At 36.0% G+C, this 72,089-nt stretch overlaps 1 protein-coding gene across 2 annotated transcripts; it reads left to right on the top strand.

The window, feature by feature from the left end:
• The first annotated feature begins 20,773 nt into the window (after nucleotides 1–20,773).
• Nucleotides 20,774–64,659, top strand: LOC113051704 (adhesion G protein-coupled receptor A3-like). 2 transcript variants are annotated; one of them, XM_026215668.1, is made up of 19 exons: nucleotides 20,774–21,836; nucleotides 29,573–29,644; nucleotides 36,828–36,899; nucleotides 42,445–42,516; nucleotides 44,513–44,584; nucleotides 44,906–45,066; nucleotides 46,396–46,609; nucleotides 47,393–47,557; nucleotides 48,332–48,533; nucleotides 48,662–48,811; nucleotides 50,564–50,725; nucleotides 52,349–52,552; nucleotides 52,714–52,921; nucleotides 56,499–56,707; nucleotides 58,541–58,665; nucleotides 59,846–59,969; nucleotides 60,154–60,299; nucleotides 61,649–61,744; nucleotides 62,649–64,659. In XM_026215668.1, the coding sequence occupies exons 1-19, from the start codon at nucleotides 21,616–21,618 to the stop codon at nucleotides 64,090–64,092; spliced, it is 4,119 nt and encodes a 1,372-aa protein (XP_026071453.1). In that variant the 5' UTR covers nucleotides 20,774–21,615; the 3' UTR covers nucleotides 64,093–64,659. The 2 variants fall into 2 exon arrangements, with proteins under 2 accessions (XP_026071453.1, XP_026071454.1); XM_026215669.1 differs by having other exon boundaries at nucleotides 52,352–52,552; nucleotides 62,649–64,092.
• The last annotated feature ends 7,430 nt before the right edge of the window (nucleotides 64,660–72,089 follow it).

Raw genomic sequence — 72,089 nt, 5'->3', positions numbered from 1 at the left:
GTTGACACCTATCACATGCGGTCTATTTAAATTCCCATTCTTCAGCGTCTCTTCCATCGCATCGGTGCTTGCAATTAACTCCCTCCTCCAACCCCAGCTCCACCAACTGAACCTGTAATCCAATCTAACTTTGTTCTTTCTTTACAGTCTCTTCATTGCAAGCAGTCTCTATCACATTTTGTTTATAATTCATGTAATTGTGGATTGTATGCATATAATGGATCTGTTCTGTACCCCAGGGGGGTTTGTCTTGCTGTTCTCCCTGCTCTGTCCAAGCATGGCTGCATGGACAGACATATGGAGTGTTGCCCAGAACATAACCATACCGCCAACACTGTATGCAATATAACTGTCATAAATGTACTTGACGGAAGTGGCCTTGATTGAACTAATAGATTGTTACTAACTACAATTTTCATCATGTAATTTGTAATCAGTAAAGTACTAAAATGTTCAAGTAATCTACCCAGCACTGTATATAAAGTCTATAAAACAGGGCCAAGCATACTGTTAATATGAATTTTCCCTATTGATTTTTTTCACAGGTGAAAAACCTTAAAAGGTAGTGAGCCATAAGAAGCCTCATCTGAAAGCGTATGGCTCTGTTGGTGTGGGTTTATGTAGGCAGAGAGTGAGAGTGACTGACTGATTGGCATTTTTATGGATTTTGTTGTTTTTGTTGTTAAATCATGCAGTCAGTACCTGCATAAAGAAATATTCAACTCTTTCGACTGACTCAATTGACTGAACCTGAATCTCTTTTGCTGTAAATGATTCATCTGGATGGTCAATACCTCAATCCTCAAAGAAGCAGCATGGCTCAGCATGACCGCATCAGCGAGGCAGTTGGAAAATAGCTGGGAGGATGAATTATTTCTTCAAAGATATGTTTGTGTGCATGTGCATGAAAATAAGAATGTGCCTCCTGGTGTAAATCCCAATGTTAAACCATTCAAATAGCAAATGCCCTGATTAATAAATAATCTCGTATCTCCTGGTCAACAACGATTTAGTATTTCTCAATGACTGGCATGAGGGTGTTTTTCTCAGTGCATTTAAAATGTCTCACAGAGGCTCCTTACTTCAGTGAACCAACTTTGTGCTTCTTTACTGTACATTAGAGACATGAAAGTGATGAAGAAATGGCTTTCTCAGGGCTGACATATTTCTCTTTAGGAGTCAAGCAATGCACTGGATGGTATGTGGTCGGAGGGAATTGAACCTTTGCATCATCGAAGGCCCTTTATACATCAGCTATTTTATCTGACGTGGATTAATTATACAGTGTGGAAATTTAGCGCTGCTGTAGCTGAAATTCTCCATGGAAAAAAGCTGAAATTTGATTCTGAAATCAAGGACTGGCCATATGGGAATTGCCTCACTGTCTTATAGTGCTATAAATGTGTGTTACAGTAAGGATTTGCTCTAAGCAAACATGAACATGTTGCATTAGTCATTCAAACAGAATGGAAAATGCAAGTTTCTTCATACTGATTCATCTGGTCGCTCCATTGGCTAAAGTGTCTGAAGACCCATTTTATCTATTATCAAAGTGAAAATGATATATAATATTGATTTCGGAGCTCTGTGTAGGAGCTTAGATATCAGATCAGTAAATTCACCCTATTTCTCTGGTTATAGATACAGTATGTTTAACCTCAATGCTAAGATACTGAAAGCACCCGCAATGTTTTAAAGTCAGCATGAAAGGAAAACTCTCTATATTCTAGCTAATACAATTTATGTATTTATATTCACTGCTCTGTGCTGTCAAACAATTAATCATGATTAATCGCATCCAAAATAAAAGTTTTTGTTAACATAACATATGAGTGTGTACAAACACATGGATGTATATATTTAATAAAAGCATTGTATGTTTATATATTAAATATATTTATATATAAAATTAAATATAAATAAATAAATGTAAATACATGTACATATTTTCAAAATATATACTGTTTGTGTGTGTATTTATATATACATAACAAATACACACAGTACACACACATTTATTATGTTAACAAAAACTTTTATTTTGAATGCAATTAATCGCGATTAATTGTTTGACTGCAATAGTATTTACTGTATAAAACACCAGGTAATATATACCTTCTTGCTAGTTTTTCACAGTTAACTAGCTACCAACTGTATTGTTGTCCAGTGGATAAATTGAATTGAATTGTTCTACTTGGTTTTCCTCACTGAATATTCTGTTACATACGGAGATACATCACATTAAAGAAATGAAATGGGTTGCAGGTGTTGTATCATGTTGACTTCAGCTGAATTTAGTTTCTGCTCAGATGCTGTTTATCTGAACCACTCATTGACTTTTTGGATGCAGTTTTGAAAACACTCAGCATTATGCATCTGCTCTTACAAGAAGTGCATTGAACGACAAGCGTGTTCCCAGTAAACAGCATCCATCCCTTCCTCTTCCGCTGGAATCCCTGCCAAGGAGGTGTCAGGAACGACTGGCAGCACACACACACACACACACGTGAGACCCATGTGCCTTTGAATGGGCGGGCAGAGGACGACTGGGTCGTTACAATTATCACTAGCTATTTTCAGCCGCATACAGATCAGGTTAAGGATGCCAACTAGCATTTTCTCAGCATCATTGTTTAATTTGATGACAGCTCATTTAAAAAACAATAAATCTTACAGGCTTTGGGGCGCGAGGACACAAAAGGAGGGTGAGAATGTATTATGGAGCGTCTATATGTGTGTGTTTATTCATTTGTCTATGTATACACCTGTATGTGTTTTGTCTGAAAGTGTGAGTGTATAAAGCTGAGGTCAGCGAATTGAGGTTCGTCAAGGTCATTTGCGGTAATGAGGTTAAGTGGCAGAGGTGTGAGGTTAAGTTACTGGTCAATCAATGTTAAAAGTCAAGAGGCACTTTGATAGATCTAGGAATTTACAGCCACTTTTAACACTATAGCAGAGGCGTGGTGTGACTGTGTGTCCAAAATGAACAAATATTGGCTGAGCACCTTTTATAATGGCTACTATATGATATGCATATTTCTAAAGTGAGCATTTGAATACTGTATTATTGATAGGTAAAGAGTTATAACTTATATTTGTATACATTTTATGTACGTTTTTATGAAATGTTGTTATAAAGATCTTATTGGTTTACATTACAAGCTGTCAGAATTTTTACTTTATAACCATATTAATATCAGAAACTGCATCAAATTGCATATTTTTGCTCAGTTTGGGCCTCTGAATAAAACTGAGGTATTTTTTTCTTGTCAATATGAGTTCTAATATGCCATAAATGCCAAATGTGATACTTAGAGTGGGGAGGGGACTTTTTGCTTTGTTCATTTTTATTTTATTTTAGATATTTTGGTATTTTAGATGTTATATAGGTTCAATAAACTGTTACATTAAAAAAATATATTATACTGTTGAATTTTGCATCATATGTCAGTCTACATGTCCGCCATTCTGTCACAATGTTATGACTGTAGAGTGTTTTATTTTGTATTTTTTTTTTTTAGAATTATGTTAAAGTTTAGTGAGTTTAGACTAAAAACAATAATATATTTAAAGGGGGGGTGAAATGCTATTTCATGCATACTGAGTTTTTTACACTGTTAAAGAGTTGGATTCCCATGCTAAACATGGACAAAGTTTCAAAAATTAAGTTGTACGTTTGAAGGAGTATTTTTGTTCCAAAAAAACCTCTTCTGGTTTGTCACAAGTTTCGGAAAGTTTTTTTCGAGTATGGCTCTGTGTGACGTTAGATGGAGCGGAATTTCCTTATATGGGTCCTGAGGCACTTCTGCCGGAAGAGCGCGCTCCTGTATAGCAGAGCACTGAGAGCAGAGGCATTCACTGATCAGAGCGAGAGCGTCGCGAAAAGTCACAAAAGAAGTGTGTTTTTGGTTGCCAGGGCAAGACAACCCTGCACAGATTACCAAAAGAGAAACAGCATTAAGGGACCAGTGGATGGAGTTTATTTTTACAGAGCATCAACGGAGTTGTGCAAGTGTTTTTGTTTGTTCCCTGCATTTCGGATTGCACATCGTTTATTTCTTAAGGATAATGCAGTCCCAACGGAAAAGGGTCACGATTGTGTGTTGGAACCACATGCGGTGAGTAAAACTGCTTCAAATATCTGTGTTGTTAACTTAGCTATCGGCGTGTAAGCACATCAAGTAAACAACATGCGATGTTGTCATCAAACTGCACTTTCCACATGTACAGCTTAAAAAAAAAAAAAAGACAACATAAAGTGGAATTTAGTCATTTTCCAAAACCGCTAAGCAAATATATACAGTTTCAGTACATACCACATAGCATACCGCCTTTGCTGATGCTGCTCTTGTTAAATTTCAGCATCTGGATCTGTGTCACAGCTTCCAAACGCTCTCAACTCAAAAGCCTACTCGCGCTCATGATTCTTTAGCTCCGCCCACACGTCACGCCTCTAGGCGCTCGTGTTTTTCCGGGAAAAATCGGTACAGACTATCTTTCTCTTATAAATATAATAAAAATAAAGACTTTTTGGAGTTATGAAGGATGCAGTACTACTCTATAGGTACTCAAGATTAACAGGATATTGAGTGAAAACGAGCATTTCACCCCCCCCCTTTAATTGAAAACTTCTGAACAGTGACATCTGTAGTATAACACAAATTCCCCACTGAAAACGAAAACTGATGGAGGGACATTTATTCCTGCTGTGAATTTGAAAAGCCCAGCTCTGTTTGACAGACAACTACAGAGTCTTTGTGAGGATTTGAGTGTAGATCCCTGTTTATTTACACTGACTTGCTCAGAAGCTGCGATCTGTCGGATGTCTCCTGGCTTACACGTACATGTTTGTGAAAAAGCCTCAGTCGAGTCCAGTTGTCAAACATTGTGGTCAGATGTGTCATGTAGAACAGTTTTTATCATCGTCAGCCTGTTCAACTGAATTAAAATATGATGTTTTAAAACAGACAAAAAAAAATTGCATTATACTCGCATAAAAATGCACACAATTTGCATGTGAAAAACTATAAAGTGTATTTACTGTTGTATAAACACTAAAAGAACATACATTTGTGTACTTCAGTATGTTTAATACATAAACATACTAAAAACATTCTAAAACATTCTGTTTGTACCTAAATTGATTGTCTTATATTTTGCATTTTAATACACTAGAAAGTCGTTGAATTAAATATGTATCTATGTATGATTTATTATTATTATTTGTTTTTAATCCAGCAAGGGTGAAGTAAATCAAACGAAACTGACAGTAAAAGCCTTTACATTGTTTCAAAAGATTTATATTTCAATCAATATGCTCTTCTTTTGAACTTTATATTCTTAAAATTAAAAATTATTAAATTAAAATTATAAATTATATTCTTAAAAGAATCCTGAAAAATAAAGTATCATAATTAATAATAAAATAATTTAAATCCCAAACTTTTGATATATTTTACAAAACCCCAATCACTGTCCATAAATACATCTCTGCAAAATATTAATAGTATCATGACTTGCACAGACCTAACAATATGCAAAAGCTGAACGGGAAAACAGTCAAATTTATGTTCATTCTGTCAACTCAAACCCGTTTAACCTCACTTTAAGTAAACCAGTATTTAATTTCACATTTAAATTACATTTACTGCACTTTGCATACCATAGCTGGCAATTTCAGAAGACGAGGGCATTTGATGAAACCTGTCCATGTTGGCATCTATGTTGCATTGCTGTCCTGTGATTCATTTCTGGGTCATGATCAGAAGTTGGGAAGCACTAATATGAATGAAAAGTGAAGTCGCTGGAGTGTCGGGGATCTGGAGAATCACTCAAGACACAAGCTGACTGCATCATCCACAGTTCTGGCTTTGCAGTCCGTTTGATTTTTTTTTTTTTTTTTGCTGCTGGCTGAGGTAAGAGCCAAAGATGAATTTGTGCTGACGTGTCTGTAGTTTTTCAGGAAACCCATTATATCTCATTAGGTAAATGAACAATAAGCTAAAAAGAACAATGCAATGACACAATAACAGATTGGAAATGTTTGTAAATGCATATGACCGGCTGATTTTTGTATAATATGTTAACCTTCAGTTCTACAGTGAATGAAATATGTAATGCAATTTGTTCTGCTGGTTTGAGAGCATGTTGTCCTCTGCCGCACGGGATGATTTATTTTTAGAGTTTTAATTCCCAGTGTTCACTTTCTGAGGCCAAACCTTTTTGTATAAATTATATAGCCTTTGTATAGACCGTTTTGTTTTTGTTTTTACTCTGAAAGTCCTCCTTTTTTATCAAGCCCATAATCTCTGGGGCGAACCAGGGTTTATCACTGTTATATTTAACATTTTTGGTGATTTGATGATTTTGTAACAGGAGATGCTGAAGTGATGTAGCCATGTCTACGTATTTGATTTGGCTGTTTGCATCCTTAATATATTTCAGCGAGAATACAAGCCGTGCTTGAGCCTCTCAAAGACACAGTCCTCCTCTTCACTCAACATTTAAGAGGCTTGACAGATTTAGCTTTCCCCTGAATCAGTGGATTAGGTCGACCATTACGTGATCAGAGTTTCTGAATTGTGAGTATTGTGGCGTTAGATGTCCATTATGATATAGCAATATATTTTCAACTGTCCTGTCAGGAATTTAATTCGTTCATATTTACGCTGGGACTTGAGTTGGTGTGGTCAAAATCTCTTTAAGGGTATATTTACACAACAATGATGCACTAAAAACAGATATGTTTTTCCTTGCGTATTCACGCAAAACAACCCCCATTCATGAATCAGCAAAAACTAGTTAAAATGCTGTTTTATTCATGTCAGTCCAGTAGATGGCGATGTCACCTTGTAAACATAATATTCATGCATGCATCACTGTTTTCTATGGAGCCCCGCACATAACATAAAGGAACAAATATTAGGCTAATTTGTGTGCATGATTTACTAATTTGTTCCCTCAATGTACTAAAATGTGCACACGATTACTATTGTGTTCCCTCGATTTACAATTTCATTCACTCGATTTATAAATTGTGCGCACGATTTAGCAAATCGAGGGTACGCAATAGTAATTGTGTGCATGTTTTAGTACACTGAGGGAACGAATTAGTAAATTGTGCACACAATTTATTAATTTTTTTCTTCCATGTCATGTGTGGGACTTCATAGTTTTCACAAGTTCACATTTTGTTCAAGTTCACAAGTTGATGGTGGTATCATTTTCAAAAACTTGCACTCTGAACCCCATTTTCAGAGGTTTGCATTTTCAGGCCCCCAAAACGTTTTTGTCGCGTAAATAAATGTCGAAAAAATTATAAATAAATAATTAAAAAATGTTTTCCATTTTTGTGTTTACGCCCCCTAGACTACTGCAAACAAAAATCCGTAACACTTTATTCTAAGGTGTCCTTGCTACATGTTACATGTACTTACTATTACAATAACAATTAATTATACATAATTATATGCAAGTAACCTAAACCTATCCCTTACCCTAACCCTAACCATGTAGTTCAAGCAAAGTGATTTACGAAGGTAATCAGTTTACTGGTAATTGTGCCATTATTTAACGCCCCAAAAAAAGCATGTCATAAACCATTTTGGTCTTGGTAAATTGCGCTGGTCTTCATGGAAATGATAAGTCTGTGTCTGTGACCTTTAATTTGCACATTGTCAGTAGATCATCTGCAAAACTTTCCACCCCAAATGGCATTTTTCTTTTATGGGATTGCAGTCTCATGCTAATTTGTAAATCCAGCCCTTGATATCTTGTCATTTTGCTTCTCATGTAAATGTATCTTGATATAAGAACATTTAAATACTTTTTTATTGAAAACAACAACAACAGTGAGTAAGAACTTCCCTTTTTTGTAGTTGTACGGCTGGAGAGTCAACAGTGGTTATTAGTTCAGTTAGCATGTAAAACACTAGCAGATTTACTGGAGAGTCTTCTACTTCTGACTCAGTGTCGTATCTAATTTTCAGCAATGTTTCATGAGTTTTAGTGCCACCAGTTTATTGACTCTGTTTTCTGAGTCAGCCGTTCATGTACTTGCTAGGTAAGCCTCTTTGAAATGACACTTAACACTTTGTTAAAATATACGTCTTATCTTATTAGAGACGCTCTTTGGTGAATCATAAGTGTCAAGGGCACAAACAATCTCAGAAGCTTTACTTTCTAATTATAAAAGAAATGAACGGCTGAAAAAAATATTCTCAAAATGACTCACAAGATCGCTGAACTTTATAAATACTCCCTCTGTGAGAATTGTGTGCATTAGAAACAGATCTCTTCAGCTGTTTGCAGTTTTGAGGCCTGGTGTTAGATTGAACTCAATCAAAAGTTTGAACCATGTGTTCTGTGTGGGGTCTAAGAACTGTGGTGAATGGGTGCCGTCAGAATGAGAGTCCAAACAGTTGATGAAAACATCACAATAATCCACAAGTAATCCACTCCAGTCCATCAGTTAATGTCTTGAGAAGAGAAAAGCTGTGTGTTTGTAAAAAAAAAAAAAAAAAATCCATGAAGGCATTTTTAACTTTAAACCATTTCTCCCAGGAAAGTACGAGTCCTCGAATCAAAATATTACTTTCTGCAGTGGAAAAGTCCATCTCCAAGTTGTTCTCTCTCATCAAAATCCACCAAACATATTTGTTTAGAATTGTTTTGAATTGGTTTTTGCTTGTAAATGGTGCTTGATCTGTGCAGATTTCTCTCCTGTTTCAGACGAGACAACTTTTCTCTTTTAGCTGGAAACAAAAAAAAAGCCTTAATCATATATTTGTTTCTTACATACATGCATCTTTTCTCTTCACAAGATGTTCATGTCTGATGGACTGGATGGATGTGGATTACTTGTGGATAATTGTGATGTTTTCATCAGCTGTTTGGACTCTCATTCTGACGGCACCCATTCACTGCAGAGCATCCACTGTGATGCAATGCCAAATCTGATGAAGAAACAAATTCATCTACACCTGAGGGTCTCCAGTGAAATAGTTGTCCCATCTGAATCAGGAGAGAAATATGCACAGATCAAGCTCCATTTACATATGAAAACAGATTTTTATGGTGGGAGGACAACTAGGGATTGACTTTTTCACTGTAGGAAGCCAGAAGGGACATTTACAAGTTAATGATAAAAACAAACATGCTCCTTCTCTCTTCACAAGATGTTAATTGAGAGAAATGTAAGGGAATTTAAGAGATGACCTAATATTACATTACAAAACTAATACTTTCAAATAACATTTATAATACTATAAAAATAATAATAATTGTATACATTTTTGGGGTCTTTGGGACCCCAACCAGTAATCTCATGAGAGCGTGGTTAAACAACTTGCAACACTGGCAATGATTCTACTAAATAAAGCCAGTATTGCTTTTAACAACCCAGCACAGCCGTTATAAAGCCGGGCAAAAACAAATACTTTCTAAATCGTTGTTGACAGAGAAATGAACAGTGCCACATCGAGTACTGCAGGACAGACCAACTTTGATTCCTCGAGCGGTTAGCGAGCGGGGCAGCAACATATTCAAAAATAGCCTCTCAGCAGGAAAAGAGAGAGAGCGAGCGAGCGAGAGAGATTGTGAAGATATTGTCCTCAAAGGCGAGCTTTAGCTTTGAGTGAGATGGAGGGAGAGAGGTGCTGTCTTTGGTAAAATATGAAAGGCCTGTACACGCTGACAGCCCATGGCTTTTCTCCATTGCGCTAACACCAAGTGACTGGAATGATCCATGGCTGCTTTGTGGAGACTTGTGATATAAATGCTGAGGGCGAGATGTTGAAGATCCGAGTCCCCCACGCTCCACCGTCTCTCTTCTATTTCCAGGCGGAGTTTGTTATGTGTTCTCTCTCGTCTCACCATTTCCAGACGGCCGGCAACTCAGCCTCCTGTTCGTCCTTGTGAATTTTTCAGTTTGACAAGTGGGTGGCCTTGGGGACTTCAGACTCCATTTTAAAATGACCATTTGTAATCAGTTTTCTAAGGAGGGAAGGGGTTGAGGGGAGGAGGTGAAAAAAAATAAGGCAGAAAATAAAACCCTGCTTGTTTTGCCTTGTTTATATGAGACGCAGGCAGCGCGGATCACTTAAAGGGATAGTTCACCCAAAAATGGAAATTCTGTCTTCATTTACTCACCCTCCAGACTTTCTTTCTTCTGCAGAACTTATTTTAAGAAATGTCTCGGTGTGTGTGTGTGTGTGTGTGTGTGTGTTACCAATACAATGGAAGTCAATGATTACCAAAACCGAACATTCTGCAATGTATTTTCTTGTTCTGCAGAAAAAAGGCACTTGGAATGACATGAGGGTGACATATGAAATAATAGTCAGACAAATAAAAGGAAATGAAAAGAAAAAAGTACTTGAAACAGTATTTTGACTGAAAACTTATGAATCAAATAAATAAATACATCAATAATAAATAAATGTAAAAAAATTAATAAATGTAATAATTGTATATGTGTCTTTTCGTTGAGTATTGAGTAAAAGGCTCAGGAGAGGTGGGCTTCATGTCCACCTCAATCAATCAATGGAAACAACATATTATTCAGAGTATAAAATATCTTTTCATTTCTGAAAAATTTCTTGCAGAATGGCCCAGAACACTCATTGTTCTTTGAGGGAAATGTTAGCAAGTACTTCTGTGCACACAAGGTCATCCGGTCGAGAGCGTTTGTCCGGTGGCCGCCTTCGATCACGCTGGCTGCTCCTGGCTCCTTGACATGGCTGACATGAGAGAGAGAGAGAGAGAGAGAGAGAGAGAGAGAGAGAGAGAGAGAGAGGCTCATTTCTGGATGTCTGCTTCACACCTGAAGCCACACTTGTTTCTGTCAGCATGTAGTGCTGCTTATGCAAAATGGCATGGTGGTAATAAGGAGACAATCAATGTGATCTGCTGCTTTGATTTCAATAAAAGTCCAGAGAGAAACAGATGAGCACGATACCAATAAAGTGCATGTAATCAGGCCATTCTGTAAGATTCATAATTCTAATGTTTCGACTCCTGCATGCTTATTAGCTCCTTCCAGTGTGCAACACAGCATATCTACGATGCTTCCCAAGGCCCATAAAATAAATGGGGATGCCCTCGATTTGCAATCACTGTTCTTAAAGCGTCCCCTCTGTAGGTGTCTCCCTCCGCACAAGGTTTTATGTCAAGAATGGAACAACTCATTTCCCAGCATACCTGTGAGCGCGGGCCTTTCATTATATTAAAAGCAGTGGCTGGGGTGCAGGGATTGGAAAGGAGGGGAGATCATTAAGATAACACAGGGGGTGCAAAAATATCCAGCTCTGGTGGTCAGCTTGCATTAGTTTCAATAATGCAATTTGATTGCCAAGTCCATGTAGGCCATGAATGCATGTTTCCGTTTGATTGTTTTGATTAAGGAGGCACAAAGTGTACTCTGCCAGACAGTACGGTATTGAAACAAAAGTGTTTGCATTTTAATATCTGTTAAAATGCTATTTATTCCTGTTATAGTAAAGCTGATATTCTAACATGCTGATTTCCTGCTCAAGAAACATTTCTTATTATTATCAGTGATGAAAACTGCTTTTTATTTTGTGGCAACTGTGATACACAACGATGCAAAGGTATGGAAATGAATCATTTTATACCGCAAGGACAGATTAAATAAAGGCATTTATATCACAGTTTCCTCAAAAGTATGAAGCAGCACATCTGTTATCAACACTGATAGTCAGAAATGTTTCTTGAGCAGCAAATCAGTATATTAGAATGATTTCTGAAGGATCATGTGACACTGAAGACTGGAGTAATGATGCTGAAATGATCACGGCAATAAATTACATTTTACAACTTATTTCAATAGAAAATGTTTATTTTAAATTGGAATAATCTTTCACATTATTACTGTTTTGTACTGTTTTTTTAACCAAATAAATGCAGCTTTTGTGATCATATATTAAACATCAAAAATGAAATAAATAAATACAATCAAATAAAAACTCCTGAAAGAGCACACGTAAAAACTGTACAACACTTTATCTGGTGAGTGGGAAGGACATGATGACGACGTGAGTTGGCTGGCAGGTAAGCAATCTTGGATTATAAAGTAGCAGCCGGCAGCAATAGGCAAAAGAGGATGTGAAGGACGAGGACAGAATGTTGATTGCACATTGTCTCCGGGGGATTTTCTCTGCTCCCCAACAGAGGTGACTCATCACTGTACAGTATCTTATGCATCACCATCATTTAGCATATATTAGAATACTTCACTCCATAAAATCTGCCTCAATGTATACGCTAACCAGAGTCTGTCTGTCTATCTATCTAGACTAATATACTGTTAGTACATTGAAACTTTAAAATTACCTGTAGAAGGCACCTTTTTCTTAGAATTGATCAATAGTGTGACAGTAAACTAAACCAGCAACTAAAAATATTGCTACTACCCATTTTGTAATATGTGTCTCCTACAAAAAATTGTAAAATGGTTTAGGCCCATTTCACCATCGACACCCTTTACATCCAGCATCAAGAATAGCAGGCCTGTTCAACATGCGTGATCCTGAGCTTAGTATTGGATCTATAGGGAATATTTTTTTTTTTTTTTTTCACAAGACGTTAACTGATGGACCTTAATTGATGGTGTGGATTACTTGTGGATTACTGTGATGTTTTTATCATCTGTTTGGACACTCATTCTGACGGCACCCATTCACTGATGAGCATCCACTGGTGAGCAAGTGTATCTGCTCACCAGTCTGTTTTGATAAAGAGACAAAATAATGTATATATATATCTTAGATGGCCTGAGGGTAAGGACATTTTCAGCAACTTTTCATTTTTGCCTGAACTATTCCTTTAAGGGCTAAAGAGAAGCAATGCCGTGATTCATTTGGAAGGTATGAGAGATAACCAATATGTTTTAGAAAAGCTCACTGATCAGATAGTCCATCACATGTGAGATGCCACATGCCGTCCTTGCCAAAGTACCAAACAGCAGCAGCTGGCACTCACTCCGCTGGGCATTTTCCACAGCCGCGTCCATCACATCTGAAGATGAGAGGCTGTAATTCACCAGCTATCTATTCTCAAGGTTTAGCCACACATTCATACCCCTCCTCCTGTCCATCCACCACAGCCCTCAATCCAGGATGGTATCCATCTCTCATCAGCCATGGTGGGTGGGGGGGCAGAACAAGCTCTTCCAGCATGCCATCACTCCCAGTGCCCCACTTACAGCCATCAGTCACCGTCTCAGCTGATAGCTCCATGTGTCAGCCGTATGGATGACTGGAGCTTACCTGTACGCACCTGCATGCCAATAGCATCAGAGGTGTGAAGCATCTCACGTAATCTATGACGGGATGGAAAATCATCTTAGATTCATTAAAGGGTTAGTTCACACAAAAACTGTCTTTCAGACAAATCTAGTCAGAGTTTTATTAACAATTGTCTTCGATTTTTCAATTCAATGCAGAAAGCTGACCTCTATGTCATCCGCGCTGAATTGCTTCGGTTTATAACAGTGAGCACAAGCTAGATTCAAGTGATTATTGTGTTTTAAAAAACGAATTGATTAGCTACAGAAGGGCTTTATTCACCTCCTGGAGCCATGTGAGATTTTTTATGGAAGGGCACTGTTTATTTCACATCTTTTGGACCAAAGCAATGCAACACCTGCTGAGTGCCATGAAACAGCTTTAAAGAAAAAATAAAAAATGTTTTAATGCAACGCCAACTGGATTCATCTGAAAGATGAAATTCATGTACACCTAGGATGCCTCGGGGGTGAGTAAAACACAGCCTAATTTCCTTTTTGGGTGGGGGGGGGGGGGCAAACTAACCCTTTAAGGCTGTGAAGTGTGAGTACACTGCAAAATGTTCATTTTTTCACTCAGTATTTTTTCATTTCTTTGTTGTTCTACTAAATTTGCTGCTTCTTGTCTAAAGCTTATACGTTTTTTTTTTTTTGTTTTTTTTTTCTGAGATATTATACAAACAAAGACTCTCCAGTATCAATTGAGAATATAATCCTGTCATTGTTGGGGCCCGAGAGAGGCCTTTTTCAGCCATTCAGATGATGACAGTTCGCAGTGAGTGCCTATTATTCAGGACTAAATGGAACTGAAAATGTACATGCCACGCTGAACTGGCTGCTGAAAGTACAGACCTCGTGCCAGCAGAAACGGCGAATCCCTTGTAATTGTGCCATTAGTGTTCCCATTCACTTCAGTCCAAACAGGCTGTAGCAGTCAGTTGAATTTCATGACAGTATGGGAGTTTACTTTTATTGCTGTCTCCGATCTTTTATGAGATCAGTTATTTTATATTTTAATCTAATGAGTTCCCTTGTCACTGAATATTTCATAAGGTCTGTCAAAATGTTACAAGTACAACTGCCCATCAGTGAAAATGATTGAATGTTACAATTAAACACAGAGTCGAGAAACATTCTGTTTAAAATAGTATTTTTTGCCACCCTGACTGGAACATGTGGATTAAAAATGCCTTAATACACATGGCCTTGTGTAAATGAACACGATTGGTTACATTAATATTTCATACACATTGTCATTTTACACCATTAGGGTTTGTTTAATGCCTGTAGGACTCACATAAAGCAATGCAAAACATTATACCAGCACAAAATGCTGTGCCAAATATAATACCACTTTGGACCACACAGAGGCAGTGTATATCAACAAAACACTGGAACTGAAACCCTGATTCTCTTTGAATGTAATATTCATCTTTGAAGACTATTCTTGGTCAATCAATCTTTTTCTAAGTCACCTTGGAAAGGTGACATATATATATTTTGTTTTCCTTATTATGCATTTTTTTCTGTGCACAATTCTGTACAATAATAGATATCCTCCACAGTCAGAGAAAGCCACTCTTAGAAATCAGACGTTGTCTATGTGCATCCTTTGAATACACAATGCCTGCTTTTTGCATAGATTTAAGAAGTGATCCAATTTCATCCAGCTCAAAAATACAGCTTAACAAAACTTTCATACACAAAATATAAGACAACCACATAAGCACATCCTATGACAGAGAAAAACGCATGCTGTTTTCTTGCTTCATGCTTAAAGATCAAGCGCCCTCAGCTAAAGTAATTAAGTCCAACTTTAATTAAACAAGATTGTTTTTTTCATAGTGTATGTGACTCACTCAGTGAGTGTTTTAGAGCAGATAACAGTGTAAAATAACCACTTTTGATCCTGTAAGGCTCTAAAAAAGACAGTACTAAGATTTAGTATCCCAAAAATAAAATTGTAGCATTTACAATAGACATTATTTTTGCAAGTGTAATATGATGTTGATTTAATGTGTTAGGAATTAAATGCTCTTGGGTTTCGTCTGGGAACGATGCTTGGATATCGCAGCAGCATACTCTCTGCCCGAGCGGTAACTGGTGCGCTTCAGCTCACATGTATAGAAATCCACATGAAACAGGCCGAAGCGCACACTGTAGCCATGACTCCACTCAAAGTTATCCAGCAGAGACCAGGCAAAATATCCCTTCACATTCCCTCTATCTTGACTGATACATGGAAGACAAGCACAGCATGCAGATCATACTCAGAACAGAGCTCCTATCACATTATAGTTTATTATTTAAAATACTTCAATTCGTCTGGGTCTCAAAGCTACAATAGCTGGATTTTACACTTTCAGGAATACAGCCACACTTGTGAAAAATATATACTTAAGTAAGTGTACTTTTTACAGCAATAATATACTTTAAAAGAAAAATTCTGAACTGAATGTAATGTCTTCAGACACATAATAGCATATTAATTGCAATTAAATGAAAATGTAGTTTTAATGTATATAATTGCTTGACCTTAAGAGTGACCTTCATGTGTCATTTTTAGAATTGCCTGTTTTCTTTGAAATACGGTTACTGCTGAACATACCTTAATATTATTTATAATAAACTTGTGTGTCATGCATTGAAATATATTTGTAATTGCACATTTTCAATGACAAATTTGCAACTGAGTACATTTAAAATATTAGAATTTAATATCAAATTATACACAGAGTTCAAGTTCTATTAAACTACTTTCCATGTAAGGGGAAGTCGTGGCCTAATGGTTACAGGGTTGGACTCCCAATTGAAGGGTTGTGAGTTCTAGTCTCGGGCCGGACGGAATTGTAGGTGGGGGGAGTGCAGCTCTCTCTCCACCTTAAATACCATGACTTAGGTGCCCTTGAGCAAGGCATCGAACCCCCAACTGCTCCCCGGGCGCCGCAGCATAAATGGCTGCCCACTGCTCCGGGTGTGTGCTCACAGTGTGTGTGTGTGTGTTCACTGCTCTGTGTGTGTGCACTTTGGATGGGTTAAATGCAGAGCACAAATTCTGAGTATGGGTCACCATACTTGGCTGAATGTCACTTCACTTCACTTCACTTCATGTGCTTCAGTAGTCAACATATCAAAATAAGTGTCCTTTCTTAAAACTCAACATTAAAAGAAGTTTTAAATGCTCTTTAAAGTAAAACTTTTAGTTGACATTACAAAGTGTGCTTTTAAAAGTGTGTTAATAAAGTCATGAATATGTTATATATGAGAGTTTAATCTTTAATGTTTAGTGTTTGACTCTTTTATGAGTACTCTCTTTGTGACTTATTTAAATGTATTAATATTATATTATCTGCAAAAAAATAAAAAATAAATAAATAAATAAATAAATAAATAAATAAACAAACATATATATATATATATATATATATATATATATATATATATATATATATATATATATATATATATACATTTAAGTGCGCATTCAGTAAACACAATGGCATTACAGTCTAACTTTGTAAAATGAACTTTGCACTCTGTATTGTATTACTCACTGAGCAGTGTTTATATGACAGTACCTTTAACAACTTCCTGCAGAGTGTCCTGATAGAACTGGAAATGGTTGGCATCTTCTATCTGAACCGGCCCTATCTGGGAAAATTCATTTTCTGTGATATAAATGGGTAGACTGGTGTATCAGTGTCCTAAAATGTATATGATTTTGTTAATATGCCTATATATATATATATATATATATATATATATATATATATATATATATATATATATATATATATATATATATCGCTATATAATGAATATACACCCAATTAAATATAAAGTGTAAATTAGGGGTCGACCAATTAGCACCTAATTCAAGCGTTTTTATGGTTATCGGTATCGGTTATTTCCAAAACCGATTTGCCAATTCAATTATTTAAACGCATTTAAAGAACGTTTTTGTCAAAATTTTGTCAATTTTTTTACATCAGACATATATATTGTTTCAAAATATTGGTTATCGTTCTACTTGATCTGTAATAAATTGGTAAATATATCGGTCGACCCCTAGTGTAGATACTTGTTCAAATAAATGAAAGTACCTTTATATATTTTTTGCAAATTCCACAATCCATCAGGCACAATGGCCAACCAGTGCACCCAACAAATGGGCCACGATGGGTCAATGACACCGTTTGCCTCTTGATCGCCCACAAAACTGAGCTTGTTCTTCTTATAAAAACCATTTAAATCTTATACGAGACATGTAATAGTTCAGTGCAAAGAAATCCACCGTGCCCAGCGGAGAGGTCTCAGAGTGAAGTCCTTGTAGTGTTCAGTGGCTGCAGCATGTTTAGGAGAGCCCTTGTCCAACGGATCTGCCCAGTCACTGTTCAGGGTTTATAGATTATAAAATGTGTAAAACAATTATTCCTAGTTGAACAACTTCAAATTACCCAACAAAACAAACAAACAAGGGTTGGATCTTTGTTTACTCAAACTAGTTTGTGGATTTAAAACCCTTGGACTTCAATAAAAGCATTTTTACTCAGTATTCATAATTCCCAGTTCCCTACTGGTGAATATACTATTTAGATATATAGCACATTTTAATTTTACTTTTTGTGACTTTTAGTAAAAAACTATATTTTCAAAGTATCCTTTACACTGTTTGTATATAAGTTACAATCTGTTAAACACAGATAAGGAGCAAAAGATTGTGTTTGACACCTCACACTAAGAGTGCAGTTTTTCCCGGATCACCTTTCAGATTTACATGATTTGTGGTTCCGTCCGGAAGGAGCCGTGACCAGGATATAGACAGATGACAATGGGTGAGCCCCAGCTGCTGGATACATTTCAGGTCCTCTTCCCAGAGCTGATAGCTGTTACAGGCCACATCTCCGGTATGGTCTTCAAACACCCCTCCTTTGGCATGGCAGAATGTGTCCCACACGCTGGGGCCTCGGCCATCCACATCCCAGCCACCTGCAAGACATTCAGCTGAAAGTTTAGACCTACATTATACATATTCTCATTTCATTTTTCATAATGTACTACATCTATCAAAACAACAAAGTTGAATATCTGACTGCTAGAAAATAACAGTCCAAAATATCTACTCTATGACACAGTGATATTATAACATGGTATTTGCATGGCATAATAAGGTACTTTAAAATATACCATTTAATTACCATGGTAAATAAATATATAACAAAGGAAATAATAATGATAATTATAATGATACCACATTAAAGTATAGTACTTTTTGTGTTCTTACTAAATGCAAATTGTCGCGATTCCACCCTGGATATGCAGATGAGTCAATTTTGACGGGATACTACAGTAGCCTAAATATGAGCACTAGCGTAAACTTTACCTTCTATTTTATAAGCAGCAGTCACAGCTCCCCACGCAAAGCCGTGTGGAAATATGGTGGCATCCAGCTCAGACATTTTTAATGGATTTTAATGAAGGAGACATCTCACAGAATACGCTTTTACTTTATTATACTTTATTTATTTATTTTCCTTCGTCTTTGTTACTTGTTAAATGTTATTTCTGTTCTCAGTGTCATATATGTATGTTTGTACCAATTGCTCCTAAAAAATCACACAACAAATTCCTTGTGCACACACTTGACGAAAAAATCTAATTCTGATTCTGATCAATCTGTAATGCAAGCATGCACCTCAAGTTTCTTAAGAGACTAAAAAGCAAATATTAGGCTACTAATGGAAATGAAAATCGAATAGCCTAAAGACAAAGACCTTTGACCTGCATGCAGTGCAGTCCTCTCTCCACACGGCTTCTGAATTGTTCCTGCTCAAAAATACAATACATGACACGGATTGATGCTCACATTTCCAAACAGAAACATCTCCTCTCGATTCAGTGTCACAAACGCTGCACACAAGGCATTGTTCTCTTCAGGGAGCCCGTCTATAGGCTACCTTGATTTTCCTGCCAACCTGTCTGAACTTGTTTTCAGCACAGTAGTGTAAAGAGGGCCACTAAAAAACCAATGAGAACCTCCACAATGGATCACGATTCTTTAGTATTGTGTTGCATTTTGTGGTTTTTGCAATGGGAAGCTGTAATCTTAAAGGAAATGGATGTCCTTTTTCACACAATAGGCTAACAACAGAAATGGGTCAGTAATATTTTTTAATACATTTTAAACTGACTTTTATTTAGTGTAATTTACTTAACCTCTCTCTCTCTCACACACACACACACTATATTGTGTATCTCAATTCAATAATCTATAAAAATGTGGGCCAGTTGTATACACTAACAATTTTAGCATGTTTTAAATTACTAAAAGTTTAAATAATTTGCTGGCCTGGAAATGCATGGAAAATATAATTTTAGTTTTAAGTTTTAAAAATTTATATTTTATTTATGTATTTGTTTATCTGATGTTTGTTTGTTTATTAAGCAAATATATAAGATGCTGTATAAACATCTGAATATTAGTGCACCTTACCCAAAATATCATGTGTAACAAAACAAAAGGGAAACATAAACAATGAAAACAAACAAATAAACACCTGTACATAAGCACAATTTATATATGATTACAATACAAAGAAAATAAATAAAAGATATATTACTTCTAAACAACATAAATAGAAATGGACACTGACAAGCAGAAAAGCAGATTAACCCCAGATAGCACACGTACATCTGCAAGATGTCTGTTAAAGAACGCTTCATCTGGAAAGCATCTGCTCTAAATATATAAGGGACCTTATCAATCACATCCCTGATAGTATCACGGAGACGTCTATGTGACGTCTGCGTTTACACCTGCAATACCTCTATCTGACATTTCCTATCAGATGTCAAATAGACGTTTAGAAGATGTCTTTAAAACATTTATGATTTAAAAGGTATTTAAAACTGACGTCTGTCAGATGTTTGTACACAGCAGATGCTTTCCAGATGAAGAGATCTTTAACAGACATCTTGCAGACGAAAGTGTGATATCTGGGATATCACAAATGCAAAAAATAAAAGTCACATTTTTAGTATCTTTTAATAACTAATATATATATATATATATATATATATATATATATATATATATATATATATATATATATATATATAAAAATTACCATATAAATACATATATATATATATATATATATATACTGTATGCATTTATGTATGTTTGAAAATTATTATTATTTTGTATGTATGCATGTATGTGTATATATATATATATATATATATATATATATATACACACACACACACACACACACACACACACACAGAGAGAGAGAGAGAAAGGTGATTCATTGAATTTACTAATTTTTTTATGGTAAGTGGTTGCAATCAATTTATTTTAGCTACATTTAAATAAACAAATACCCCACTAGCATAGAATATCTTTTAAACGGAAGGATCGAGTAACAGCAGTGGGTTTGACTGAAGGGAGCGGTGTTGACTTGAGTTCAGGCCAAACCTATGATGACGTCAGGGGAGGAAATGGAACATGGATCCCGGGGTCCGGAGAAGAGCAGCACACTGACTCCTCGCTGGACGCGTTCTGACCGTCTGCACGGATCCTACTTACTTTGGGGCTCTGCGTTACAAGTTCCGCTTGGATCCTTTGAAAAGCGTCGTTACCGTCGCGATCGACAGCAGCAGTTAAACCTATGTGGAACAGTCGCAAAGTGAAATCCAACTTTACGCGTTCGGTTTCTCAAGAATGGCTTTATTGTTTGGCACGAGGATATTTCGTGTTTTTATGGAATCCTAGAAGAGCAACCGTATAGAAAAACGCTTTTCCTTGGAGGCCAAATGTGCAATGAGAGAAGCGCAGCGGAAAGTTTTTTTGTGATCAGATTGTTTTTGGGAGTTTGTGAGACTGTTATCTCGGGATGGTTGCAGCTGTCTCTCTCTCGGTGAGGGAGCGAGGTCTCTCCGCTTCGAATGGAAACAAAGCAAATGTAGCGACTTAAAGTGGAGCACCTTCGCGTGAAACAGTGGAAACTTGCTACAGATCAACTGGAGAGGGCTTGTGGAGTTATAAAATGAATCTTATGTTAAACAAAGGAGGATATTCGACCGCTGCTTAAACCCATTATAAATCGACCCATCTAATATTGCGTCGAGTCAATATTTTGACCATGACTTAAAAGAAGTGCTGACCTGCGTCTCTGCTTGATGGCTTTTGACGAATTTGCGTCGTGTTTAGATATAAACAACAACAACCACCACAAAAGGCTTTCCGGGCTATTTATATGCTAATATAACCCCCTCTTCCTGTGTGAATCTCAGCGGAGGCAGGAGTCATGTCGCTGGGCGCTGCTTGCGTCCTGTTACTGGCCTTCGTGCCGCTCAGGAGCGCGAGCTCTGCAGGATCCACGGAATGTAAATCATATGATGAACGCTCCAGAAGTGCGGGGAAAAGCTCTCCGTCTGGGGCCACGCTGGACAGAAAAGTGGTCTGCAGCAACATGGAGCTCCATCAGGTGCCTTCCCCCGAATCATTCCCCAACAGAACAGTCTCACTGTAAGTCAACACTACTTTAGAGTGCATTAACCATTCTAACATTGTCCTGTATCTCAGTCATCACAGGGGCCTCTCCTGCAATCTGTTGCCTTCAGGTCCTTCTGGAATAATGTTTGAAGGGCAAAAGCTAGTTTTGAGTGAGTTTTTAGGTAATACATAACTTTAATCTAAATGACTAATCGCACATATTACACAGTGTGGTTTAGCTTTCCCCTGTGCTCTATCAGTGGCTGGCGGTGCAGCCTTATTAGGGTTTAAATGAAAAGCGGCCCACATGACGGTGTCTTTCAGAGATGGATATCAAGCATGTCTGACAGCCTGAATGGTGTTTTCGTCTGTCTTCATGCGGCTTTGCTGAGTTTGCAGAGCGAGGAAGAACACATGTAAAAGCAAAGACTTTGACCTGAGGGGAAATAAAGATACTCTAGTATGTCTAGCACACCTTGATTTAGGCGTGGATGAAATCATTTCAGTTTTAAAAAGGCAGAACTGAATTAAAGTTTTCATTCAGCCAAAAAAAAAAAAAAAACATCTCTGTTGATGAATAAAAGTTGCAGTGAAGTTCTTAGCAATGAGCTGGTTCTCAAAAAGTTTAGAATTTGTACACTTTTACTACTCGAGCATCATTTTTGGTCACAGTGAAGGGTGCACAGTCCACACTGCTAACGTGTTTGTCTGTTGAAATGGGTGCTGCAACTCACCACATGCACCATTGGAGAAGCACAAATTAAATGTTTCGGTCAGTGGTTTAAGCCCTCCAAAACTATTTTGGCTGGAACTGATATTTGTTCAGGAAGCCTAGGTTGATATTATAACTGATTCCCAGCATTACACTATGGTGAAGCTTTGTGAGCTGGTCCCATTGAATGAGAATGGTAATTAAAATTCAGCAGTGTCGAGTTCTCAGGCTCTGTACAGGAAGTCTCAGCATTACAACAGCCAAACTTAAACTTCATTCATGGTGTCTCAGTTACTTGGTTTGGCACATGAATATCAGACTTGAACTATTTACAGATTGTTTGGGTTGCAAACCCAGCAGTTCAATTGCTTCATCTAAATTGTTTTTTTCCTGTAGAAAGTAGGCAGGTCATGAATAAATCTGGCATTTCAAGGCAATAGTTGGAGTCGTGCAACTTCTTTTGACCTTCTCTGACCCTGAAAATCAATTACTTTCTTCAACCTGGTGTGGGAAATCCTTTACTTCGCATGCATATGTGGGGTCAGTTTACTGTGCCCCTCTTATAAAAAGGTTTAGAAAAGTCTCCCGGGTTTACAGCATTGTAACACTTTAAGTATTTTGATTTGAGTATTTTTGGCAACTCAATTTGGTAGTCGTTACTTAAAAATGGATCAATCCTGTTGAAGTTGCCATGAAATGGAAATTCTTTTCTAAATTCATGTTATAGATCTTGTGTATGATTCATCCATGCATAGGTTTTGAACAGATAGGTTTTTAAAAAAACATCTGATATCGAAATAGATCTGTGTGTGAATGCAGCCTGTTAAAGCGGCCACTTTTTGCTGAGGAAGTATTGTCTGTACACTTCCGGACACTTGAACACTTATTTAAAATAGTAATGCAAATATATATAGATATGTATAAATAAGGTTAATTTTGAACCAAATACATTTTATATAAAATTTATATGAAAATGTAGCCTTGTGCAGTAATAATGAGTTGATAATGATAATCCTAATTTAATTTAATTGTGAAACCAGTGAAGATTCACACCCCTTTTTTTAATATGGCAGTACTGACATACAGAGATTCCAACTATAAATAAAAAGCACATAACTGCAATATTGTTTAAGATGTAAAGTTGTAAATATTTATTTGCTTGGCAGAAGAATTAATTGGGGAAAAAATGTAGATCAAGAATCACTTTGAAATTGGATCATGACTCCCATAATCGATCGGCTCATGAAGTGCCTGAAAATTCCCACCCCTAATAGATTTTCAGGTTGTATGACAACATTGTGATGAATCAATGCATCGTTAATTCTAATCGTAATCGAATCGAATCGTGGGCCTCTGCATCATAATCGAATCGCAAGATAGCCATAGATTCCCACCCCTACAATAGGGATTGTTTCAAAGCATCTTTACAGCAAAGTAACATAATCAGTGATGTTAACTTCATAAAATATAAGAAAATTACAAATTCTGCTGTAAAGTAGCTTTAGAAACACAATAGTGTAATTGCTCCAGTCAGTTCAGTGTGGATTCAGTTCTGTGTAACGTTCTTCAGTTAAAAAACAAGTTCAATTCAGCATTAAGCAGCTCAACTGTAGATGTATGCAGGATTTCTCCAGTCATTTACAAGCTCATGCTCATCTGCCTCTGTTCTTGAATGCAATGTTCACATCTCAAGACCCAGTCATGACCTGATGAATAGAACCAAGCATCTTTCCTTAATTTTTTCTTGTTCCGTAATCTGCTAAACTGATCGTACTTCACAATATGAAAGAAAATCTCTGTCACTACTTCTGTTTATTCTGACTTATGCTTGCATATGGAGTTTGAGAGTTTGTTTGTAAGAAGGTGGTCGCCCGATATTGTTTATTTGACAGCCGATGACGATATCTTGGTAAGCAGGGTGGCCGATAGCCGATATAATAAAAAATTATATTAATGTTTAAGAAATTTGAAATAATTTGATAATGGATAAAACTTTAGATGACAAAGTATCTTTCACAAATAAATATTTTAATATAAATATAAGGAAAAGGAAGGAAACACTGTAACCAACAGTTCACTCCGTTTCCTGGCAAGTTTGTGTGCATTAGGATTCATGTTTTTAAATAAAGCCAGGGTAACACTCATTTTACATACAGCACACCGAGAAAATTACATGAATATGACATTGGGCAAATGCGTAAAGCACAGCATAATTTGAAATCACGAGTTTAAATTTTAACACACAGAACACGCGATCATGCTGAATAAAAATGCACACTTCACAGCTGGATTTTACCAAGTCAGCAAGGATTGTAAAATTAAATGTTCATTTATCATTCAAAGATTTGTTTAAAACTTATCGGCCAATGCCAATATTTGAAAAAATGCCAAATATCGTCCGATATATCGGCCATGGCGATTTATCGGTCAGCCAGTACTTGTAAGTGCAGTAATGCTTCCTAAATATATACTGTAAATGGATTTAGAAAAGTCAATAAATACCCACCCAATAGTTACATTGTCTCCTACTACTTGGGATTGGTTTTAGCAATATGATCTTGTGTAATGTGTGTGCAGCTGTCTTTTTATGTGAGCCAGCCGTAGAGCTTGTTTCTCTTAGGCAAGTGTTGAAAGCTGCTCCTGAAGTGATCTTTCCTCCCTAAAGCACACCTGGTGACTGGCAGCATGCGGTTTCAAAAAAGCGTTGAAATATATTCCTTAGTTTTTTGCAAGTTGGCAGCAATATGGAATACAACATCTATAGGTCAAGTCACAAAGAAAAAAAAATATTTTTCTCTATCGCATAATATGCAGAGAGCAAAAAAAAAACAAAAATAAACATTCCATAGATTGAGCACTTCACATTTAATGTGATTATTTGAGTTTCATGAGACTGAGAAATACTGTCTGCAGTTTGTTTTGGCTCTTCATCCGTTTTTGGCCTGTTTTAGAGCATATTTCTAAATATTATTTTAGTGTAGTCCAAGTTTTGATTTGTTTAGGAAGATTTGATCTTGCAGAAAAAAAAGTATTTGGACCAATTTAGAATTTCTGTAAAGACTTTTGTGCTCTCTTTGCTGTTATTTGTTTGGTCAATGCATATTTGCAGAAAATCCAGATGTATCTGGCTGTAAGGCTGTATCTTCACCATCTGTCTCCAGAATCAGAGACCTGTTGGTGCCGAGCCAGACGCTCATTTGAATGCTAATAGTTTAAATGTCCTGTCTCAGACGAGTGGATGCATCTCCCCTATCACTTGATATTAGCCTGTACAACGGGTCTACACCTACTTCTTGCCCACCAGACATGCCAGATCTTTGGAGGATCTTAATTTGTGATGTATTATTCACATTGATTTTTACTGGCTATTTAAAGTTCAGCTACATCGTGGATATTGTAATTATTTTGATGTGTTTTTATTTGGGCATTAAGGAAGATGTCTATAGAAGTTTGCAATTTTTCATATGATAAAATGTATGCTGTTGAATATTGCTGTTTATTACTGAGTTGGTGCAAAGAAGTGAAAATGATGACGTTTTTTTCTTAACGGCAAATACATAAATATTAACATGGTAACATTGACCACACAACCAATCTTACAGTGTCAATTTTTCAAAACTGAGATTTATGCTTCATCTGAAAGCTGAATAATTAGCTTTCAATTGATTTATGGTTTGTTAGGATAAGACAATATTTGGCCAAGATGCAATTATTTGAATATCTGGTATCTGAAGGTGCAAAAAAAAAAAAAAATTGAGAAAATCACCTTTGGTTTTTATATATTTACGGTAGGAAATTAACAAAATATCTTCATGGAACATAATCAGGATACGTAATATCCTGGTGATTTTTGGCATGAAAGAAAAAAATCCATCATTTTGACCCATACATGTATTTTTGGTTATTGCAACAATTATATCCCAATTATTAAATATATACAATTATATATTATATCTTTTTTTGTTGTTGTTTTTTTTTATTATTATTACTATTTAAAAGTTTTTAATTTTAAGATATTTTAAAATTACATTTATCCCTGTGATGAAAAGCTGAAGTTTTAGAATCCATTACCTAAGTCTTAAGTGCCACATTGGTGATTTCTTCTTATTAAAAGCTGCTTAATGCGTTTTCTGAAACTTTTTTTCGTTCAGGATTCTTATATAAAGTTCAAAAGAACAGCAAATAGATTTTTTTTTAAACAGTGTTGAACTATTTTCTATTTGTTTGTGAACGTATTCTGTTGGCTCCATTAAGTTGAATTATATCACTTCTCCATAAAACCTTGCAGAAGCTGTTAAACTTGTACTCAGGCCCACATTAGGAGCTGTGTGTCAGTATTTATCCCGCTGTATGAAGGAGGGGAATGGCTCCCAGCTGGGAGATCGCTGCGCTCATGAATATCAGTATCATGCTCAAATTTATCTTGACAGATCAGAGTCACAAGGCAGTGTCTGCATGTTTATACATACAGACTTCAGAATATTATCAGACATGTTTTTCCTCCTCCTTTTGACAGGGAATAGGCTTTGAAAATCACCCAGATTGAAAAACACGATGAAAAAAACCCCACAACTGTAACTGCAGACAGATGAAAAGATAAGCTGAGAGAAACATTAGATATCATGTAATATACAAAACTACATTCAAAATTAATTTGAATGAAACAGGACAAAAATAGTTTTAAAACTTGATTTCTTTCACTGAGAGCTTAAAATGGATGTTCGATACCAGAGACTATAGTGGAGGATACGGCTGGCTCCTATTGGCTGAAACCTAAGCGGAAAAACCTAAAAAGGAAAATCGCTTCAGAGGAGGACCAAGTGTTTGCGATTCGATTCCTTTTTTTATGTTTTAGTTCTTGAATAACACACTGAATCTTGCACAATAAGTCCAAGAATGTGTTTTACGAGAGTAAACAGTATCTATTTTGATTTCTTGTTGATGTTTACATCTTTTATACATCCTCTCAGTGCTTTAGACACTTGGTATACTACTTCCTTAATGCACTGCGTGCGCATCTGGAGCTTAAAAATCCACAATCTTTTAAAGTGAAGAGAGGATAGGAACTGTTTGTGTTCTTAAAGCCAGAAAAATATGTTGGCTGTTTCTCTGTAGACCAAGCATGTAATAAAGTCACCCCTCAGCACCCCGTAATAATAACAGTCTGGCCAGGACCTGTGGATAAGGGATTGTGAGCGTGAGAGACCGCATCCGGTACGACTGTCCCAAAAACAGCCAGCCACAAACAGTTGTGGTGTTTCCTCTGGAATGAACATCACTGTTTACTGCTGAATTACACAAAATGGAGGAGACATGCTGAAGATGTGTCTCCTATGTTTTGTTCTCGGAAAGCAAAACCAAACATGATTCTGCAGTGTACGCTATGTAACTTTGTAACACTTCTTAAGTTGGTAACACCACACAATAAGTTATTGAAAAAAAATTTGTAAAAGTATTTTTTTTTTTATTAAAAGTAAAATAAACACAATTGGAATAAAATAAAATATAGTTGCTAAAGCAAAAATGTAGTTTAACTTGTACTAAATTAAAAACAACCCTATTTTGCCATTTTTAAGATTCCTGATATGGTTTTGGGGGTCTCCTGCAATAGGTTTACATGCATGCAAGTTCAAAAAATGCTTTTGTTTTCTCAATATATGCATTTAATATCACCACATTTTCTAACGTTTCTTAAACAATTTGTTCAAAGCAGTTCAAACATGCTTTCTAATCTAATCTCTCTAAACCCCTCCTTTCCGTGAGCCTTCTCTGCTCTGATTGGTCAGATTGCCCAGTCTGTTGTGATTTGGTCTACTGCGTACAGTGCGAGTCGGAAATCATATGATTCGATACGATACAATAAATAACTTTAGTTTAGAAACCAATTCTCACTATTAACTCGTTGCTCACTAGCATGTATATTACTAGCACATTTATACTTATAAAACACATATTAATGCTTATTCTGCATAAACATATTTTAGATCCCTTAATCCACCCCATACATATACTTAGCAACTAGCATACTAACTGTTTTTAAGCAGCAGATTAGGAGTTTATTGAAGCAAAAGTCATAGTTACATTACATTTATGCATTTAGCAGACACTTTTATCCAAAGTGACTTTCAGCGCATTCAGGCTACACATTATTTTACCAGCATGTGTGTTCCTTGGGAAACAAACCCACAACCTTTTGCGCTGCTAACATAATGCTCTACCACTGATCCACAGAAACACTGTTAATAGGTAATAGTAAATCTGGACCCCGAACTAAAGTTTATCTGAAATGGTGTGCCATCATAGAGACTTTATTTATTTCATCTTTCAAAATAAAACCAAGTTAAATGCAGTCCATTATTTATCCATTGCAAGTGTTTTCTTTATTGTATACCACTTGTAAGCTGGCAATGACTGTGTTTAGCTTCAACAGTTTTAACAGCAAAACAAATGTTCTGCTGTTTGCCGGCGCAGCCACTAAAGCGCCGCTCCACTGATAGTCATGTCAGCCAGTTGGCCGTCATCTATGTGGAAAAATGAAAGGCGACATCCGATTTGTTTCAGACATGTTCTGTTAGACTAGAAGAATTTTCACCCAAACCTAATTTAAACAACACTTACTACAAGTACAGTCAAGTTTCCAGTAGGACGCAATGGTGATATAGTCTGTAAAACCCTTTTGGCTACCAGAACAGACCTGAAACCACCCTAGTTGGTCGCTATGGTAATTTTCCATGTCTCATTGTATTTTCATCTGTTCGACGCTTTTTTCTGACGATTTAGAGCTCAGCTAGTTTCTTGTATTTTCAGCTGCCTGGTCTTCGGTTTCCCAGTTCACTTTGGCAATAAAGTATTTCCCACAAACAATCATGTAGAATTAGTGTAATATTATGCAATGATTAAAATATTTTTCAGCGGATTAACAATATGAATTTGAGCAAGAACTTTCAAGAAACAAGAAAACTGTTTTACATCGGTTTACACTTTTGAGTTCAAGTAAGTTTTTGTTTGTCTGTGGTCACATGGTTTTTCATATCAATCTCTTGTGTTTTCTCCACAGGATTTTGAGTAACAATAAAATCCAGGAACTTCTGAATGGCTCTTTCGTTGGTTTATCATCACTGGAACGACTGTAAGTTTAATTTGTGCTACTTTTATTCTCTATTTTTTTTAGAACGTTTAATTATCTTATGCACCATCAATATATTGTGATTATGACCATTTCTGAGTGGTAACCTAAATTTCGTCTAAGAACTTAATCCAGAACCATCCTTCCCTTGTGAAAAAAAGTATACTATCATTCTTTCAAAAAAGACGACTTATTAATATATATATTTTTTATCATGCTTTTTTATCTTTATCAGCTTAAGATAGTGTGTAATGTTGCTGTTTGAGGTTATAAAGCTGTAAGTGCACTCTAAAGTTGAGTTACGATTTCAAACACTTAATTGCAATTAAATGAAAATGTTTTGTAGTTTGAAATTATATATTAAAAGTAATTAGTTTTGTTGTTTTTTTTACTCTTGAGTAGGACTTGAGTGGATTTTGATAATGTCATTTTATAATTATATTTTTAGCATAATTTTTTTTAACTTAAATACACTTGAATGTCATTTCGATTGATACTTAATTGCAATTACACCTTTATAATGGAGTTGCAATTTACTGCATTTAAAATATATTAACCTTATTGAAACCACAATCAAGTACTTTACATGTGCTTAGTTATGTTCGAACGGCACATCAAAATAAGTGTTGTATTTCAAGATTGTGCTTTAAAGTAGAACTTAATAAAATGAAGTGCATTGCTTTTTCACAAGGGTTGAGAATCAAATGATGATGTTACTGACTGCACTACAACAAAAGTGGCACCCAAAGTAGTTTTCTTCTTTGTTGTCTTTATGCCATTGCTAGCCACTTTTGAATTTATGATGAATTATTTAAATATGTGATGATTACAATTCAAAGCAAGGAATTCTTCGCAGTAGTGATGTCTCTGTTGATTATAATGGGAACAGTAGTTTTGTTTAATATGTTTTTGGCATTCTGAGTTGTTCTGAAAAGTTTATTTGGGGCAGACATGATCCGGTCTCTGATGTTAGCCGTTCCTGCGCCAAGACCAGCAGGTTTTTGGGGATGGTGCAAAGCTTCTTATTCTGAAATGGACAAGGTGTTAATGTTGTCAAGCAGAAAGTGAGCTAAGGCTGTTGGAGACCTCGAGGAGGTCATACTGAGGGGGCTCGTCAAGTGAAAGTTAATTATAGCTGTTGCCTTCAGGGAGCACAATTGTCTGGTCTTGGCATCGGTTTGCCTCTCTGCTCTGTACTTCCGTTAGGAATTCAGAGTCACTCACTGTAGCAGCGCTGGTCAAATGCTGGAGCTAAATTTAGAGCCTGTACATTGAAATGCCATATTTAGTGTTTGCTGTTAAGGTGCATCATGTTCCCAGATTTTCAATGAAAAGCAGCCGCTGACCAATGGATGTTTTCATAGAACCGGTTTCTTTCAAAGAGTAGTTGAATAAAGGCACTGACATTCTGGAAGTTTCTTTATTTAAAGAAAGCATTGATTTATTTGTGCTTGCTCTCATATAAGACTATACATTGGAATATGGAAACATGGAAGAGGTCCATTAGTTCTGTGCTTCACTTAGGCTGGAATGACATATGATGTCATCCTTGAGGAATGCTTCTAAGGATGTATTTTCCTTGTCCTTAGTGCAGGTCTTGTTAAAGGGTTAGTTAACCCCAAAATTTAAATTATGTCATTAATAACTCACCCTCATGTCGTTCCAAACCCATAAGACCTCCGTTCAGCTTCTGAAACCAGTGTAAGATATTTTAGATTTAGTCTGAGAGCTCTCAGTCCCTCCATTGAAGCTGTGTGTACGGTATACTATCCATGTCCAGAAAGGTAAGACAAACATCATCAAAGTAGTCCATGTGACTTCAGAGGGTCAGTTAGAATTTGTTAAAGCATCGAAAATACATTTTGGTCCAAAAATAACAAAAAATATGACTTTATTCAGCATTGTCTTCTCTTCCGGGTCTGTTGTGAGCCACTGCAGTGTAGAGATGTCTGGTTTGCAAATGAATCATTTGATTTAACCAGTTCTTCTTAGTGAACCGGTTGAACGAGTTCACCAAATCGAACTGAATCGTTTTAAATGGTTTGCGTCTCCAATACACATTAATCCACAGATGACTTAAGCTGTTTTTTAAGTTTTTTGACTTAAACTTTTTTAAAGTGGCTGACACTCCCTCTGAGTTAAAACAAACCAATATCCCGGAGTAATTCACTTACTCAAACAGTAAACTGACTGAACTGTTGTGAAGAGAGAACTGAAGATGAACACCGAGCAGAGCCAGATACCAAACAAAAGATTGACTCGTTCTCGAGTCAAGAACCGGTTGCATCGGTTTTCGGATCACCAGTACACTGAACCGAGAACCTTTTCTGTCGGATGCATTCGATTAGATGATCGAGGAGCTGATGATACTGTGCATGCGTGATTCAGTGTGAAGCAGAATCACACACAGTGCGTCTGAACCGAACTGATTCTTTTGATGATTGATTCTGATTCTGAATTTTCAATAGCCAAAAAAAGTGTTAAAAAACATGGATTTTTTTTTTTATTGATTTTGAAACACGTCTCTTACATTCACCAAGGCTGCATTGATATATATATATATATATATATATATATATATATATATATATATATATATATATATATATATATATATATATGTACCCGAGCATGATTATCCCCCTCCCCCGCTGTCCTAAGCGTGGCACAGAGTGTTCACACTAGTCAAGCAAACTGGGCTTTGGGGGTCAAACGTACACCCTTAATTGAATGTTAGTTACAGTTGAATAAAAATTTAGTATAGTTTGAATTTAAACTAAAAGCATTTAGTATAAAAAAGAGTTGTGTGTGTATATGAGTGAGTGAGTGTGTGTGTGCGTGTGTGTGTGTGTGTGTGTACTACTACTCATATAATTTTTTTTTTTTTTTTTGTCATTTCACATTCATTCATAAATTATGCCTCATCTTTTTTTTTCTCCTAATGCCACTGGACAATTTAACAAGCATCACAGGTCTTACCACTAAAACAAGTGCCATACACATGTCATGGTACCTCCAAATGAAGAATTCTTCAAGCTTGGCTCTCTTCTCAGTTTTCTGGGCTGAGAGAGATCTGGGAATCTTCTCAGACAACAAAGAAACAGATGGACTTTTGACTTGTGTTCTGCTTGAATGCAAAAGATATTGATGTTCATTACGGTTGTGATTGTTCTGGAACCCTGTGTTCCAGCGCGCAGTAAACCTTGTCGTCTTGAGAGATGCGTGAGGAATTGAGAGCTTCCAACTGGACCATTTTAGCCTTTTGCAAAGCGTCATTTTGATTCAAGACTCAATCTGAGCATCGTTCTGTTTATAATGTGAGGGAATTCTTCCCTCTTCTTATGTTGGGAGAATGATACAGTTCAGGGAATAAAGAGCTGAAGCCTTGTCTTTAGAACACGTTGGAAGTGTAAACATCTTTGATCTTCACACGCTTTGAAAGCCTGAGGAATTCATCTTCCGCTCTCTTGACGGCTCGGCGGGTTTCTGCGTCTGGGCTTTCACGGCACAGTTACCTTCCAGTGCTGCTCCCTCTGTGCCCTCTCTGGCTTTCTGTTTTAACACTTCTCTCTCACTCCGATCCCTTCTGCCCAGAGCACAGCGCTGCTTTTGTCATTCGAATGAAAGGCGCTGAAGCCAGAGATGTCAGCAGTCTGATTCACACATTATTCTCTTGCTCTTTGTCTTTGTGCTGGTGTGTTGGCTTTTGTGTATGTACTCATAAAGAATTGGTGATTCATTTTTTTTTCACCTCACACCCTATGAAGGCCTGCCTTATTGCAGTTAAAGACATAGTTCACCTAAAAATTAAAATCCCTTCATTTTGTTTTAAACTTGAATAAATAACTTCTGTGTAAGTTGTCCATATACTGTAAGTGTATATGAACAGCTTCCACAGATGTTTACACACATTAAACCAATAAATACAAATATTTACTTTATGGAAATATTTCCAAACTTTATGGAGAAGTTCATCAAGATAGCTGACGAATGTCTGATGGGTTGATAGAGTGAAAACTTAAAATGTAAGTTGAATAAACCAATTCAGAAACTGCAAATTGTGTCAACTTTAAAAAAAAAAAGAATAATAACTGAGGCCATCCTTAAAAATATTCTTGTTTGCCGTAACCCGACCAACCCTGTCAATTTAGGTCCGACTCAATTATTATAATTTTTTATGCTTTTAGTCTGACTGACTTGCCGGTTGTACATTTGCGTCAAGACTGACCAATTATTATTATTTTTTTACTCTTCAAAGACATCTAAAAATTTCATTAAAACAGCTCGACACTGCTTTAACTTGGCACAAAGATCTTTTCCCATCCCTTCTCCCGTCTAGTCTAAAACTTCGAAAAACTATTGCTCAAATCGATTGGACCAACCAACACAAGTTTCGAAAACTAAAATAGGAAATTGATTTTAAAGGCCTTCTCTCGGAGCACATCCAGGTCTTTTTTCTTTTTTTTTTTTTGAACACGTGTCACACAGCAACTGTAGCTTCGGACACACACGCATAACAGCAAATAATACTTCTGCACAATGTTTCTCTATTCAGGTATTCAGACAGTCTCATGCATACACATACAGATTCAGGTAAGAATCGCCGTATGCGATTTGTTTTTGTTGATATTTCTAATCGTAAACACAGCCATGTTGAAGCCTGCAGTAAACGTTTCGCATTGTTATGGCAGTCCACTCTGCTTATTGTTTTTCGAGAATGTTGCACTTCTGTTTGTCATTGTGCACGTAACTTAACGCCATAAATCATCAGAAATATTGGTCTTTACCAATGTATTGAATTTTTACATTCATCCTTCCTGTTGTCCATGGATTTACCTATATTTGGTGTTATTTGCCGTATAAAATGTATTTAGACATGTAAAATCGATTTTACAATTGATTCAATGAACACTTGTCTCTCAAAAACATTTAATTTTCTTCTCACCTGAAATTCATGCAATAAACATGTTTTTGACAAAGATTTCAATTTGTTTGTGGTCTATATAGCCTGCATCAAAATGAGGCCACGGGTTGAAGACCCAGTCAGTGACGTCACGATATGATAATTTGTTTAAATCCATACCTACGTAATCACAGTCACCAAAATGTTATTTTTTATTTTTTTTTATTTTACATTGAAACTTGAAAAAACAAATAGACCTACCTACCGACCCTTTAAAAAAAAAAAAAAAAAAGTACTGTTAATGCAAACCAAAATATTTTTAAGGAAGGCCTGAAACCACAAACCAAAAGCATTATAGAGTAGGTCTTCTTGGTGTAGCAGTGAACTATTGACTAAAATTAAATTGAGTTTAAAAGCCTAAATTAAATCTGTTAATCATACAAAGCAATCACATCTCTTCACAACTTGGATTAAATGGCAGTGAGACAGCGTATTCGTGTTGAAATTTGACTACACATACATTTGCATCATGTCTTAATGTATTCTGGGAAAAGCATTGGGTGTACTGTATTCCCCCTTTTCTCCCCTCGCTCTTCCGACCCTTTATGAGCAGTGCTTCCGGGCCGTGTGTTTGCCTTTCCACTCCAGAGAACTGCCCACTGTGACCTAAAGCTCCAGCAGCTCTTCTCTGTGGGAATGTGTTTTCTCACAGAGAGAAAAGGCTTTTCCATGTGCTATTCCACATTTTCTTTACATAAAAACCTATTCCGTATGAGTTTAGAAATATTTCTTAATGAAGAGTGGCGTGTCATACCTGACTCATGGGTAAAATTCTGTTGGGAGTGGGGGTGGGGGGGGGGTTAATAAAAGTAACTTAATTTATTTATATGCATAAAATAAACACAATATTATAACATACAGTTGCACAAAAGACTATAAATGTACAAGTGAACTTAACTGTGCAAGTCGTGTGGATCCATTGTGGATGCGCTCTTCCCTTAACAACGCGCTAAAACACTGGCGAACAAAGATTCTGTTACGTTATTTTACAGTAGCTAATACTCTCATTATGTGTGTTTCCAATGGCCCTTGAGTGTAGTTTGGGCTCCTCCTCAGTGCATCCCATAGATGTTGTCATATGTCTTGCACACATCCAGTCTGTCTTTCTTCATTAGTAACCTGCAGTTATATAGGAGGTGTTGGCTTTTATCTTTAGCTCTTTGCACTCTTTCTTGTCATGTAGGCAACAAGTTAAGAACAAATATGAATATGCAATATAGTGCAGATGTTTGAGAGATGAGGACTGTTTGAATGTTTTTCTTTCCCCTCTAAAACTTTGATGCACATCGTCTCAGTTTATATTACATGCACATTTTTAAAAGACTAGTTCACTTCCAGAATTAAAATTTCCTGATAATTTACACCCCATGTAGTATGCTGATTTGCTGCTCAGGACATTTTTCTGGTTATAATCAATGTTGAAAACAGTCGTGCTGCTTGGTACGTTTTCAAATGTTGCTGTTCTTAAAGAAAGCCTATAATCATTGATTTCACCTTAGTCTACCTTCTGTCTCTCATCGTATTGCGTGCCCACTCCACCCTCAAACCACAAATAGCACGACATCAAAGTGGCTCACGTGTTTAGTCGGCCTTTGACGCAGGAACTTTGTGATGTGATGATGTTTTCAACAGAGCTAGCTGACTAGCACAGGTGTGGGCTTTGGGTATCAGTGACGGTAGCCTTTGAACTTTTCTGCCCCTTTTCTTACACTGGATTCTGGGATTGTTGAGCGCTCATTTTACGTTCTGTCAGTGGTGTTCAGTCAGCTTCTGCTATACTAAACTGCCTTCTTATACCACTGATCACATTACTGTGGTCATTCTTAAATTACAGCATGTCATTTCCTATATTTAATTCATAGTTAAAAGGCAGGACATCAGGATATTATTGAATCACCTAAAATGATTCATTTTGCCGATTGAGTTACTGCGTTTGAAGAGCTTCCAATCCACGAGCTATGTTACACTGCTAAACGAGAGTGATTTATTATGGGCTCTGCGTTCGCTTATGGCTGTTAGCAACAGCACGTCACAGCATCAAAAGGTTTGAGTGTTATACCCACTGGCATGTTTTCTGAGTTTTTAATAACCTGTTATTATAGGGCTGGGTTGGCTCAGTTTGGCTCATGTTTGAAATTAACCAAAGGCCTTTTTTTTTTTTTTAGTGTTTGATAATGTTCACCATCTAAAATTGTTTTATTGTTTGTTTCTTTTTCTTCACAGTGACATAAAGAACAACATAATCACACATATTGAACCGGGAGCTTTTTATGGACTTTCCGCCCTCAAAAGACTGTAAGTATAATCTGAAACATTTCTAACAATCCTCAAAATGATCCACGTTGACACAGATCAGTGGAAATGACTAAAAGTGCTGTATTATGCATGCCAGGCCTGTAGTTGGCGATGTCACGAAGCGTCTGCACTTTATACTTTAGTTGAACTTCATGTATTAAGATAACTAACACAAAAACTGAAATCTAAAGTAATAAAATTAAACGGGGAGCAGCGTTTACTACACAGAGCCGCTATTTACTGACAGGTTGTGCAAAATATGATCAGTGAACAACGGCTCTATGTAGTAAATGCTGCTCCACGTTTAATAAGTAAATGCTGCTCAATGTAAAATCATGCACGTGTACAGATTTACCACTGATTACCGAATCGGCTTTACTGACAAGATGCAAATTAATTATCGGGCGATATATATCGTTCATCCCTAAAAAAGATTTAAAGACAAAGTAATAAAATGAGCTAATAAATATGAATGTATAAAGGAGTAGTTAACTCTTTCCACACCTTTGACGAGTTATCTCCTCATTTAGAAGACAAACGCTTCCCCGCCATTGATGAGTTTTCACGGCTTTTCTTGTTTTCACTGATGTACACTCTGGGACGTAATTACACATCTTCTGAATTAATACAAAACCTCCCGAACAAAAACACACATGAACAGGACGGAGAAACGAGTGATCTCTTATGTAAACAGATGCATATGATAAATAATCCGATCATCAGTAATAAATGGCATATAAATGAAAACTGCATAATGTTATGGAGTAAAATGATAATCCAGGGAGTGGTATTTGTCTGTGCAAGCTTTGGAGGTGTTGATGGAAGCGATTTAATGGATTTATGCTTTGATAATTGTATTGAACATTATCCAGATGTAGTTTTAGATAAAAAATGAGATTTTCTCAACCTTTTGCTCAAAATTATACATTTTTATGTAGCCTACCTATATTCAAGTGTTGCTAAAAAAAAAAAGAATGCTGTAAGCAGATTTATTTATCTGAAAGTTTTTTTTATATATATATTATTATTTTTCAAAAGTGCTGGCGGGGGAAAAAGTTAAGCAATAAATATTTATTTTGTTATAATAAAATATAAATATTTTTATTTTAAATGCTTAAATTCTGACATTAGTAATTTTTTCATTTTTTAAAATTTCTCAAACTAAAAGGAAATTACCAATGTTAAAAAGACAAAAACATGTAATTTAATTTTGTATGTATGTGTATATAAAGGAACATAAAGGTCAAGATTAATTATTAATTTAAAGGAACATAAAGGTCAGGACTGAATTTTAAATTGTTTTATACACACACACACACATATATACACATACATACATACATAAAACAATGAAAATAATTTCTCAACCTTTATGCTCCTGTTTTACTATCAGATTTTTTGGTCATAAATTGATTTCTTCATGCACCCCTCCCCCCCTTTAATCTTATTATGTGTAAAGATTAAATCCTGACATTGATCATCTTGTTGCGGTTACTAAAACTTGAACTAAAATGACAGTGACAGTATAAAAAGTAGTTCTGCTTGACACCTCTGTTGCGGAAATGCTCTGATTCAAGTGAAAACAGCTTCACTGTTGGGTGTGTGCAACCACAAAAATAAGACTTCATCTCTCTGCAGTTCTTCACTCCAGATGGACGATGTCCAGACAGCACTCTGCACAGCTTGACTGATGCTATTGACTTTAACATCCCATTAGTTGTGTGTGTGTGTGAGAACTGTTGAGACTTGGAGAAAGAAAGGATAGTTTGTTCTGTGTTTGGTGTGTAGTGAAGTAAGCAGCATGCATATATGGCGAGCGGTCGGTTATATACGTTCTCTTGTGAGGTTCGCGTGTATGGCGCAGCCGTGTAATAGGACTCAGTCCTTGCCAATATAAACTTCTCTTTGGCTGGCTAAATGGAGAGGTATGCGGCTCCCCTGAAAAAGAATCGTTGCCGTCCAAACTTTTGAGAGAGGGTGCACAAGATGAATTTACACAGTTTTAGAGCCCAAGTTACTTTGCCAAATCTAGAGCAGATAATGTCAAAGTGTCCTGAACTTTAAAAGAAATTGCTGATGCTAATTACCAAACTGCATTCAATTAGTTATTAGCTTAAGAAGATGAATGCGTGAGAGATGATAATACCTTAATGTGTTATCTAAAAGACAGTATTATAAAATCATGATTGAGCATTATTCATATTTTATTAAACTGTAAAATAATTATTTTTATAAGTTAACTGGAACACAATTAAATGTCAGGGGCAATTCTTTAAAAAGAGAAATAATTTGTATTTATAAAATACAAAAAATATTTAAAAAAAAATATATATAATTTAAAATATTTTTCATACAAGGTCACATACTTTATTTCTAAAAACTTAAACTTTATTACTTTAAATATAAATAATCAGTGTTGTTGATTAGTTGTTTACATCTCAATATTTAACAACAGCTGTATCAACTTACAGTATTTCTCAAAACTTAGGAATTATTTTTAAGTGTTTTTAATGAAGTCTCTTATGCTCACTGAGGCTGGATTTATGTGCTTAAAGATAGAGTAAAACGCTAATATTGTGTAAAATTATTGCATTATTTTAAAAATGTAACTTATTCCTGTATTATAACTAAGCAAAGTTCAGCATCATTGCTCCAGTCTTCAGTGTCACATGATCCTTCAGACATCTACTTAGTATTTATGCAGAAACCAGAAAATGTTTCTTAATGTTTCTTGATGCATTAAATGGATCAGTAAAACTAATTGTGATGACAAAATAAATTCTGTTCTTTTGAGCTTTTTATGAAACAAAGAATCCTGAGAATTATTTTTCCCCCCAAAAAAATATAAAGCAATAAGAACTGTTTTTACATTGATAAAAATAAGGACCTATTAATAATAACTGAGCACCAATAATAATTGAGCAGCAAATCATCATATCAGAATGATTTCTGAAGATCATGTGACACTGAAGACTGGAGTAATGATGCTGAAAATTCAGCTTTGATCACGGCAATAAATAATTTTTTTTAGATCATATTAAAATAGAAAATTGTTATTTCAAATTATACAAATTTTTCACAATATATTTATTTATTTATTTTTACTGTGTTTTTGGTCAAGTAAATGCAACCTTTGTGAGCTTTGAGAGATATATAAAAAAAAAAACATGTTTTGATAAGTACTGTATGTGCTTGATAAACAGCATGCACATGTCAAATTGCTAATTTATATGGAGCATCTCCCACAGAAATTGCATCAGTAAGAGACTGAAGTAAGCAATAAGGGAGCAGAAGGAAAAAGGACCACCATTCACCTCTTATACAACAAATAATGATTTAGACGATGAATAATAACTATTCGTGCAAGGGCTTTTTTATGCAAAACACAAGCCACACATTCCTCATTGTTAAGCTCTCTGTTATGGTAGTCACTTCCATTTCCATTGTGAGTCAAATATATGATCGTACAAAGGGTTTGTATCATGGGACTCGCCATTAAATTCAAATTTCAAACTATTTATGCTTTTTTGTTTCATAAAGGTGTGACTAGGATAAATGCTTATTTATTGTCATTCTGTAATCATATCTGTGCACTTCTCAACCACACATTTATGTGCTTTTGAATGTTGGAATGAAGCTTTTTGTAAACCACAGTGCTGTGTTTTTTTATGTCTCTTGCTTGTATGTCTGAAACATGTGGCTTGACATGAAAGCGGGTGATTAGATGGGGTTTAGAGACCATTGCCAAAAGCATGTCTTGTCCTGTATAAAGACTGGAACATCTGCTAGATTGACAGGAATAATTATGTTTTGTCGAGGATGCAATGGTAGTTTGGCTGTATATACAGGCAGCGATGAGATCATTTCCTAACTGGTGTTTGGTGAAGTGTCTCGTGTTTTTATAAGGGATGTTTTGCTCAAGAAAGGCAGTTATACATGGCTGTATGGATGCTCTGTATTGTTGATTAATTGAAATAAATCTGAAATAAAATATAACTAATAGATGAAAATACTTATTACTGTCATTAATTGCTCACACTCGTCGTTCCAAATCCGTAAGACCTTTGTTCATCTTCAGAACACAAAAAACACAGATATTTTTGATGAAATCAGAGAGCTATCTGACCCTCCTTATACAGCAACACGACTGAAATGTTCCCAGGCCCAGAAACATAGTAAATACATCTGTAAAACAGTCCATGTGACATCAGTGGCTCCACTTCAGTTTTGCGATGCTATGAGATGTAACGGTATGAAAAATACTTATCACGGTTATAGTGAACAAAATGATCACGGTTATCAGCATTATTACGGTATTGTTAAAATGTGCTGGAAATGTAAAAAAAAATACAGACACACAAATCACTTCACCAAGTTTTATATTTAAAAATCAACAAAGAACAAATAAAATGACGTTTTTTTTTTTGTATAATCACTAAAACAATAACATTACCAATGATGTTCGGATTTTAAATGACAGCGTGACTGACAACAGTTTAATAGCATGTTCAAATATCTCATGTAAATGTTTTGAATGTTTAATAAAAAGGTAAACCTCACATTTCAACCTTCAAATAAAGAAAAGATTGATAAGTGATTTATATATATTTTATTTCTGCTCCATAAATAATTATAGATAACATAATATGAATTGTTAACATGTTTAGAATCCACATAAGCTTGTTTTTCATCAACTGGTAAAAATTGACAGCAGGGCATGGAAATTCGGTCTGTTTTTGGCCAGACAAAAACCGCACACTGAATAAATTTAGAAGTCTTTATAAATCCACTCCCTGACAGCAGGTGGCGCTTATGGAAAAGCTTAATTAGAGCCGTTTCCCATTACCTCCATGAAACAAAGTGATTAAGAACACTTCTTTAGGTATTACATGGAGCAAAGATGAAAACAAAATGCCATCGAATTGTTTCTGAAGACAGTCAGAACCTTCAGAGGTACCTTCATATAATTAATTAATTCATATATTAATTTGTATAATTCATTTAGCACTCTTTAAAAACCTTCCAGCCATTAAGCCCTATTTTTACTCAAAACGAAACTACTCTGTGTGCTGTGTGCACGTGAGACTGTTACTTAAAACTGTTTTATTCTGGACTGTAATTATTTATCGCAGTAATTTGATACGGTTTTAATAATAATTAAAAGATGAAATGGTAAAGCTAACCATGGGGAATTTTATCATGATTTAAGTGGTATTCGTTACATCCCAATTCAGGAATACTTCTTTTTTTTGCGCAAAGAAAACAAAAATAACTTAATTTACCTAACCATTCTTCTCCCCCGAGTTACATCTTCCGCCATTTTGGAGAGTACCCAAGAACGTATTGGATGTAATCAGAGTTGGTTACGTTCGGCGGGAGAGTGCACGCACAAAAGTAATCTGCGTAATAAATGTTGTTTACACTCAGGGGAAACACTGTTTATGAACCGTACCCCAAACACGAACTCTTAAAACTTGAGTAACGGTTCCTGTATGCATTTACACAACACTTTCTATTATCTTTTTTATTTTATTTTTTCTTGCAGAGACTTGTCCAAAAACCTGATCGGCTGCCTCCATGTGGACGTCTTCAAGGGCCTCACAAACCTCGTTAAACTGTAAGTTATTATCAATTTTTTCTACTATATGAACTTGACAATGACAATTGTTCTATTATTAACAAAATACCATTAATGTAGGTTATTTATAAGCAGTGCTGGGGAAGGTTACTTTTGGAAAACAATACACTGCAATATTGTGTTAATCCCTAAAAAAAGTAAATTATGGCGTTACTTAGTTACTTTTTATGGAAAGTAATGCATTGCGTGACTTTTGCATTACTTTTTCTTATCTGGGCTTACTTGTTTGTTTTTAATATAATTTTTTTTTCCAACAAACAAGTTTTGCTTATTAGTGTGGTTGAATTGAATCATCGAAGGTCAGCAGCAAATACAGAATTGGGATTAAAAACATAAATTATATTTGTGTATATTTAACATTTATTTGTTGGTTTGCGTTTGTGATATTCTGAGTTTGCATTTGACTGTTTTTATTCATTTTGAGGAATACTGAATCTGTTTTTGTGCAAGTGAGATAAGTAAAAGCCTGTTCACATTTAATCTAGAGTAAGAACAGAAGAGCTGTCAGTCAGTAAATGGGAAAACAAAGTAACTGGTGTTATTTACTTGAAAAAGTAACTATTTTCTTGTAATTTTAAAAGTAATGTTACTTTCCTAGTTACTTGAAAAAGTAATCTGATTACATAACTCACGTTACTTTTAATGTATTACACCCAACTCTATTTCTAAGTAATGTGAGACACATTCATAACAACAAAATGTCACATTATTTTAGTGTAAAATGAATCCAGCAATACACATTTCACAGACTTTCACAGCAATACACATCCACTTATCAATCCTACCATCTGTCTGTGTGTTTATCTGCTGATATTCATATTAGACTGCGATGATGAGAACACAAATGTCATTGGTGGTGTTTGGTTGAGACTCATTAGCGTGATCACCCTTCACAGAATGCTAAAGCTCATAACAGGTGTTGTTAGATGATGAGCATGTTAACGTTGATGTCTTGTGAGTGCAGCGACAGCTGCTGGAGTAACTGTGAGCGTCGTCTTCACCTGCTGAAGGTGAAGATTAGAACTGGTCCAGTTATTTCAATAAAGACAGCAGCTGAAACTCAACAGATTTCAACAGATCAATATATGTGATGTCAAGTGTACACAGGAAAAACTGAAAACAAACTGTTTGATGCTTTTTCATTTAATATTTTAAAGAATCCCACTTGAATAAATGGGACCAGAATTTTATATATATACATACATACATACATACATACACATATATATATATATATATATATATATATATATATATATATATATATATATATATATATATATATATATATATATATATAATTTTTTTTTTTTTTTTTTTTTTTGCCATTGGTGGTAGAGAGAGTTGTCACCAAATTAGTAAAATAATTTAGCACACATTTCACAGATGTCCAGAGCAATGCGAGCTATTTTGTAATAGTATTGTGAATAATCAATTCCAATTTCTTTGAAGTTGTAAATAAAACAAAGCAGTTATTTTTTTATTTTTATTATCAGTTCTCTTTGTGATTATTGTGTACATTGTATTAATGTCTTTAATTAGTTTCTTTTATTTTAAGGTTTTAGTAATTTAGTTGCTATTTTTTATATTTCTGTATAGTTTTCATTAATATTTATTTCAGTAAAAAACTGTATATATTAAAATAAAAAATAAAAAAATAGAATATACATTTTATATATAATTTGATCTTATTTCAGTGATATTTAATTTATTTCAAGTTTTATGGCCTTAGTTTTACTTAACTTGAATAACCCTTAAACTATGACTATTTGGAGTACATTTTACACAAATACTATTTCACTTTTTCTTCAAAAATTCACATTTAATTCAATGTGTCGCTTGCTTTTCCTTCGTAGCTGTTTGTGAAATTCACTTCTGATTTCTGTTTTTCAATGCAAAAATGAGTCATGAAGTTAACATCAGTTGTCATTTAGCATAATACATTTTGCTCATTAATTCCCCCTTTTTATCATAGTAACCTTTCAGAGAACAAGTTTTCTTCACTGTCTCAAGGGATTTTCGACAGCCTCGGCTCTCTGAAAATACTGTAAGTATTTTGTTTTACTATGTATCATTTGCACATAAAACTGCAATGCAAGCACAAATGTCACCCGCAACAGCTAAAACAGATTAGATAATTAGTGCTTGTGTTGTTCACAAACTTTCAGACACTGGAGATAAGGTTTCATCACACTTGGCGTGTCTTCAAACATGTTTAAGCTTGGATAGGAGCCATGCAGAGTTTGAGTTTACCCTCAGACCTAACTTTAGTGCATCCATTGACACACACTCTGTCCAAAGGAGTGTTCTTGTGATCTTATTATTGGCACCGTTGTGGTTTTTATGATTTTGGAACATACATTTTTAGGGAGTTTGATAGCCCTTATCTTCTGTGCGACTGTAACCTGCAATGGCTGGTGGTCTGGATCAAAGAGAAGGCGATCGGGGTGAAGGAGACTCGCTGCTCGTTCCCTCGCTCCCTGCAGGGTCAGCTGATAACCTCGCTCAGACCCCAAACACTCACCTGTGGTAAGAATGCACACTCTCTTTTCCACTAACACCTCTTGTTTTAATACTGAACTAATGATGTGATATGTATATGTATATATATTCTATTCTATTCTATTTTCTTGTAAAAAAAAAATATATATTTAAATGTAAATGTATTAAAATATTTTTATTTTTTATTTTATTTATTTAAATATTTATTTATTTCATTATAATCACTAATTATACTTACTAAGATTTGGTTCGAATAAGCAGTGATATATTTTTTAAAATTGTGTTTATAGTATTTATTTTGAATTAGCTTTTTATATTGTATTAGTTTTTAGGATTATTTTTAAGCATTATTTTAGGATAAGCTGTATGATAATTTAGTTGTATATATATTTTAAAATTTTAATATAATACATTTTTATGTGTGTGTGTATATATATATATATATATATATATATATATATATATATATATACACATATATATATATATATATATATATATATATATATATATATATATATATATTATAGTGTATATATATTATAGTTCTCATCAATTATTAAATACATTTATTAGGTTCTGACAGTAAGTGTTATTTTAGTATTATTTACACACTATTATAGTATTTTATTTACTAATATATTTTCAGTTTTCCTTTTAAGGTTAATTTAGGTTTTAGTAATTTTGTTGTGTGCTTTTGTCATTCTTATTTGTGTGTGTTTTTTTTTTTTAATCTATTAAGTTTATTATATTTTTATTTTCTAAAAGTTGCTTTTTTTACTTTTTATTTCATTAAGTTGCTAAGGTAACATTTATATTTCTAACTTTATTTCAACTTTATTTCACACATCATGAAAATGGTTTTTAATAGTTTTAGTTTTGGTTAACAGTAGCAAAACGGGAGCAAACAGGTCAGGTATTGCCTACATTGTTCGCAAACAGGAACTAGAATAAATGAGTATGTGCCTTATTTTGTTATATTTTAATGACATTGCGCAATCCAGATAAGAGTAACCAGACCTTAGCTGTCCATGACCTCTGACATATTGCTTGTTAACTTTTATAGTAAAATTAATATTGGAAAAGAAATGCACGTTTAGTTGTTGAAAACCATTCATATTATGATTTTTTTTTTTTTTTTTTTACTAATAGAGTCTCATTCACCAAAAGCAAAGTAATCCTGCTGTAAAAGACCTTCAGCCTGGGTTCAGGCCTCCCATTTATGTTGATTTAGACTTTTGTAACCATAGCTTGTGCAAGAACTACACTGAAACTGCTCTCCGATCACTCGTTAATGTCAGCTTCTGCACATAGCAGTCATCTGTGGCTCACCACACGGTTTCTTCTCTATTTTAGACGCTCCTCTAGAGCTTCCCTCGTTCCAGATGACTCCGTCCCAGCAGCAGATCGTCTTCCAGGGAGACAGCCTGCCGTTTCAGTGCATGGCCTCGTTCGTGGACGAGGACATGCAGGTCCTGTGGTATCAGGACGGGAAGATGGTGGAGCCTGATGCCACTCAGGGCATCTACATCGAGAAAAGCATGGTGCAGAACTGCTCTTTAATAGCCAGGTAACAGAAGCCAGCCGTGAAGGAGATACCAAACTAAATACCGACATGACGTTTCTGCACACTAGATGATCACACTGTGAGCAGTGTTTGCCTTGGAGCATGATGATATATAAATCTGAAACATAAACTCACACTTGATCTACCAACATTGTGCTGGAAAACACCAGAACTTAAAAAAAGCCATGTATTGTTCTAAAAGGAAAGAAAAATGTAGGTTGTCCAGTAACAGTATTTGCATCCTGCCAGAGCATCAGTTTGAATGCCAGTGTTATTTCAGTATAAAAAATTATATATATATTTAAAAACTTAATTTTTAAAACCTCATATACAATTTCACAAGCTTTTTGCTGTTACTTTTAGTTTTAATTAACAACAACACTGATGAAAATTAAATTTGCATACTAAATTCATAATCTTGCCTTTTCTCGAAGAGCAAGAGTTTTTTCTAATTTATTTATTTATTTATTATTTATTCTTTATTTGACCGGTGTCAAATAAACATTCAGACTTACATTTCATCTGCTGTCCCTGGGCAGGAGTAAACCAAATTATCAATAAAAATACCATACAAATTAAACACAATACAATATATACATATTTAAAAATCTTTACCTTATATAATCAATGATCACAAACTTGACCTGCCTTTAAAAATCTTTTCAAATGTAATTTAAACTGCACAAAGGTAGTACACTGTCTAATATCAGTTGGTAAACTATTCCAATTATTAACAGCTTTTACATTAAAAGCTGATCGTCCCAAATTTGATTTGTCCTCTCACAGCGCCTTGACCATCTCTAACATCCAGCTGGGGTTCACTGGGGACTGGGAGTGTCGTGTGCGCACCAGTCGAGGAAACAACACTAGGACGGTCCACATCGTGGTCCTGGAGAGCTCTGCCAAATACTGCCTGCCAGATCGGGTCGCAAACAACAAAGGGGACTACAGGTGAGTCAGGGGAACATCTGATGACTAGTGTTCAAAGTTTGGAGTCGCTAAGACTTCAGTGTTTTTGAAAGTCTCTTATGTTCATTTTTTTCTATTGTAATACATTGTAAAATGTAATTGATTGCTGTGATCAAATCTCATCATTACTCCAGTCTTCAGTCACATGTTCCTTCAGAAATCACTGTAATGTGTTCATTTGCTGCTCGAGAAACATTTATTATTAAACACTTTATTTGATTAAATCAAAGCGTTGGTGAATAGAAAGTTCAAACCTAACGCATTTGTTTGAAATAGAAATCTTTTGTAGCATTGTAAATTCCTTTGCTCTCACTTTTGATTGATCTGATGCATCCTCACTGAAAAATTTTTACACATTTCTTTATTTACAATATCTTCCTGTCCCCAAGCTTTGCACGAAAAAAGGTGTTGAAAGTAACAATGATTACTCACCGTGTACTTCGGCTATATTCAAAGCAGCATACAAATGACAAGCAAACATTTTTTAGATCATTTAATCATTTGTCTATACATAAATGTTCAGCCTCCCTTATTTTTTAGCTCTTCAGTGCACTCTAGTGGTAACAGATTTAAGTGATACGCATTATTGCACAAGGTTTCATTTATTTTAAAACTTATTTTTTCAAAACTTATTGCATATTTGATTGAATAAAGACAAGTATATTCCCATTTAAGGCTATTTATACTCATACAATATCACAGATAAATTGGTTCTCCTTTGTTGTGCATCCACATGTTTAATGTGTCTGTGTGCAGATGGCCTCGGACATTGGCTGGCATCACGGCGTACTTGCCCTGTAAACGGCAGGTGAGCGGAGCTGGCATTTACTCGGGCAGCTCGGCAGAAGACCGGCGCGCGTGGAGGCGATGTGGCCGCAGTGGACAGTGGGCAGAGGACGACTACTCACGCTGTGAATATATGAAAGACGTCACGCGTGTGCTTTTTATCATCAACCAGGTGGATAACTGTTGAGAAATGCAGGATTCTGTGTCTAATTCTTACCATGCAGTGTTTTAAGTGGTTTATGTCAGACGTGTTCGATTCTTCTCCGTCTGTTCTCATTTGTTGCTTTTCTCGTACGTCAGATGCCTCTGAATCTGACCAATGCGGTTCAGACGGCGCAGCAGCTGTTGGCTTACACCGCGGAGGCGCCCAACTTCTCTGACAAGATGGATGTGATATTTGTGGCGGAGATGATTGAAAAAATTGGCAAGTTTGCCGAGAAGTATAAAGAGGTGAGTCGAATCAAGTCGAGTCATATAGGGGCTGTTCTGGATAATGTGGGTTTTTTTGTTTGTTTTTTTGTGCAAACCCAAAAGTCTGATCAGTTTCTCTTACATAAGCACTTAAATCACTCTGAGACCAATCACAGAAGGACTCAGATCCAGGACACTTAAAGCAGCAGGGGCCTCGAGATGACAAAACAAGCATTAAAATAAGCCAAAGATCAAGATATGTGTTATTTTACTGACCTCCTTGGAAAACCTGGATATTTAGAAGAATTTAAAATAATTTGGAATTTAAAAAAGAGAATTTAGTTATGATACTATAGAGTTTTTTACTAGCTTTACTATATAACTATATATAACTATATATATATATATATATATATATATATGTGTGTGTGTGTGTGTGTGTGTGTGTGTGTGTGTGTGTGTGTGTGTGTGTGTGTGTGTGTGTGTGTGTGTGTGTGTGTGTGTAATTTTAGTAATTGTATTTTATTTGAATATTGCATTGTGTTTTAGTAAATTAGTGATTGTTAATTTAGTAATTTTGTTTTAGTTTAATTTTAGCTTAAACTTAGTTTCAGTTAATTACCAATGCTGCATTTTGAATTTTTGACTTTTTGAAGTTTTCATTTAAATTATTCATAGCATGTTCATTTATTTATTTATTTATTTATTTCAATTGATTTCTTAAAACTCTTAACTCAGAATTTTAAGTGTTATTACTAGATTTGAAAAACTAATAATGAAAATATTTTTGTATTTATAATTTATTTCTGTTTTGGTTTTATTTTTAGTACTTCGACAAACTAAAAACATTTTAAATGTTGCCTTGTTAACTAATTGAATTATAATAATAATAAATAAATAAATAAAAATCTTGTAATCATTTATTTATTTGAGCTTTATTTCAGTTACTGAAAATTATTTTTAATAGTGTTAGTTTTACTTAACAATAACACTGTTGAATGCCAAAATATGTTATGCTAAACTTAACTTAAAATTCCTAATATTAGTTTTCAACTTAAGGACTTGGAGTTAAAAATAAAAAATTCCTAAATCACAGGGCCTTTGAATGTTATTGAGTACAACGAAGCGTCTCGGAGTCAGAAAGGTTGAGAACCGCCCATTTGAAGCGATGTTACTATTCGCCACCTCAGTTTGTGACTCTTCTCGTCTCTGGAGAACAAAACAGGCTTTTGAATCAGTGAGGAGAGGCTCAGATAGGATCAGAATGGAGGGATTTGGACACTGGGCCACAGAGGAACATTAAGCCTATTTTTCAGGATCAGGTTGCGCTTCGCTCCGTGTTGAGGGGAAATGTTATCATGTAACACCTGCGCAGAGATCTGTACCATCACTCAACATCTCACATATTGCAAGAGCACGTTAATAAACTTGACTTGCCTCGCAATTTTGCATCGGTTATGTAATTTCTTCAGGAACTCAGGTTGCATGGAGTTGACATAGAGCAGGCTGTTTAACACTCCAGCATTTGCAGCATTGTTCTTTGTGTGGGAAAGTCGGACACATCACGCTTCTTCCTAAAAGCATTAACTCATTAACATGAAATGTTACGGAGGGTAATGTCAGGTTTAGTTCATTTCAGGAATGCAAGCGTTTTGAGTCTGTGGAGGGAGTGTAACTGCACTGAATGAGTGCAGTGTGTTTGTGGTTGTATTGTGGGCCTGGAGGGATCATCAGTGTTGTGGGGCGGCTGTGCATGCGTTGCATTGTCTCTAACTGTGTTTCCTCTCTCAGCTGGGAGATGTGATGGTGGATATCTCCAGTAATCTGATGCTGGCTGATGAGCGAGTGTTATGGATGGCTCAGAGGGAGGCGCGAGCTTGCTCTCGAATCGTTGAGTCCCTGCAAAGAATTGCCCTTCTCCGAATCAGTAACGGGGCTCTGGCCTATTCTACCGTGAGTACTGTGAGAAAACCACTTCAATTGTGTATTTTGACGAAACTCCGTTTTAAATTGTTTGTTCATGGTTTCAGTGACGTGAGATATTTTAGCAATATTAAAATGTTATTATAATTAGAAATTATTTTCAGTGAACTGAGATGATGTACTTGCTATTATAATAACAATTAATTATGCATAATTACATGCAAGTAACCCTAAAACAAACCCTAATCCTAACGATATAGTAAGTACATGTAGTTAAATAATATTGCTCTGTACTTTAATGTATAATTACACTGTAACAAGGACACCTTAAAATAGTGTAATAATAAAAAAAAAAATGCCTGGATGTCATTACATCTGTAATTTAATTTCTCTATTTACATCTATAATTACACTTTTGAATCAACTTCTTCCCTTTAACCGTTCTTAATCCTAACCATACACCAAGCCTGTTTCTAACATGAACAGTATCACAGCTCAATAGCAGCAAAAGTGTTTCTCAATACAACATAAACACAAAAAGTACATTGTACCTACACTGTAAAAAAAAAAAAAAAAAAAAAAATCTGTAAACAAAATCAAATTTGAATGTAACACAGGAAATTCTGGGAATGTTGATTTACAGTTATTCACTGTAAATTATACAGCCTTTTTCCACTTCCAAAAACGGTATACTACCGTGAAATAACATGTAATGACCAATACAGTTTTTCAGTGTATATAGTAGGGGAATTTAACATTAACCATTTAACAGGTTTTTACTGTAGCATTTTTACAGTATTTTACCGTTAAATTCACTGTCTTTTTAAAGTGTCGGAAAAGCAATATAAAATAGGACCAAAATCTTTTGTAAAATTAAAAATGCATTTACTAGGGATGTGAATCTTTGGGAAGGCACAATTCATAGGTTTACAATTCGATTCAAAAACAATTTTTGCTAATTTAGAACGATTCGATTCACAATTACATTTGATTCGATTTGATTATAACGATTCGATTCTGCATTCTTTAAGTGCATACACAGGATTATTTAAATGCTTAGTCAGGGGGCAAATTACACCAGCCTTTAGGGTTTGAGAACCATAGAATAGAAAAAAATATTAGTATTAGTATATTAGTATTACTGGCCACGAGTCCAATATATCGCACATCAGCTGTGTCAGAGACGAAAGGAGCGCAAGCGCAATCCTGTGACATTCTCCTGTGACGTGGAGCACGTGACCGATAAGAGGCACGAACACTGTTCAAGGTCTCCATTAATTCGTGCGTGTAGTAATTTAATGTTTATATATTTTGAAAGCATTAAATTGCTAGGGAAAACGCAATTTATTAGACTCTTAGTATTTTGAATCAATTACCGTCCAAGATCGGCGATTCACGATTCAAAAATCTTGTTTCAAGATCGATGCATATTAATCGTCATGGTTTGTAATCGATGCATCAAGAAAATGAGTGAATCGTTACACCCCTAGCATTTACTGTCTTTTTTTTTACCAATTGAATGTGTCCTCACGGAATACAAGTAACAAAAAAAGGTGTAGGTTGTTCAGAGTAGCTTGAAGGAGACCGTGTGTTCACAGCGCTTCAGTAACATGTGTATGGGATGGTAACCATTCTTCTTTATTCTTGTTTCAGCAGAACTCTCCCAACATTGCTCTGGAGGCTCATGCCATCAAGGCCAGCAGCTTCAATGGAATGACCTGCACTCTGTTCCAGAAGGTCTTACAGGAGCGCACACCCATGACCCACTTCTCTCCCAGAGACCCCGACATCCACCCAGAGCGCCAGCTCAGCTTCAAATGCAACGTGACCAGCACCCTGTCTGCACTGGCTCTCAAAGTAAGCATTTCGTCTCAGGCACTTCCTGTACATATACAGTTGTTTTGTTATAACGTATAAAGCCAGTGCTCCTTCAGAGAAGTAACTCCAATAAAGCTGTGGAAGCAGGACTGTATCCATCATGTTTTGACACTAACGTTATTGCATCTCCACGTCTGCAGAACACTGTAGTGGAGGCGTCTCTCCAGCTTCCCCCTTCTCTCTTCTCGTCTCTGGGAAGCTCAGGTCAGGCTGAAGAAGCTGTTTATAAGCTACATCTGCTGGCCTTCCGCAACGGCAAACTCTTTCCTCCGACGGGCAACTCCACCCTCCTGAGCGACGGCAGTAAGAGGAGGAGTGTGGTCACACCTGTGTTCCTCACAAAGATCGGTAGGAACACGCACACTGCTGATCCCGGCGCCTCGGGCCAGATCAGACATGCACAACCCACACAAACCTCTCTTCATTGCTGCTGTTATGCAATATTTCTACCTGGATCGAAAGCAAAGTAAAATACAATAGTCAAAGATAGAGACAAATCATGCACTTCAGTTAAACTTACACTTATGTTATGTCACATGCCTTGGTTGTACAGAGCAGGGTTATTATACAGTATTGAACTAAAACTACAACTGCTTGAAATAAAATAAACCATCAAAATAAAAATAAAAAAAACACTTTAGTTTAGGTACTGATTTTCACTGTTAACTATTTGTGTATTAGCATGCTTATAACTGTTTATTAGTACTTATAAAGCAAATATTAATGCCTTATTCTGCATGATCTTATTATAAATCCCTTAATCCTAACCAATAACTAAACTTAACAACTACTTTACTAAATATTAATAAGCAGCAAATAGGAGCTTATTGAGGCTAAGGTCATAGTTATTAGTTGGTTAATAATGAGAAGTGGTCTTTAAACTAAAAAATACAACATTAACAGTTTACAATAATGTTCCATTAGTTATATACATTGGTTAACATGAATTAACAATGAAAATCTTATTTAATTATTTAATCTCGGTTAATATTAATTTCAGCCTTAACTAATTTATTATAAAAAATGTAAGTTGTACCTGTTAATATATTAATTAATGGACCTAAGATAACATGAATTAATAATGAACAGCTGTACTTTTTTTGTTAATAAAAATTGTATAAAAAAATGTATAAATACGGAATGCATTACTTATTGTTAATGTTAATAATGTATTAATTAATGTTATATAATGGGGCTTATTGTAAAACGCTACCATAAAAATATATTTACCTGTATGTGTGTGTGTATGGTATGTATATCTGTGTGTGTGTGTGTGTGTGTGTATATATATATATTAGTGCTGTCAATCGATTAAAAAAAATTAACTAATTAATCGCACAATTTTTAAAAATTAATCGCGATTAATTGCGATTAATCGCAATTAAAAGACTGAAACTTTTTGGATATGTAAATGTAAAATGTAAATAATTAATGTAAACTCAAGACAAAGAAACTATTTAAATTCAAAATATGATTGTTTATTGGAATTTTTGTTTAACTTGTAACACAGATTTTCTCATGTAAACAACATACCTGCAATAAACCATCAATATCCTCCAAATTAACTGTTGGCTTGAAAGCCATATTTATTACAGAAATAAAAACACAGGCATGTAAGTACCATTTGAATTTCAAAACAATCAATGCCAATAAAAAACAAAAATTATTTCCATGTTGAATTCTAAGTGGACGGCAAAAAAATTCCAAAGTATAGTCATTGCCAGTGCTTTAAGTGGGCCGGTATGCACAGGTACTCAGTACCGCCACTTCCAAATATAGCTCTTGAGCGTACCGCCACCTCTCCGTGCGCCCAGAACGTGCTTGTAGCGTACCGGTACGCTCATTTGGACATCTGTTTTAATAGAGGTTTTAATCTTTTACCTGCACTGCCGATTTTCAGAGCGCCCTTCACAATGCAAGCTTCCTAATTCATCCCACCCAGAGCAGAAACTACATTACCCATTCACCCTTAAGTTATACAAGTGAATAGCGCATGTGTCGCTTTTCCCACTGTTAAGTGTCAACAACTCAACGTGGCCGGAGAAGGTGTGTGAAACTCGTTGTGAGTTATACTAAAGCAAAATCTTGAGTATTTATTGTCTGATAAACATTAAAAACTGTCTGCGGAGGTTGAGTCGTCCTGCAGCCCCCTGGCTGTTCATTGGCTGCAGCATCTTTTTTCTAAGTTCTAAAAAAATACCGTAGACGGCAAGGCACAAATTTAGATATTCATTTATCTAATTAATCTATAGCCTATGCACAAAGACAATATGATCTTTTTGTCCCCTTTTTGTTTGAAAGCTTGATGAAGAGAGAGAGCGCAAGTTGCTGCAGCTGCGAGGAGGACAGTGATGCACGCGTACAGGAGTGATTGACAGTTCGCGGCACTGTGTACAAAAAATACTCCGCTACACAATTATTTCGTTATTTTCATTTAAGCTTATTAACGTTAGCGTTACAGAAAGGTCTGATTTACGCACTGTTACAGTCATTGTTTTTTTTTTTTTAAACAATGACATTTGAGTTCATGATTTTAATGTTGCTGTTTCTTGTTGCAGACTAAATGAAGAGTAATGTTTCTTGTGGCAGACTGAAGAGTAATCCGGCAGAGTTTTATACTGAAACTTTCCGTCTAAAAGTCCTTCCTTGGTCTTATCCGTATTTCTTTGCACGTTGAACACACATAGGCCACAACTGAAAAAAAAAAAAAAAAACTGCAACCGCGTTAATTGCGTTATTTTTTTTTAACGCGTTAAATATTTCAAATTAATCGAATGCGTTAACGCGCTAATTTTGACAGCACTAATATATATATATATATATGTATATATATATATATGTATGTATATATATATATATATATATATATATATATATATATATATATATATATATATATGTATATATATATATACATATATATATATATATATACATATATATATATATATATATATATATATATATATATATATATATATATGTATATATATATATATATATATATATATATATATATATGTATATATATATATATATATATATATATATATATCTTGAACTAAATATGTGTTCAAAATAAAAAAAAAACTACATATATATATATATATATATATATATATATATATATATATATATACACACTCAGAAATTGCTAGTAAATTTCTAAATAATTACAAAGAAATAACAAGTAACTAATTGAATTAAACATAAAAATTTCAAGTAAAAATAGTGAAATGGTATTTTCTGGGAAACATACTGTTTTTTTTTATAGTGTGCTTTTTTTGTGATTTGATCTTCACTGTACAGCAGCACTATTATAAGCCATCCCATTCCCATTTTGGCTTCAAGCAGGTGAAGAGGAATTGTGTCATAAACAGAGCAATAATGCTGCTGGAGGGTGGCTGAAGTATGAGGGGGCGGCAAACTACAGCACAGGGAGCTGCTAGGAAAAACTTATTGACAACATTGAAACAATTACAATCCCATGAAAAAGCTGCAGAGCCAAGCGATCTGATCTGAAAGGAGACCAGCTGTCCGGGATGTGCCAACGAACTATTGGCACAATATATATTGTGTCTCAATACAACTGATGCAGAGGGATGTGTGTACATCATAATTGAACTTTTAGTTGACTTCTTAAAAGCAATGGTTTGAAAAGGGCATTTTCACATTGTTGCCACATAAGAACCATTTCTGGCTCCCCAAAGGACCTTTTAGTGAACAGTTCTTAAAAGAGCCATTTTTAATACATTCTAATCTAAAAAACATTTCCACTAGAAAGAACCTCTGAGGTTCCATGGATGTTAAAGTTCCTTCTTGGAACCATCGGTGTTAATGAATAACATCAAAGATGGTCCATAACCAGAACTGTTTTGTGTTTTGTAACATGAACTGATTAAATGTCTGTTCTGCTGTTGTTTAGATGGCTTCCCTCTGAAGAACTTGCAGAGTCCAGTGAACGTGACCCTGCGGCGCTTCCTGCACGGCTCGGACGCTGTTCCCGTCTTCTGGAACTTCAGTCTGCTGGGAGGACAGGGCGGCTGGCAGAGCGACGGCTGCCGGATCCTCCATCAAGATGACAACCTCACCACCATGTCCTGCGATTCACTCAACAACTACGCTTTACTGATGGTCAGAGACATTTCAGTCTGTTCTTCATAACAAGCTATTGTAGGGCTTTCAAAGACCTGCAATGTAGCACACATGTTGCTTGTACTACTGTTTTTATATTAGGGGTGCTCCGATCATGATCGGCCGATCGTTATGTGCATCTCATCAGTAAAGCCGGTTCTCTAATCAGCGGTAAATTCCATCAGGTGCGTGATTTCACATAGAGCAGCTGTTACTACACAGAGCCATTGTTAACTGAGAAGATGCGCAAATAAACACTGAAAATGAACGTGGATTTGCGCATCTTCTCTCAGATCGTGATCGGAGCACCCCTAGTTTTTATAACACCTCCAGAAAAGCTTGAGAATACTGCTTATTAGTTTTTGTTCATTTGAAATAAAGCTAAAATAAAATGTGAACATTAGATGGAAAACTTTAAACAAGAATTTATTAGAATTTACTATTCAAAAGAACAAAATGTAATAAATTAAAGGTACATATACATATTTTAAAGACCTAATAAGAATGACAAAAGCTAATAGCAAAATTGCAAGATTGAAAAAAAAAAAAAAGAAATTCAGTTAAAGGTACAGGTTGTAGGACCAGCCACTAGAGGGCCCACTACCAAAACAATAACAATCGTGTGGTTTGATGACGCTAAGAAAGCGTGTGGAATGATGGGATTTGTTGTCTTCTACCCAACGGCTGACGGCCATCAATCAGACGGAAAGATAAGTCCTCGCATCGCTCTAGAGATGCAATGCCCCGCGTTTGGCGTGTATGCCCGATGATACTAATCTTGTTGATCGTTATAATAGCATACTTTTTCTGTAAAGATATGAATCAAAACAACTCACCTGTCGAGTAAAACACAAGCGAGATCGGCATCTCTTCCAAGTTGAAGTTTGTCGCGAAGCTACTTCCGCATTTGTACACGACACTGTTGTCATGTGATTTCTACGTCAGTAAAGGTGGTCACAAAGGGTAACTAACGTCATCGACAGGTGACTGCACTGCCCCGTGTCATAGTAGTTGAAAACATTACAGATATTGTTAGTAATCAGCTGGAAAAAAAAAAATATAACACTAGCCTAGTGGTTTTTGGATATTTTACTGCAAATATCTTACAAATTGTACTTTTAACTGAAAAAAAAAAAAAAATATATATATATATATATATATATATATATATATATATATATTAGATGAAGATTAAAGATTAGAAAAAAGCTAAATCTAATAAAATTACTGAAAATAGAACTAAAATAAAAATGCTGCTTTGACAGCTGAAATAAAATGTATTAGAATTTTTTTATTAAAATTACTAAAGCTAAATTAAACCAAATTAAAACTTAATGAAAAAATATATATAAAATGACAAAAACTTCAACTAAAATTCAAATACAACTGAAAGCATGGAAATAAAAGCTAATTCCAGGGCTCCATAAATTAAATTTAGTAACTGCATTTATAAATATTACACGTTCATTTCTTGGTAATGCACATTTGACAGTAAAACACTGAGCTTGAGTTGGGAAGAATATAGGATTATACTTTTATAAACAACAGTAATGTGCAAAATATATTTTTATATAAAAAATGAATATAGTCTACTCTTATTACATATGCCATTATTATTCTGTAGTGATATATGGAACTGACCATAAACTAAAGTTATTAAACGCTGTTTATATGTGATTCAGTCGCAAACTGAAAAGTTTGTTTTTCAAGGCACTTTGTGACTTTTCGCACATCCTCAACACCCACCTTTCTAGAACAAGAAGAAAATGATTAACTATTAGCAGTTGAAATGCATTTGTTAATATTATCTGCTGATATACTCTTGTCTAACAGGATCTGAACAGGACCGGGAACGACACGTACAGCTTCGAACCTCTCCACCCTGTTATCTACGCCACCGCCATCATCCTGGTGCTCTGCCTGCTGTCAGTCATAGTCAGTTATATCTATCACCACAAGTAAGTGCTGGAACTTGTCTTTCCGCATGCAAGGACGATGAAAAATGCAGCTTATTTTTAAAGCGATAGTTCAATGAAAAATGAAATTTTGATTCTAATTTTCTCACTCTCAGGCATTCCAAGACATAGTGTCTTTTATTTTAGTAGAAACACAGTTTTTTGGTTAATCATAAAATCAAAACCAATGGCTACCGGCACTTTAAGAATAAAAAGGAGCACAATATTAATACCCGTGGCGTCTGACGATATATTGGGGTCTTATGAAGCGAAACGAGCAGTATGTGCAAGAAACTGAACATTATTTATAACATTATTATGTAATCCAGATCCACAAAGCAAACGGTCTGGAGTGATGTCCGGTTCACGAACGAATCATTCTTTTGAACTGATTCTTTTTTTGGTGAACTAGATGAACCAGTTCACCAAATCCAACTGAACCGTCTGAAACAGTTTGCAGCTCGATCAGCACAGATCTTCAAGTTACTCAATCGAAACGCAATTTCAGACGCCTGACAGTCACTCTGACTCAAAACGAGCCAATTTACTGGCGTATCTGATCCTCTGATGCTGGCTTTTCCCAACAGTTACTTCCTGGACTGCCGAGGGTTACATAAAGGGGTCAAAATGTATGTTTCTGATGTTTTTGCATTCACATTTCTCATCATTATTGGGTGCTTCAATAAAATCATTGCTAATGCCTGATACCATTGCAAGTTCATTCAAACGAACTCTCCAAAAAAAAAAAAAAACAGTTTGTATAAAAGATTCGGACTCTGCTATTGGATTACAGATGTTGTAAATAATGTTTAGTTTCTTACACAGTCAAGTTGACACTCCTTATTTAAATATTGTGCTTCATACAATGAAGATTGTGTAAAAGCAGCTTTACAGTGTCAAACAGGAAAAAATATGTGCTGATAATGCAAAAAGACAATAGAGATTGTGTTATATTGTCTGTATATGCTTTTTTGACTCTCAAAATGACGGTAGCAAATGACTTGCATTTTATGAATCACCAAGGACCGCGGTTTCTGCTCAAAATCTTCTTTACTGTTCTACTGAAGAAAAATGGATGGCCTGAGGGTTAGCTAATTTAACAGCTAATTTTCATTTTCGGGGTGAACTATTCCTTTAAGTTGTAAATATGCTGGTTTTAATGAGGTATTTCCTGTGTTGGCAGGTCTGTGCGTGTGAGTAAGAAGTGCTGGCACATGCTGGTTAATCTGTGCTTGCATTTTCTTCTCACCTGTGCAGTGTTTGTGGGCGGCATCAACCAAACGTACAATGCAAGCGTTTGTCAAGCGGTATGTGCCTGCTTTTGTATGTGGAGTTTAGGTGTAAATATTTATATAAAACTGGCTCTAAATGTTTCTCGGTTTATACGCGGAACTGCAGTGCTGCTTTCGAGTTCACATTACTCTTTTGAGAGCGTCAGCATTGTCATTGATCTTGAGGAGAGCTCTTGTTTTCTAATGTCATGTCCTGAAGGTGGGGATAGTGCTGCATTACTCCACACTGGCTTCGGCCTTGTGGTCCGGCGTAACGGCACGCAACATCTACAAACAGGTGACGCGGAAGGCCAAACGCTACGAGGAGCTGGACGAGCCTCCGCCTCCACCCAGACCTATGCTGAGGTAAAGGTCAACACAATGAATGAGGAGGAGGAGTGTTAAGAAAGGCTGAAAAGTACTATGTTACAATAATGATAAATTAAATAAATGAATGCACAAATAAAGAAGTCTATATATAAATGATTAATATTCTATTTGAAGAGCAAGGACACATGCTGTGACCTATTTTAGGGTACAGAGAGTCTAGAAATTAAATTTTACACTTAAGTTTCCCAAAAGGGAAGACTGAGGGTTTTAAATCATGTTCCCCTGCAGACCACTTGGTGTCAGTAAATATTCAACAGAAATTGTCAATGGGTCATTTGCTCATTCTCATGGCATTTCTAAACCAGATGTTTTTTCTTCTGTGGAACATTTTTTTTTTTTTTTTTTTTTTTTTTTGTCACCATTGATCTCCATTGTATGGGCATGATATCTTTTTCATTTTTCAGACATTTCACAAAATATAATCTTTTCTTGTTTAAAGAAAGAAATCAATGCTGGCTTGAAAGGATGAGTGAATTATGACTCTGTGAATTTTTATTAATTCACAGAGTCATAGTACACTCAAATAATAATTCACAGAGTCATTATTCAATCATCCTATTGCTTATGTCGTTCCAAGCCAGTATTAGTTTATTTTTATTTCTATTATTTTAACCAGCTTCCTACTAACTAAGGATGCAGAAACACGAGTATTTACAGGATAAACACATTAATAATCAGTTGGCTTCATTTCTATGGTGTTTATTAATATTTATAATATTAATAAATACCACTTCTAATTTTATACTTATACTTTTTTATATTTATTTTAGTTTAGATGTCAGTCATTTGTTTTATTTTATGTTTATATTCCTATTTGGCTTATATTTCAGGTCTAATCATTTTAGAACTTTTTTTTAATCTAATATTTATATTTTATTTTATTCAAGCTTTATGTCAATTATATTTTAATAGCTTTAGTTATCAGTAAAAACACTGATGACAGAACTTTTTTTTATAAAAATTTTTTAGTGTAAATATCCCTTTCATATTTCTGGAATACACTATATAAATTTTGCCCAAATTTTTAATACGATTTGCAGTCTGACTAGATCTAGTTGCAGGAAGTCAGATTTTACAGTAAATCGTGTAGTTTATGATGGTCACTGATTTTTATCTTCAGACTCTGAATTCAGAGGATATCAAGCATGTTTGATATTTTAAGCTGATTATGGAACACATTATTTTAATTTGTTGCGTTGCAGTGAGGCACAATGTGTTCAAAACAACTTGAAAGTCTGAGTAATCCTCTGTCGATTAATGCATGATTCGCAATTTTTTCTGTAACCATTTTTTTAAGTCAGTTTTTTTTATATTTTTTTCTACAGATTCTACTTAATAGGTGGAGGCATACCGATCATTGTGTGTGGTATAACAGCTGCTGCTAACATCAAAAACTATGGTAGTCAAATCAATGCACCTTAGTAAGTATTTTGAGTTTTAAGACACTTTTTTTAAACTATCCCTTGCGACAAAATTCAAGCTAGGCAATTTTACAATATATTGATTGTAATTGAGTTTTGTGTAATCAGTTAGACTTTAGCGTGTGGATCCATTTAAACCATGTGAGACAAAATGCAATGGTATAATATGTTTCCTTAACGACAGACCGTACAGATCCAGCCGGTCAAATCCCCCTCTGAACACTTCCTGTCATTTCATAGCCTTTCTCTGTGATGAGAAATTGCTTTAGCTGTCATTGGAGCCTAATGCCCATGCTCTGTAAAGTGCAGAATAATACTTTATAAAGCAGAGAGCAGTTTAGACCTTCTGAAGCCGTGTAAACCTAATTATTGTGCGCTATTTTAGGCTCCCCACCTTGTGTGTGTTGGCTTGCCATGCTCCCTTCTTTCACTTGTGACAGCTGTTTGGATTGTGTAACAGCGTGGTTTAATTTGAAAATCCAGACCATATGAGATATTTGGGTTTAATTAATCTCACACTACCATGACAAAAGAAAAAAACGCTCTGCTGAGCATCACAGAACACTAGTGTAAACTTTAAAACTTGCATATACTTCGTGTAAAAGCTCATTTTTGGAGCAAAGTGAATATCAGCTGCAGAGACTTGAGCAGGGATTGGAGTTTTCTAGCACTGTTCTGTTTGTGTATTTTATGCACAGTTTATATTTCATTTGCGGCTTTTCATGCGGCCAAGTAATATAATAAGACATTGATTTACTTAAATATAAAACAGCAGTAAAGTAGTTCAACATCAGTATAAAAAGAATACACAAAAATAAAAAAAATAAAAATCTTGCATGCATTTAAAAACTAAATGGGTTCAATACTGTAGACTTAAAAAATAACACCTGTTGTCTTTCCGCAGCTGCTGGATGGCATGGGAACCCAGTCTTGGTGCGTTTTACGGCCCGGCAGCCTTCATCGTTTTCGTGGACTGCATGTACTTCCTCAGCATCCTCGTTCAGCTCCGCCGGCATCCCGAGCGCCGCTTCGAGCTCAAGGAACAGTCTGAGGAGCAGCAGCACCTTTCTGTGGCCGAAGCGACCGAAATCCCACCGGCCCACCTGGAGTCCTCGTCCGCAGATGCCGCGCAACCGGTCCCGATGTCGGCTCTGGAGAACGAACACACTTTTGTGGCCCAGCTCATCGGCGTGGCAGGGTCTCTTGCGCTTTATGTCGCTCTGTGGGTGTTTGGTGCTCTTGCGGTGTCCCAGGAGCATCCGGCCGATTTGGTGTTTACATGCCTCTTCGGCGCCGCCGCTTTGGCTCTCGGGGGGTTTCTTGTGGCGCACCACTGCGTGAACCGTCAGGACATGCGGCGTCATTGGTCACGAGCTTGTTGCCTGGTTCGCCGAAACTTTGCTGTAGAGGTGGATTCCCTGCTGTTGCCTGTCGCCAGTGGCTCCGTCTTGAACGCAAGGGGAAACGACGAAACTGCGAAGCGTCCAGCCAGCAGCACTGAATCCTCGTGCACCAATAAGAGCGCACCGAGCATCCGCAACTCCACCCAGGGCTGTAAACTGACCAATCTGCAAGTGGAAGCCGCTCAATGCAAAGCGGCCCCTCCTACGGCCAATGGGACGGCGTTATTGGACAACAGCTTGACTGAACATTCAGTTGACAATGAGATTAAGATGCACGTCGCACCTGTTGAGGTCCAATACCGCCCCAGTTCGATCAACAACAACAACCTTCCAGGAACAGGAAATGGGAACATCAATGGGCATTCGGCGCGACACCACAAGAACCGTGCGAGAGCTCATCGGGCCAGTAGGCTCACGGTTTTGCGCGAGTATTCATACGACGTTCCCACCAGTGTGGAGGGGAGCGTGCAAAGTGCCTCGCACAAGCGCCACCATCATCACGAGAGCCTGCAGGCCCGTAACAGTCGACGGGCAGCGTATTTGGCTTACCGGGAGCGCCAGCAGAGCCAACTTCAGCAGGACAGCAGCGACGCCAGCACCAGTGTGCCCCGCCGCTCACGCCACCTCGCCAAAGGTGGAGGCGTCCGCCCGAATAACAGTTTTGGGCACGGGATCAGCAAAAACCTGGGGAACGGCATCAGTAATGGAGGCTTAGTCGGAGGAGGAGATGGATCGGGGACCGAAGACACCAGCCAAACTAAAGACTGTCCAAAACAGCCCCTCGCTGTTGAACTGGAGGTGCAGCCCAAGTCCTACGGGTTGAACCTAGCGTGCCAAAACGGACCGGCCAAAGATGCCGAGAGGCTACAGAATCTGTCGCCCCTGAACGTGGAGAGTTCGGGGAATATTAAGACTGGATTGTGGAAGCATGAAACTGCTGTGTAGCGAGTTTCCCTTCTCAGAGACCACAAATCTGATTTTACCTGTAACTGTGAATCTCTAATTTTATGATTTTGATCGAATGGTACAGATTTTAAAAAACAGTTCCTGAAAGAATTCACGTTTTAAAGACTGTGAGAAAATTCCTGCAAATGCATACAGTTTACCACTTGGCTGCATCATAGTCAGTCTACACATGGTCTATTTTTGTATCCTCTCAGCTCATTTTGTATTTCACTATTTTGTAGGTGAAGATGCATGCCGTGCTGCCCTTTGAGTATATGTTGGCTGAAATCCTTATATTCCCATGTTAAAGAAAAGTGTGTTCAGTTTTGGCCGTCAAATAATAAAAAATCTCTTTATGCAGCCCACTTAATCTCATCTTTGAGTTCAAAGGTGAGTTTCCTCTTGAAATTGTGGTTTCAAGTAACTAGGAGCTTATTGTATTTTGATCTGAATGGGACAGTTTGTAAAAATAGTTCCTGGAAGAATTGGCGTTTTAATGTTTATGTGCAAAATTTTAAGAAAATAAAAAAAATAAAAACCTGCAAATGCATGGAGTTTCTTGCTTGGCTGCATCACAGTCAGTCTATTTTTTGTGTCCTTTAAGCCCAGTTTGTATTTCATTCTGACATTTTGTACGTGAGGATGCATGATATGCTGCTCTTTGAGAATATGTTGGCTGAATCTCTTATCTTTGGTGTTTTCACAAAATTGCAGCCTTCAAATAATACAAAACAATCTTTTCGCAGCCCACTTCATCTCGTCTGTGAGTTCAAAGGTGAGTTCATCTGAGAGTTTCCTCTAGGTCTTGTGGGTTGGAGTAATTGGGATCACACTGTCCCATTGCATCTGTTTCACAGAGGCTCTAATTGAGGTGCAGGTCTTGATAGATCTACCTGTTTTCACCACTTTGCTGGAACCAGTTCGATGGGCACGAAATTGTAGGGCACTGCCTCCAGAGCTGGATGCCCACGCAGTGATTGATGGCTGACTCTCAGGTCGGGCTGCCTGTCATCATTAGCGGTGACGGGAATATTATTGCTGTAGTGCAGCCTCACCTTTCCTACCCCCTTCTTGTCTAACTTGCCACAAGTCTGTCGAGCTCTTCCCGGCAGAGTAATACAGGATCGAGTGGAGGGAAATAGAATAATGCTTTACACATGTAGCTAAAAATAGAGGATCAGAATGCAATGTTTAGCGTATTCTTTCAGCAACTAATACTTTGTGAGTTTAGTGGTACTAATGAAGTCCACAGGGGTTTCTCTTTGCTGAAGTGGGCCGTATATCAATATTTCTCAAGATATTGAAGAAAATTGAGATTATTGCTTTCATAATACACAGAGAGATTTTTACGCAGAGCTGATTCTCTTCTTGTGATGAGGAAGTGCGTGCGTGGGATGTAAATATGAATGTGTGATTATGATGTTTCAATGACATTGATATTTTTTTTATTCTAATTTATTCCAATTTAATAATTGTGTAAAAAGTAGATTTTTATTATTATTATTATTATTATTATTATTAAAATGTCTGCATTTATTTTCTTGAAACAAAACATTAAAATAGTTTAGCATAATAGTTTTCTAGGAAGAAAAACTAATCAGTCAAAAAAATTAAACAATAAATCAGGGTGATAACATTTTTCTAGATACCATAACTAATCAATAAAAAAAAAGGCTGCTTTTGAAGAATAAAATTATTGAAAGGAACTTTTAAACAGTTTGGCATAATGATTTCTTATGAAAAAGGGAATATATATATATATATAAAATAATGTAATTCAACCTTTTCCAGTAAATATTTCCAGTAAACAATTTTATGCAGTATGAACCCCCCAACATTAATAAAAATAAATAAATAAAATTATACATTTTAATTAGTAAAAATTATTAAAACCTTGCCTTTTCCAAGGTGTGAGAAAATTGTTGTAACTTTTTACTTGGTGGTGCCACAATTTTCATTTTTAAAAACTGCAAGTGCACAAATGTGCGGGGAAGTCGTGGCCTAATGGTTAGAGGGTTGGACTCCCAATCGAAGGGTTGTGGGTTCTAGTCTCGGGCCGGACGGAATTGTGGGTGGGGGTAGTGCATGTACAGTTCTGTCTCCACCTTCAATACCACGACTTAGGTGCCCTTGAGCAAGGCATCGAACCCCCAACTGCTCCCCGGGCGCCGCAGCATAAATGGCTGCCCACTGCTCCGGGTGTGTGCTCACAGTGTGTGTGTGTGTGTGTGTTCACTGCTCTGTGTGTGTGCATTTCGGATGGGTTAAATGCAGAGCACAAATTCTGAGTATGGGTCACCATACTTGGCTGAATGTCACTTCACTTTCATGTGTTACTGTGTGTATATGCAGTTACACAGAGTGCAAAAGGTGCATATAAAGATAAGATTATTTACATAAATGAAAAGGAGATTCTTTTGGGGATGGTTTGTTGCGATGGATTCCAGAAATCCCCTTCCACAGTATTGCCGCCAGCAGACAGTAATCCTGAAAGATGTCCTAAAGTGTGTGTTCTGTCAGTTAAAGGTGCCATATGCAGAAATTGAGGTAAAAATATCCATAACATGACCTACACGCATCAAAAGAATGAGAAGAAATAAGGGCGATGATGTCATTAAAAAAACGTCAACTTATAATGCTGCAGAGATATCAACCTTAATTAGCATTAGCATTACTAGCCCCGGCCCGACAGGTGTCGTAATACCAGTTTCGGCCATGGGAGGCGATATGCGAGCAACATAACCACCAGCCAACCTGCAATACACGAATATCTCGCACGGCTTGTGGGCGTGTACTTGAACCTGATGTCAATCGTGTTGAAAGTACAGCACACTACTTTCTGTTCAGGGAAAAGAGCGGAAGGATAGCTGAAGCCCTTGGCAAGAGACCAACACCCGCTACAGGGAAACAACCGCGCTCGGAATCACAAATCAAATCCGATAAGAATACCAGAGTAAACATCGGCACTGCTTTTAATCGCTGGAGACAACTGATGGACCTGAAAGAAATGAGGTTCGTCTCCGAACTTGCAAGTTAGATGCTGTTAGTATTTCGCTAGAAGTTTGTGTTATATGTTTGTGTATTTGTTTTCGGGAAGTTATAACATAGAAATGTATCGAAGGCTGTTCGATAAACGTGCTAATGTTAGCGATGGCTAACCGTAGCTGCGTTTGATAATTAGCTAGCTATAACTTAACATTACCCATTTTATTATATAGGGCTGTGCATGTCTTTACTCATGTACATCTCATCAGTAAAGACGCTCCTGTAATTAGGAGTATATCTCAGCACGTGTGTTCAGATCAGGATTGCCAAGTTTTCACAACAAATTCTGCCCAGTTGCTTCTCAAAACTAGCCCAATCTCGCTTCCAGGAGGTTCCCCGATAAAACATTGCTTCCCGGGGTTAAAATATAGGTTTTTTAGCAGGGTTGCCTTGGTAAAATTCACATTTTAGGGACTAAATATCACGTTATTTGTATTGGGGTCGCTGTGACCAGCGGACATGAAAAACAACCACCACAGACTTGGCAACACTGGTTGGCATTTTCTACACAGAGCCGTAATTCACTGACAATCTTCACAACATTGATGTTAAAATCGCAGGCGATTCTTTGTCGATTTTGAAAGCGATTTTGTGTTATTCGTCGGTAGACTAAGGCTCTGTGCAGTTACTGCCGCTCCACCTGAACCAGTGTTGCCAAGTCTGCGGTTGTTTTTCATGTCCGCGGTTTGAAGCAATCCCAATATCAATAACATGATATTTAGCCCCTAAAATGCTAATTTTACCAAGGAAACCCTTCCCAAAAATTTATATTTTAACCCCGGGAAGCAATTTTTATCGGGGGAACCTCCTGGAAACACGATTGGGCTAGTTTTGGACTAGTTTTAAGAAGCAACTGGGTAGGATTTGTTGTGAAAACCTGGCAACCCTGATCTGAATGCACATGCTGGAGATATACTTCTAATTACAGGAGCGTCTTTACTGATGAGAGGTGCATGAAAATCGCATTTGATTTTTTGCACAGCCCTATGTATCTTAACTAACCTGCTCTGTCTAGTCTGTTGGTCTCCGTGTCCTCTTTGCTTCGTGGTTTTTCTGTGCGTGAAAAAATTGATGTGTGGCGTGAAAGCGTGTGAAAAGAGTCAATTGCGTGTGTCTCATTAATCTATGATGTGTCACTGTTTGCCTACAGGGACATAAAAAATAAATTAAAAGTGATACGTGGACCAAGGTGTCTGAGATTGTTCATTTTAAGTAAAGGATCCTAATATTTCATCCACAACAATATTTAATGAGGTTAACTTATAACTCCTTGTGGTTAGTCTGCACGAGATCAACAAGCTTGTTTGCAGGCGCTTTAAATACAAATAAGCATTCGATCTACGTTAGAGCGTCTGAGCGCTCACAAATCTTTCTGCAGCGTCATGAGCAGAGCGGCAAGAGCGACTTTTGACGCTCTCGACGCCGGCGGTGTGAACGCACAGTTAGGCTTCGGCTATGGCTGTAGTGTTGTTGTGAAAGTAGGGGCGGAGCATAGAGACTATGCCGTTTCTCGTTTGTTAATCTAGAGTAGACCAATTAACTTTATTGAGGCATACTGCCCCCATCTGGTATGGAATGTGGAGTATGACTTGATTTTTTTTTGTCAAACATTACAGATGGCACCTTTAAGCCCATGATCTCTAACTTCTCTGTGAAGGTCGTGCAGGAGCAATTCATTCAAATATTATTTAACTAATCCATTAACGTCATCTGTTGTAGCTGACCTGATGATGAACAAGAGACGAGATGTTCTTCATTTTCAGCTCACTAATGAGATATTAAAAGCATATTTCTCACAGACAGAGATATATTGCCAGACCCTCCCGAATGTGACACTGAGAAAAGGCTTTGAATTATGTATGGGGCACTTATGATCCAACAAAACTTTCTCTACTTTTTCAGGTCTTTCTCTACTGTCCCATAAGCCCTTTAGTCTTTTGACACTACACTTAGATGTAGAAAGATTTAATATCATAAGTTTGGGGACAGTAAAATTAAATGTTGTTGAAGAAAAGTGTTTTCAATGTTTTTGAAAGAAATCTCTTATACTCATTAAGGCTGCATTTATTTGTACAGGAAAATTTTTAATATTGTTAAATTATTAGTCAAATTACTGTTTTCTATATCATTTATTATTGTGATGCAATACTTAATGTGTATCTGTCTTTAATCCAGTCTTTAATGCCACATGATCATTAAGAAATCATTCTAGAATGTTGGAAACAGCTTTTTTCTTTTTTTCTTTTAATTTATATATATATATATATATATTATTTTTTTTTTTTTTTTTTTTTTTTTTTTGCAACCAGAATTCTTTGTTGAATAGAAAGTTAAAAAGATTAAAAAAAGTTAAAAATAAAAATATTTTGTAACTATATTGTTCAAAAGTTTGGGTTCAGTATGTTTTTTTTTTGTTGTTGTTGTTTTGTTTTTGTTTTTTTTAGAGAATAATTAATTCAGCAAAGATAATAAATGCTGTTCTTTTGAACTTTTTGTTCATCAAAGAATCCTGAATATATATATATACATATACATTCTGGTGAGTATATATATATTGCCAGCTTTGAATTATTTAGATTATTGGCAAATATGCTTCAGAAGTATCTGGCAGTGTGTTTAAGGCTTGCATCAAAAATGAAGATTGATATCTTCCATGTTTTTCCATCTGTGCCTGATGTTATTAGCTTGAATAAAGCAGAGGAATTAATGTACAGTTACCTGCAGCTGACTATTATGGCGTGATATCATATGAAACCCTCCTCCTCCTTGATGCATGTGAATACTGTACTTCAGTCATATTTGCTGTGATAATATGGTGTTTTTTAAGAGATTTGAGATTTTTTTCATTATGATTTGAGGCTTGCAGAAGCAGGGTGCCGATGTGGAGGCGGATTAGGGAACAGGATCATGGATCTGATATGGGAAATTAATGGATATGGAATAAATAAATGATGAGGATAAATGGTCTTTCATCCAGCAACAATGTGCCGCAAGAGGAGCCAGGGGTCAAAGACAATAATTCTGCAAACCTGACACCATTATGATGGAGGTCTTGCTCCCAAAACACATGATGGGATGGGATTGTGATCACAGGTGTACGGATCTGGAATTGGGTCAGCACCTGTTTAAAACAAGCACGAAACATGCTGGAGTTGATGTAGAACTCATTATACTTGTTGTCATTTGTTGTGTGCGATGTTGTAAATGATGTTCAGTTTCTTGCGCTAACCAATAATGTCGCATTATAAGACCTCGATAAATCATTAGGGGTATCGACATGGATTCATTTTGTGAATGTGCTTTTTTTGACTATGAAAGTGACGGTAGCCATTGACTTGCATTTTAAGAATACGTGTATAACGTAAAACCTCTGCTATTCACATTTTTATTGGTTGTTTGAATAATTTAATTGTGTATACATGACATTATTGCATGGTTTGTAAATTAACTGGTGAATCTTTTTTTTTAAACGAGTTTTACTGAAACGAACTGTCCAAAAGAATGAGTTTGTAGAAAAGAATCAAACTTCCCCATTTGCCTGAAGCTCTGGATTAAAGTTAACAATGTTGTAAATAATGTTTCTTGCACAGAAATATTATTTCACATCAGTAGACCTCAATATATAATCAGGAGCCACAGATATAATTTTTTGTTGCTTACAGCTTTTTTCACTTTTAAATCGACGGTAGACATTGACATGCATTTTAAGAAAGCCTATGCACAGAGTAAAACATCTGCCTTTCACATCTTTATTGAACATATGTTTTAATAATTTAACTACATATATGGGACATCACTGTATGGGTTGCACTGTGTGATTACGTGAATCAATTATTTGAATCAGTTCATCAAAACAAACTCTCCAAAAGAACCAGTTGGCGGAAAATTTTCAGACATCTGCGTTTGTCTGAGCTTCTGGATTACAGGTATTAATGTTGTAAATAATGTTCAGTTTCTTGCATAGACCGATCGTCTCCAATATATTGTCAGGGGCCACGGGTATTGTCTGTAAATGCTTTTTTGACTCTCGAAGTGCCGGTAGCCATTGTCTTGCATTTATGAATCACCAAGAACCACAGTCTCAGCTCAAAATATTCTTTATTGTTCAACTGAAGAAAAAAAAAAGTAATCTACATCTTCAATGGCCTGCAACACATTGTCTTTTTTTTATTTTATTTTTTTAAGAGAACTACTCCTTTAACATAAAGCCTGTGGTTAGAGAGATGCTTTAGTGTCATCTATTGTAACATATTAATATTAGAAAGCCAGCACCTGATGTGATCAGACATAGTACTGCTCTCCAGCTATATTGTGCTCGGTGAAAAAACATTGCAACCTTACAAATATGTCGTGGGAAATAAACAAACAAGAGCAGAAGGGAAAGACGAACTTTGTCCCAGATTTTGGATCCTTCAAGTTTGACAGAAGACATTACAGCAGATGGGTTCGGTGTCCAACTGCACAGATGGCACTTTTGGCAAAGGCTGGATTAGTTTTGCGCTGTGAGATGTGTTCACAAAGTAGTAGAAATGTTTTAATCAGTGACATGAAAACAAAAGTGAATAGCTTGTGCGTTCTTTCGGGGGCTTTTGCTTCTTTACTGACAGATGGATGGAGAGAATTGTTGAGAGGGGTAATGGGATCAAGACACCAAACAATATATATATATATATATATATATATATATATATATATATATATATATATATATATATATGTAACCGGGGCAGGAATAGCCGATGTTTAATTCCCCTGGTGATTTTTCCCTTTAAGTTTTTGTTATGATGCAGTTATGCGTGCTGTCTCCTTTAAGAGTTTGATTATATGCACGAGAGCGTGTGTGCGTCAGAAAGGAACAGAGAGCGCGCTGATAGAAGCAGCAGTTACAAGGGAGGAGAAAATAGTTGATTAGAAACTGCAAAACGGATATAATCCAGGTTAATTCTCAACTT

This window comes from Carassius auratus, chromosome 32 (genome assembly GCF_003368295.1).
Source record: "Carassius auratus strain Wakin chromosome 32, ASM336829v1, whole genome shotgun sequence".
NCBI classification, from domain to species: Eukaryota; Metazoa; Chordata; class Actinopteri; order Cypriniformes; family Cyprinidae; genus Carassius; species Carassius auratus.
Note: the sequence above shows the minus strand (reverse complement) of the source record. Positions and strands in the feature narration are given on the sequence as shown.

What these genes read in the sequence shown, in the direction of transcription:
- LOC113051704 (XM_026215668.1), top strand. Translation starts at nt 21,616, where the DNA reads ATGTCGCTGGGCGCTGCTTGCGTCCTGTTACTGGCCTTCGTGCCGCTC. An exon ending in ACCCCAAACACTCACCTGTG is followed by an intron (nt 45,067 to 46,395) that starts GTAAGAATGCAC and finishes TCTCTATTTTAG; the next exon opens with ACGCTCCTCTAGAGCTTCCC. An exon ending in AACAACAAAGGGGACTACAG is followed by an intron (nt 47,558 to 48,331) that starts GTGAGTCAGGGG and finishes GTCTGTGTGCAG; the next exon opens with ATGGCCTCGGACATTGGCTG.